A 72089-nucleotide genomic window follows, 5' to 3' on the forward strand; every position below is an offset into this window, starting at 1 on the left:
CAGCCATTAAGGATCAAATCAGTTTCTAAATAATTTTCTGTTTTTTCTCCCTCTGCTTGCTTCTTACGGTCTTTGAGGCTCGGGACCAGCACTCCCCAGGTTACATCAAACCCTTACAAGTCTGTAAGAAGAAGCAGTTGGGCAGAAAGTCTTTAACTGAGTGGTAACTATTTTGGTTTTCCAATATATTAATAATTGTCAGTGACATTTATATTAATCAGGCTGAGCTTTAATTATACTTTAGATCAACCTGTTTTACTTATTGTTTCATTTGTGCTTTGGTTTGGGGAAGTTGTTTCTTTATTGATCTTTTCCTGTCTTCTGTTATTAGACTTGAGACCTGATTGCTCTATGCTGTTGCTGATGACTCCAGTTAATCCTGAGAGACATGTTGTGTAAGTGAATACAAAGACAGTTTAGTCTGCACAAACTTAGTTTGTGGCATATGATCAGTCCACACTGTCCACACAGTATATGGTTTGCAAGTTTTTGAACAGTGAAATTTGTTTTTAAACCATTCCATTGTTGCCCTGGCTTTATGTTTAGGGTCGTTGTCCTGCTGGAAGGTGAACCTCCACCCCAGTCTCAAGTCTTTTGCAGACTCCAAGAGGTTTTCTTCCAAGATTGCCCTGTATTTGGCTCCATCCATCTTCCCATCAACTCTGACCAGCTTCCCTGTCTCTGCTGAAGAGAAGCACCCCCAGAGCATGATGCTGCCACCACCATGTTTGACAGTGGGGATGGTGTGTTCAGAGTGATGTGCAGTGTTAGTTTTCTGCCACACATAGCGTTTTGCATTTTGGCCAAAAAGTTCCATTTTGGTCTCATCTGACCAGAGCGCCTTCTTCCACATGTTTGCTGTGTCCCCCACATGGCTTGTGTCAAACTGCAAACAGGACTTCTTATGGTTTTCTGTTACCAATGGCTTTCTTCTTGCCACTCTTCCATAAAGGCCAACTTTGTGCAGTGCACGGCTAATAGTTGTCCTATGGACAGATTCCCCCACCTGAGCTGTAGATCTCTGCAGCTCATCCAGAGTCACCATGGGCCTCTTGGCTGCATTTCTGATCAGCGCTCTCCTTGTTCGGCCTGTGAGTTTAGGTGGACGGCCTCGTCTTGGTAGGTTTACAGTTGTGCCATACTCCTTCCATTTCTGAATGATGGCTTGAACAGTGCTCCGTGGGATGTTCAAGGCTTGGGAAATCTTTTTGTAGCCTAAGCTGCTTTAAATTTCTCAATAACTTTATCCCTGACCTGTCTGGTGTGTTCTTTGGACTTCATGGTGTTGTCGCTCCCAATATTCTCTTAGACAACCTCTGAGGCCGTCACAGAGCAGCTGTATTTGTACTGACATTAGATCACACACAGGTGCACATTTAGTCATTAGCACTCATCAGGCATGTCTATGGGCAACTGACTGCACGCATACCAAAGGGGGCTGAATAATTATGCACACCCCACTTTGCAGTTATTTATTTGTAAAAAATGTTTGGAATCATGTATGATTTTCGTTCCACTTCTCACGTGTGCACCACTTTGTGTTGGTCTTTCACGTGGAATTCCAATAAAATTGATTCATGTTTGTGGCTGTAATGTGACAAAATGTGGGAAAGTTCAAGGGGGCCGAATACTTTTGCAAGCCACTGTATGTGTTGTACTAGAAATGTCAAGGATGATAAAACATAATGTGATTTTGTTTTGTTTTTTTACAGATCCTCATTAAATGTTGTTAGTACATTTCAGAAGGGTCTACTTATTGGCCCTGTGAAGCAAAGGAAGCAACTAAAAATATTCTTAAACTTGAAAATCAGGTTAAGAACTCCTTCAACACATTAAAACCTGAAAGACTTACTGAGATAATTTATTGAAGTAAAAAAATAAAAATGAAATTAAAAAAATCTGCAGTATAACTGCATGGATATTTGCCATCCCTTATAGCTTGTGTGTGTGTGTGTGTGTGTGTGTGTGTGTGTGTGTGTGTGTGTGTGTGTGTGTGTGTGTGTGTGTGTGTGTGTGTTCCAAAATGATTAACCAGGATCAAACCATGAAAGAGTGGTTCGGGGAGCAGGAGGCATCATTTTCACACTTGGATCATCAAGTCCATACTTTGACCCCTTTGAGAATCTTTGGGATGTGCTTCATTAGTGCAAGATCTTGGTGAGAAATTAACCTGACTGTGGATAGACTGAAGTGAAGCCAAAGCAAATGCATGGTGCCATCAAAGCTGGAGGAGATCCAAATTTCCCTTTTCCCTTGTCCCCCCACAGTTTAAACACAAGGTGGCAGTGTTGCACTGATAGAAAACAAACCAACAGCAGAAGCGCCCCAGCTTAGATTCTACTTTACTCAAGTATTTCTATTTACTTAACAATATTCTGCAGGAAATGTTGTACTTTTGTACCTCCCTTGGGTTTATTTGGTAACATTCGTCTTTTTGATTCAAATTAAACCTTAAGATGTGTTAAAGGACTGATTTTAAAGCTCCATAGAGGGCTTCAGCTTTGCTGCAGAGCCTGCAACAAACTGTGCAGCTGGTTTGTTTTTAAGAACAGATGCTAAAAGACAGTAAAGAGACACATGTCCTTCCTCCAGTGAACTCCTCCGTTAACCAGTCTCTGTAAAGTGTTTTAGACTCTGCTGGAGGATTTTAAATTGCTGCCATAAATTACTGTCCACGACCTCAATGCAGTGAATTAATGCACCGCATGTTTAATCTACAGTCTGTCAAGCTCCAAAAGACCATTTTATTCTATGACAAGGCTTAATCTGTTTCAGCCACAGGGGTCATTAGCTTATTCCTGGATGCTCGCACAATGACTTTTACTGCAAACGAGCTGAAAGCAAAATTACAAATGAGCCATGATGTTGTCAGAAGGAGCTGAGCACACGTGAAGGGTGAAGCAGTGAATGAAGATGTGTCCTCACGCAGTGTTGTTCCTGCACGCTTTTTCTGCACTTCACTGATCCTCTTTGTGCAGTCATGACTGTGCATTTAAAACACCAAGAGCACAGTGATGGAAAGTAACTAAAAAGATTTCATTAAGTAGTGAATTTCCTCTTTTTTTTTTCCTGCATTTGAGTGTAATTTCATTTGTTTGATTACTAATATTTACATGGAAGGTAACTGCTAGTTCTTACTGCACTGCATTAATCAGACATCCATGCGCTTAACAGCTTATCCACTTCAGGGTTGAGGGGACAATAGGAGCAGAGTACTCCTAGGACAGTCTATGGACAGTTGGCAGTCTATCACTGGGCCAAAATAAAAGCAATAAACGGATAATTTTATAATTATTAAAGATCGAGGAAGGATATAAAATAGTGAAGAATGTAAACATCTTGTAAGGTATATCCTTCCCTTTCATTTTAACACGTTTAAAAACACTTAAGGGGAACATTTAATGATGAGCATATATATTTATTCAGTTTTATTTCTATAGTACCAAAAATCATTTCAAGTGCTTTAAATTGTATGCTAAAGACCCCATATGATTGGAAAGAAACCCAGCAATCAGATCAAATCATAATCAAATCAAAATTTATTTATTTATATAGCACATTTAAAAACAATAGTTTCGATCAAAGTGCTTCACAAGTTAGGAAATAAATAAAATGAGACAAGTGATGTGCCCATTTGAGCAAGCACTTGGCAACAGTGGGAAGAAAAATTTCCCTTTTAACAGGAAGTAACCTCCAGTTCTGGGAGAGGGCAGCTGGGGATTTATATCTTTGTCTTTCTCCTTTATTGACGGGGAAAGACGAGAAAATACCAGAAGAGGGAAATGTCGAGATTGGGCAGAAAATGAAGCAAAACTGCAGTTCCTCTGGTGGCCAGCAGGGGCCGACTCCAAAGGCAAGTCAGTCCCTATTGACTCACATGTTAAAATGTCCAAGTTAGAGCAGCAGAAATAAACTCAAGCTCACTGCTCATTTCCCCCTTCATATCTACTGTATGAGTGTTGGTTTCCTTTGTAACTCTTAGAATTATGGGTGTGTCAATGTAGTGTTCAAGTTCGCTTTATTTGTCATTCTAGTCATCTTAAAAGACAAAGAGATGAAATTATGTGTCTCACAGCCCAGGTAAGTGCAAAATTGAAAACCACCACCAAACAAGACAGAACAATCCATTAAAGAAACAGTTAAAGGTCATAAAGTGTAACCAGTACCTGATTTAAACAGTAATAAAATCGAGACATAAAATAATAAAATTAAAAAATAGACATAAAATTCTATAGATTTTTTTTGGGGTCTTTTGGAGCATTTTTAATGGAATTATCTGAGAAATATTTTGCTTGCTGTGCTGTTAATTCTGCCAACAGCTTCTCCTCAAAGCCTCTCTTTATGAAGCAGAGGTCTTTATTAGCAGGTGTCTGCTGCAGCCGTACAGTTCATGGATGCAGCATGCTAACCAAGCCAGTATAAAGGACGGCCATGGCTACTGTTATGCCACCCATTGGTTAATGAGCTCAGCCACGAGTTTTCACCATGACTGTCCTGGTGTTTTTAACTCACACATGATGGAATGGAAAGCCAGTAAAAGCCCTGAGAGTTACTGGACAATTCAAGGTTTGTTGAAATGTTAAAAAATAAGATTTTTAAAACTGATTCTAAAGCTAACAGGACGCCAGAGTCTCTATTTGTATCTTACAGTCAAAGCCATTGGACTAGAGTATTGTTAATCTTACTGTCCCCAACACCATTAAATAAAAGCACCAGTGGGAATGTAACTGAGTACATTTACTCAAGTACTTTACTCACTTTCAATGGACTTGTACTTTAAGTACTTCCATGCACTGTATATTTTTCTGTACACTGTACTACTTATTTTAAAACTTTGCTTTCCTTTTAGTTTGATTGAGCTACAGGGCAACTAAAATTATAACCAGCTGCAACATTAAAGAGATACAGACATCAATAATTATAACCCAATAATATTATGGACATGATTCACTCATGTGAAATGATACATGAGGTACTTTAGCTACTTTTTAAAAAATGTATTATTTATTTGAATATGCAACCTGTGAACTGTAATGCTACTTAAATATGATCATAACTTTTACATAGGTGCTAAATACTTTATTTTACTTTGCAAATTAACTAATCGTCATAAGATCGGGTTTAGATTCTTATGCAGCTCCACTTTTCAAGAATAAATCTGCATTAGGAACACCAATTAAAAAAATAATTTAAAAAATACTGGAAATTGCAGGAAGCCAGCGAAGACCTTTTAAAATCTGAGGGCTCTCTTCCTGGAATGAGTTAAATTATGTGCAGCTACATTTTGGTGATTTAAAGATAATTTATTAATAAAGGTCAAATATGGAGATTCAAAGAGAAATGATTGTGACTGGGAAGCCCCACTTTGATCGTACGTGGGCTGGACCACTTAAACTCCAACTTCTGTCAGAGTGAAGAAGTCTAACCACACATTTAATCAATGAGAGATCTTAATATAAGACAAAAGAGTGCAATTTCAACTGTCTCAGGTTTTCTAAGTCAGCGGTCTCCAACCTTTTTTGCGCCACGGACCGGTTTATGCCCGACAATATTTTCACGGACCGGCCTTTAAGGTGTCGCGGATAAATACAACAAAATAAAACTAATACCGGTACCGAAAAAAAAGATGATTTATTCATAACACACGTGAAGAGACCCAGGAAAACCGAGTTAACGATAAAAACGATAACAAAATAACGCTGAAAACCGATAAAAACCCCGAAAACCATACATTTCACACCTGAGCCCCAACTCTCACGGCCCGGTACCGGTCCGAGGCCCGGGGGTTGGGGACCGCTGTTCTAAGTGATAAAGAAATGCCTCTGTAGTAAATTAAAGTAATCTGTCAGTATGACTTTTGGGGCTTAAATTCTGAGAAGTTTGTGTATAAAATGAAAGAAATCTATCATTTAATTACTTTGGTGCATCGTTAATGGGAAAAGTAGGAAAAGCCCCCGAGCCTTATGCCCTTTAGCCTTAACCCATGCCTGGTGACAGGTTTCTGTAACGTTTCTTTAAACTACCATAACTCTTGAACAGTTTGTGCAATGTAAAAAAATTCCAACGGATCCTGAAAACAGGGATATTAGAGGCATTATGGTAATCCCAAGCACCGCGTCACAGCAGCCCCGGGAAGATGAATGTGGAGAGAGAGCATTTTATCAGACATTTTGGTATTTTTTTGTCATTTTTTAAATATTCTTTTATTCTTTCTCTGTTTTTAGCGTTTCATGCCATGTTTTTGTTTTTTTAATTCCATATATGAAATGTCACCATTAGCAAACATACACTACCCAGCCCTCTTCCAACCCCTGAAAAAGCAGGGCTTTGAGGGATTGTAGAGCAGAGTGGGTTTATGATCCACTCAGGAAAAATAAAGGTGAGCACAAGTGTCAGCAGTCCAGCGCAGGCCTTCGCCTACAGCTTTGGCAGGAACTGTTTTTTGGAGCTCTACCAGGGGGATTATTTATCAGTCTATTATTCATGTAAGTTCTGAGGGTCTTATTCCGTAAAAACGGTAACATTTTAATTTTGTTTTTTTATGTTCTTAATCGCTGATTACACTCTTATAGTATACAGCAAAACATATAGAGCAAAACAACTTCCAGATGTTGAAAGAAGTAATTGTCCTGAAAAAAAGAGACCAAATCTCATGCTCTCAGCTGATTTTTTTTAATGACAGTTTTACAGCTAAAACAAAATCATTCCAGGCGGCCTGCTGAAGATGATCGGGGTTAGCAGTTTGCTGGTGTCACAGAGTGAAGGAGCTGAGGGCTGCCCCCTGCTGGTCACTGGTGGCCAGGAAACTGTTTACATCTTCAGTTGCTAATGAAACAGCTTCAGCTTTCCACCCAAATATGGTCACTTCTGGTTTCAAGAAGCCGACACATCTGCAGCTGAGATGCACTCCAGAAATACAGCACTGAGGTCAGTGTGGCTAAAGACTGAATATTTTTTCTACCTGTAGGAAACTTCAGAATGCTTCATCCACTGCCGCAAAGATCATGATAAACCTAATAAAGAGGAAATAATCTGGATTATTTAGAGTAAAGTAGCTGAATGACACACTGGGTTATGCATGAGTCACATGCCGAGAATCTGCGCTGGATGCAGGTAAAGTTAAGAAACCGCTCTCACACTAAACCGACTTTGAGGAAAACCTTCGCCCTTAGCTGTGTTGGTAACGCTGATGCCACATCTACCTCAGATCTGGCTGATGACGTCTCTGCCTGCAGCTGGGGCACAAAGGGGCCCTGCTGAGCGAAGAAGCTGTAATTTCAGAGCCTGCAAATACTTCACAGGAAATGATTGTGGTAAGCCAAGGAAATGACACCAACTCTGCAACTCTCCTCTGTAACTTATAACGCGAGAGCCGGGCTTTGCTCTCTGCTCCTGTCGTTGGCTGCAGGTACTGCACGCCCCCTCTCTGATGACCTTTCACCCCGTTTGCTCGCCCACGGTTTGATCGCTCTTCTCCTGCACATTTCCATCTCGGCGGCCCAAACACCTGTTTGCTGTTTCTCAGCTCGGCCAGACGATATCTCATTCGGGATCGTGGAGACGTCTGCCCCGGGGAGCTGATGGAAGTGCAGCTTCTGCTCGCTCGTCTCTGCAGCACCTTACGTTGTTGTGCAACTGCAGTGAACCAGAGACAGTCATTTATAAGATGTCTGGCTCGCTGCCTCTGGTCACAGAAGCCGCCGCCGCTGCTGCTGCTGCGTCCAGGACTGTGTGTTCTGGCCTGAGTGGATGAATTAGAGCTGCCAAGACCAAAATAACTCATTGATTCACTGAGCTCTCCCTGGGTCTGAAGCATTAACATCACCCAGAAGCTATTTCTCTCACTTGTTTGGAGCCGCAAGTCGTCCAGAGGTACCATTATCCAAGCCCGGCGAAGGCAAAACGACTAAACAAAGAAAGCTGTGGAAGCTAGTGATGGGTCGTTCGCGAACGAAATGGCTCTTAGAGCCGGTTCTTTGACGTGAACGACGCGAGCCGGCTCCTTATCGCGTGCCGTCACGTGTTTTTTTTTTTTTCCTTTCTCTCAGCCTCTCTCTCGCACTTTTTTTCCGCTTCACTCTGCACGCGAGCCTTGTGCTTTACGCTGGGCAGAGGGGGGGAGGGGCGGTAGTTACACTCAGTAGCACAGGAACAGAGCCAGAGAGAGAGAAAGAGAGGCAGGGACAACAACATTAGAAAGGTATAGTAATCATCCACAACTATTTTCGGTTGCAGATGATAAAGGATTCAGAAAGTTTATTCATGCAGGCCCATATGACAGAGAATATGCATGTTCTTTTTGTTTTCATATTATAATTTATATTTAATTGTGTTGTGGTTTGCAGTGTTTTGTGTTGTTTTCACTTTAAATTTGTAAAAGAAAAAAGCTGAAAATTTAAATAGTTAAAACTTGAAATGTGAATAGTTGATTTTTGTATTATGTGATTTATTTATTACATTTTATGTGGAGTGAATAAATAAAAGTATATTTACGGTGGCCCCTAGAGACAAAGCACATACAAACTTCAAATCACGTACGAACTCCAAAACACGTAAAAACTCCAAAACACGTAAAAACTCCAAACACGTAAAAACTCCAAAACACGTAAAAACACGTACAAACTCCGAAGCACGTAAAAACTCAGAAGCATATAAAAACTCAGAAGCACATAAAAACTCAAAACACGTACAAAAGACAACAGAAGTGCTCCAGGATGCTGGGCGCAGTGTTGAGCCTTTGTTATCTTGTGGCTACACAAGCCAGCAAGTACCAACGACCGGATTTGGTGTGTGGTAGTAACAGGTAAATGAACTTTTTTTTAAATTATTTGAATATATATGAGTGCCTGTGTATAAATACACAAACAATACACACATGCTTTCAATTGTGTAATTTAAGTGATCTAGTAGCTCTGCTTTGGAAGTTCAGTTCATGCCAGAAATGTGTTTTGGAGTTTGTACGTGTTTTGTCTCTAGGGGCCACCACTTTTTTTACGTTAGTAATTCCTTTTGTGCATAATTTTATATTATTGTTAATAATAAATTAATTAAAGCAACAAAACAACCTGAAGAGCCGGTTCGGAGCCGAAAGAGCCGGCTCTTTTTAGTGAGCCGAACCGAAAGAGCCGGATCTGTAAAAAGAGCCGTAAATCCCATCACTAGTGGAAGCTAAAAGAGTTCTTACATTTTTAATTTCACGTAATAGACTTTTTTTTTTTTAAATATATGAAAATGTAATTGCTTTTTTTTTTTAAATATAACAAACACCAATCTGCCAAGAGATTAAAAGCACAGGTGAAGTGCATAATTCATCTTGTGTTACAATTCAAAGGTATGCTACGGAAGAGGATAAGGGCCACTGGAAAAAAAAATCTGAGAAAAAAAGTCAGAATTCTGACTTTAATCTTAGGATTCTGACTTTTTTCACCGAATTCAGGAAAAAAAAAAAAAAGACGTTCCCACTTTTTTTTTTCCCAGTGGCCCTAATCCTCTTCCGTAGTATGCAGGGAAAATCGGGTGGATGTTAATGTTAAACTTAACACTTGCCAGCTGTCTTTGAAGCACCTCTGGGCACTTATTTTGGCAGTTTTATTTTCAAGCATTTTCCTAAATTAACTTGAATTTTAATGGTGACCAGGACATAAAGACAACACCTATAAAATCACCAAATTTCTAAAAAAAAGTCTGTTAAAAAGTTGCCGATTTCACCTTACCTCTAAATGCCACCTCCAAATATGACTAAATAACAATGGACTTTATATCAAAGATAGATGTAGCCACCACCTCTTTATTTTTGTAACCAGATGAATCGCCCCCTGCTGGCCACTACAAATACCGGAAGGCATGAGACGCAAAATCTGCTCGGGGAACAGTTTCGGCAGCAGGACAAAGAGCTCAAGTTTCTGACTTGGCTTTCACTTGTTTATTGATTTCACTTTATAAAAATAAAATTGATAAATCAACAGACATAAAGTGTCTTTTCTTATGCAGGTAAACAATAGTTTATAGTTAACTTTTGTGGTATTACTAAAGTAGTAAAGGCAACAAGTATAAATACTTAGGTTAGATTGTGGTCTTTGTGCGTTCCTGTGAGTTTTACTTCCTCGCTTTGTTGGCTCTCTTTGGTAATCGTCTGTCCCACCTGTGCCTTCTTCCACACCTGTTCCCTCTCTGCTCTCCTGCGTCCACTTGGGATATATTTACTCCTGAGCTTTCCCTTGTTTCCAGTCAAATAATCTTGTTACTCTTGCCTGTAGGCTTCCGTCCATTCCTTGGTTTTCTTCAGTTTTGATTTGTTAGCGTCTCTGTTTTCCTTTTGTTTCTATTTTAGACTTTTGTCTCAGTGTGTGGATTCAGACCTGAATTATAATTGCCTAATTTTGTGTTTTACTTTGCATTTGAACCTTAGTATGTCAGATATTTTTAGATGTTATAAAGCTCAGGGGTGCACATGAGCTTGAAAATCAAGTTTTCTACACTATTTATGATCAAACATTCAGATTTGCAGAGTCATATATTTTTGGATCTAAGGACAGCCACCGCTGTGCTTCAGGTGAAATGTTTTTGACCTTTTCAGCATGGATTTATTTTTCAAGTTCAAATAGTCGGACTAAAACAGCTTCTCTTTTTCCAGCCAGGCTAAAAACTTTGAGCCCCTTTTTTTTCTTCTCTGCCTTTGTGGGGCAGATTAACAGAGAGCACATCTCTGCTGTGGACAGACTCATTGCACCCTGCCTGCAAAACGGGAACCTTTTTAAAAGTCATTCTCCTCTCCCTGGAGAGCGCAGAGAGGAATGCAGTGAATAATAAAAACAGGGAGATTGCCTGTGAGTGCCAGTCTGTGAGAGCAGCGAGGATTTTTTAATGAGATTCTGAGATTGGAAGCTGAAGGGGGAGGCGGGAGTTTTGCTGTGCTCATGGACATCTCGCCGTTACGCAGTTCCATCTATCTATAGAGCAGCTACCCCTCAGGGAGCGGTTATAGTCACTCAGACTATAATGAAACACAGCGAAGAGGAGATGAGGAGAAAACAGAGGCTGTTTTCAGCTCTGCCGTTTATCTGATCAATTCACTGCACCTTGAAGCAGAGAAATGTGCTGCAGATTAGCCGGTGGCTCAGAGAGACGATTCTCACGGCCCGCACAACATCTGTAGCAGAGTCTTGTCCTCTACTCACCCTCATTACTCTTTGTGTCACGTCTAATGCGCTACAAGCAAAGTGAAGAATAGTTTGGCTCCTTCTCCACCTGCCCAGTCCCGCTCAATGAAATCCTCTCAGCTCTGTGTTTAATGTGATCAGATATGACTTAACGATGAGACAAGCATGCGATTGGATAAAAAATCAACCAGAACAATAACCTAAGGTGAGATTTTTATATTACTTAAACGCTGAGTCACGCTTGAGGGTTCATTCACGGATGAATGAACCCTTCATCTAAGCGCTCAGTCTAGATCCTGGAATGATTAATCTACACCTTAAGATCCTTCTGTTAGTGTTTGCTCCCCATCAGTCTGATGAAGACTACGAGAGGCAGTTTGAAACAGTAGTTTCAACAATAATGCCTTTTTTCAGGGTTGTTGCACACCACCTATGACATAACCACTAGCTGGGCTTGCTGCAGAACGGCAGAAATGTGTCGCCACTCAGACAAAACCTCTGCATCAGTACTCAATGAGGAGTAAAACCAGTTGAAACCAGAAGCAAAGAAATCAGTTTTCCTCCGTATCTCCTGTGAATGTCTGAGCTCTTGTGCTGATATTAGTGCCAGACTTAGTGCCGCTATGCTGGCTTACAAAAATCAAGAGGTGCATGACACCAAGGTGCACCGGCAGTTGTTTTGGCACTTTTGGCCACCTTTAGACAAGGACATGACCTTCAGTGCTGCAGATATAGACCATGAAACACAACCGAAAGCCTTGGAAAAAGTCAACATACACTGTAGTTGACGGTTAATGTGGATGTTTTGTTTTTCTAGTATTGGGCTATACTAGTGTAGCTTTGCATAATTCACAGTTAGAAATAATCCTGACTGGAAGACACTGTTTAAGCTCCTCCCCCTTTAAAGCCAGATTTCTACTGGCAGGAGGTCGGAACAGCAGGTGGGTGGTGCTTGTGTGCATTATATGGCCATATTTGGGATATCCCCTTTCAGATGTCATATAGAGTCAATAGTATAAAATTTTTAGATCAGTGGGAAGGCGGAGCTTTTGGCTCACAGGGATTATGCAAACTGACCATGTTTAATATGAACTTCCACAAATGTAGCAGTGCATATGTGACAGAGAGTAAGGAAAGGCTCAACAGATCCACAAACTGTTTATATGGAGCAGGTAAAATTATGTCTATGCACGAATGTCTTCAGGGGAATGTGACTGGATAGTTTCTTAACTATCTGGTATTCCTCTGTAAGACTTTGAATCAAGCAATCAGCTGAGGAAGACAGTGAGATGTGGCCGAAAGCCCAAGAGGAGCTCAGCAAACAGGATTTATGTTGTAAATTTCACTTCTGACCTTTGAAATGAAAAAGCCGCCTTCAGCTGCTTTCTTATTCACAAGCGGTCACCACAGCAGGTTGCTCCGCATGTTTGATTTGCTGTGGTTTTTACACCGCACGCCAACCCCAAAGATGCAGGTCCTCTCCCGGGACCTTAGGAATTTTAAACTAAATGTGTGCACACCATCTATTACCATCAGCCGACGGAGACCATGAGATGTATTGTACTGTAATATTTTTAAGCAGCTTGGCATAAAACTGGAGCCAGTGGTGTCTATTGATCAATACATGGACACAGTAAACACCTGAAGGTTTTTTCTATGCTCACATATAAATCTTATCATCTTTGCAACAAATATCATATTTGACATGAAAATATATATATTTTTTAAGAAAATATCACTATTTATCATCCAAACCCCTCTGACTGCTTCACTTCTTGGACGACATAAGGATGACAAACCCCTGTGGTGAAGAACAGTCCTTTACTTTGTGGCGAGCTCCACACACACACACACAGACACACACACACGGACACCGACTTGATTTACAAGGAACTTTTAACTGTCACATCCAGCAGGAAGACACAGAAACGACACTCTACAGTTATAAATGAAATAACAGGACATCTCATAAGGTGCTTCATAATATGCAATGGGAATGTTATGAAAAATGTCCACATGTTCCTACTGAGGCACCAGTACTGCATCTATATATGTGTCCATATCATAATATAGAACAATGTACATAAAAATAGAGCAAATATTTACAGAACACAGACTATTTACAACATCTTAAACGGGCTTAAAGATGGAGAGCGACATACATATACTGCAAATATATATATATATTTTTATGGCAGATGTACAAACGGAGTGATGTGCAGGAGCCATGAGGGTGAAAATCACAAATTAGCCATCTGCAGCAACTGTTCTTTAAACTGCTGAGCGTGGTGCGACAGGTCGGTGACTCTGTCCACCATCTCCTGGATGGCGGCTGTGTTCGGGTAGTTCAGGGCGGCCGCTTTAGTCGCGCACACCACCGTCTTTAACAGGTCGCACAGCACGTTGCTCGAGTTCATCACCCTGTTTGCCACCTCAGGCACCGAGGCCTGCCGGGACAGCGTGTCCCCGATGAAGACCAGTTTGTGGGCGCTGAGGATCACGAACTTGCTGTGTGCCACGAAGATGCGGGGGGGCTGGCCGGCACTGACGCAGCCGAAGAAGGCGTCCACGGCGCTGAGGAGCGTGACGAAGTGCTGCTCGCACTGCTCCGAGTAGAAGCTGAGCAGCTGGCGGTCCCGAGCGCACAGGTGGGCGGACGGGGAGAGGGAGGTGGAGGAGGACGAGGAGTCTGAGGGCGGCGCCGAGTGTTGGTGTGAAATCCACTGCGTGATGTCGTTCTCCACGGGTTTGCTCACTTCCTGCTCCAGCTTCTTGAACTGATTGATCTGTAGAAGCAGTACAGATGTGAGGTCAAAGGGCAAAGGTTTAGCTTTAAATACACATAATTATTTATAATGGAAAATATTTGAAGTGAACATTTAAAAAAACATCAGGTTTAACCCACAGATTAAAAATGGGGGCAGAAAAAGATCAACAGAGTTCCCTTTATTAACCTGACAGAGGGAAGTATAAACACGTTTTGGAGGAAGGACGCGTGTCTAAGCTTTGATTGCACACTGATTGTTCATTTCATTTCAAAGCAAACATGTTTCCCATTTGGCTTATCCATTTTCTTAACCACTTATCCTCCAGTTCAGGGTCACAAGGCCAAATTGCGTTTTATAAATATGTAAATTTAAGCAGAAAAATCAACATAAAAACACTTTCCTTTTTGCAAAGCATTTTATGGCTTTTCTCCTTTTTAACAGAAAACTTTTGCTGTCTTAAAAGTATCAAACTGAGTCTCTGAGAAAATGTTTAATGTTAAATTTACTGGAAAACGCTGTTACTTCGAAGAAATTAGAAATTAAATGACCGAAATGAAACAGCCACCCTTTACATTTCATCCTAAAAATGTAGAAGAAATCAGTTTCACACCAACAATCCCACCACTGCTGGCTGCAACTCCACATCCACAAACGCCTTCGTATGAAAATAGCACCACGAGATAAATAAAATAAACCTAAAACTCTAGACTCCATGTTTACATTTGTACGGCAGCATTTGTTTTATATATTTTTGCACATGTGGGTCACTTCAGGGCCGTGACCGCTCCACCTTGTAATCTGGCTGGCCTCCATCGAGAGAATGATGTTAGAATCAGATCTGAGCGCCGAGGTCTGCAGAGGCCTTCGTAAGAACCTCGAAGGGCCCCTAATCGCTCAGTGTTATCATCTGTTTTGTTTAAGACTGCGAGGTATTTCACTCCCCCGCACAGTGTGCGCTCCACCTGCGAGGCCCAAACAAACACAAAGCCTCACCTGTTCCTGACCCAGCTGAACTTGACTCTGCTTGATTATGTTTTCTTTCTCCAACAGCTCCTTCTGCTGCCGTTCAAAGTCTTCTTTGCCCTGAAGGGAGGTAAAAAAATGTTTTAAACAGGGTGAGAAACCAGACTCACGTAGGTCTGATCTTTGATACACGACACATAAATTCTTATCTGTTGGGTAAAGTCACTTAAAGTAAATAACTCTACTAACTGTGGATTTAATTGTTTACCTGCAAATGTACATAATCGTAGTCCTCCATCCAGCTTTTCACGCACTTCTCGCTATTGTTCATGTTGTCCTTGTCTGGGGTCAAGGGCACGGGGAAAGGTTTGGTCTGGCCCCCGTTGTTGTCGTTGTCCGACGAGGGGGAGGTGAGCGGGTGGATCACGTTCTCGTCAGGCGTGCTGCCCACAGAGAAAGATCCGTCCACATGCGTCCGCCTGAACAGCAGCTCGGCGCTGCTGCCTATCGTGGAGGCCAGCTGCTTGGCGTCGTCGGGAACAGTCCTGGAGACCATGACGAAGCGGTCCAGGTCGTCGGTCTTGTTGTGGTGCCTTCCAGACGAGGCCAGGGTGTTAAGCGCCCAGCTGCAGTTTTCCAGAGCTTGGTAGATCTGCAGAAGGATCTGCTGTGAGTCCTCCAGGCGTCCCAGCTGCCTTCGAAGCTTACTGTGCAGACTGTTGTCTGACAGAGACGTAGCGTTCACCGCGGCACCTCTGCCAAACACAATGAAGTCTCCCAGACCGGCCCGGACTCTGTCCAGAACTGTGCGGACGTCGTTGGCGTGGCGTTCCATGAAAGGAAAAGTCCTCCAGTGAGGGGAAGCTGCCATTGAATGCAAATTCCCGACTGAGCTGTCCACTGCTTGCTGAAGGCGGTACAGCTTCTGGATGGCGGTGTCTACATCCAGAGCGAGGCGGCCCTCAGAGCTGGAGCCAGTGGAGGACGAGGAGGTGGACATGCTACTGCGCGTGCTGCCCGTGCTGGAGAACGACAAGCGGTTCACGCCGTCCGTCACGTCCGCTACTGCGCGAGCATCCTGAGCGGGGATGTCGTAGATGCCTTTGCTGCCGTCTCTGTCGGCGGGCGAGCTTCTGTGCTGGGAGGTCTGCATGACCCGCGGGATGTCGTACACGTCGTTGCGAGACCCCGCCCCTGAATGAAAGGCAGGCGGTGGCACATCGTAAATGCCTTCATTGCCGTTGGTGTTCGGGTGCGGCTGATGAGCCGGAGGCTCCACGTTCGGTGGGAAGTCGTAATGTGACTGCGAGCTATGGGCGGGCTTGGCGAGGACAGGTGGGGGTACGTCGTAGATGCCTTCCTGTTTGCTCTTGAGGGGCTGCGGGAAGTCGTAGTTCCCCTCCTGCTGGGCAGAGTTGGTCCTGCAGGGAGGCACTGAGTAGACCTGTGGGCGAGGACAGTAATCAGACTGTTATTATTTTTGTTAACATGTATATTATTATCAAACAGTGGAGCTTTCACCTAACCAGTGGCCTCACAGGACTATTTTTTTCCTTGTTGTGAAATCCCTGTCATCATACAAAATGCTCTGCTGCACCTCTACAGAGCATTTCATATCTCAGACATTCATTTATTTGCACTATTAGAACTGTGCATCCCACTCTCTTGCTGCTACCCTCCTAAACAGATGTGGAAACACCTGCGATATGACTCTTTTTTTTTCCGCCTCCTGCACACAAACACCTCCTCTGCACTCCTTCTGCACTCACGTCGCGCCATCCGCACCTGAGAGGTGCTGTCACGCTTTCTCAACTTGAAAATGTAAACACTTATATCGCACTAGGATCGATCGTGCTTTGTGAAGCATCGACCGTGGGCTCTGAAAATAAGGGGCCTCTGAGGCATTCTTGGAGCTGGAGTGTGCACACGACTGCTTGGCCAGATGTGGATATAACAAATTCTTCTAAACTAAAGGCTTGGACGCATTTAGTCCACTTAATGTGAAAGAGTGCAGCACACAGCGAGTGAGCAAACATTTGCCTCTACAGTTGACAGAAACAGTCATAAACTGACTGACTGACTCTTTGCATGTGCATGCAGTCTCATAACAAAGTGAGGAACTATCACTGCTGCGGTACTGGTTTCCTAAAATGGTTTATGACATTTCAATTTTCAGCTTTGGCCTCTGAGGTCCCGTTTAAAGGCACAGCACTAAAATGTGCGCTCGGTCCCGCATTCGGGCCGACTAGTCTTCGGGGATTGGAAAGTCATCGACAAAGAAGGCTCCCCTTCCTAAAACACAGCTCGTTAAGAACTCACCAGAAAAGTGACATGTTTTAAATTCACGACTATCATAAGATTAGCAGTTAGAAACCTGGATTCCTGCAGAGGAGATCGTTTTCTTTTAATCCCCTCCCCCCGGGAGACTCGAGTTTATGACATTCAAAAAATGTGCTAAACACAGAATTTGGACTGTAAATGCACCTCAGTGGGTTTTTACTGGATGCAGTGTGTTTGCACAGCAGTCCTGCAGTTAGAGATTGAGGAAGTGAAAGACCTTCTGGCTTGGGGAGATACTATATTTGAAACCTCAAACTTTCAGCCTCTTGATTCCTTCCTCTAATGCAACGAAGCTTTCACCCTCCCTCAGGCTCAACGCAGCAGAGTGTGCGCTGACGTACATGGCACGGAGCACGATGGGAGCGCAACGGGGGCAATAAAACTGATTTCCATCAGCCTCCAAACGCACTCTTTACAGCTAGACAGGCTTGCCCAAACTGTAATTAGGAACGACGCAAATAACAGGTCCCAGCATATTTCAGGTTATTACAAACAAACTGGTGGCGCGCTGCCTGGTCAGCTCTGGTGAAATCTTAGAGGGTCTGGCAAAAGAAGAGTTATGTCCTTGTCCTTGATTTTTTGTTTTTTTCCCCTGCTGGCGAGTTTAAACACGGAGCCGTTTTGGTTAAACTCTCCTGGCAGGCGAGGCTTTCATTTAAACTGGCCGCAGGAATGCAATAAATATGATATTTGACGTATTATTCATTTAATATAGTCAATTAAGAGAAATTCTAGGAGCTGTATCAATAAACATAAAAATACAATTTTCTGGACATACGCAGCCTCGTTAATTCAGCTTCATGTGGCTTAAACAAATGGAGTGGCTGACTGATGTGCCCTTTCATTTTGCTTCTGGAAGTTTCTCTTACCCCTTGAGAGGTTGGAGGGATGTCATAGATGCCTTGTGACCTAGGGTCCATTGGTGATGGGGGAACATCATAGACTCCTTGGTTTCTGGCTCCGCCTTGCTGACCAGGGAACATCTGACCAGGTGGAATATCGTACACCTGAAAGAGGGAAGTGAAATGATCACTACGTGTTTCAGAAAAACAATCACACAAAGTTTGGTCTTCATATTATTTGACTGTAGCTGACTTGATCTGATTTTGTAGCACACTATTAGTTTCTGTTTGGCCGTATGTGGGATGTCTAGTAATCAGAAGGTCGCAGTTCAATCGCAGACTTCTCAAGTCCACATGCCAAATTGGCTCGGAGGAAAATACTACTCGCCAAATTGCCCCTAAAGTCATTACATTTTTTTTTATATATAGTTGGCAACAGTGGGAAGGAAAAACTTCCTTTTAACAGGAAGAAACTTCGCCTGAACCAGGCTGAGGGAGAGTTGGGGGTAATACTCAGTGAAGTTTGATTGTAATAGTTAGGAAGCATTAAAAGAAATATATATGAACATGTATGAAGAAGCAAATGTGACACAAAGTAAATAAAATCAAATTTAGTGCTCAGTGAAAGGTGACAATAAGTCACTGCTAAGTTAAAAGCTTCATATTTCTATTTGCACAGGTGCCTCGGCGCAGCGCTCCTATCTAAAGTGAGAGTTCTTTACCACAAAGGTGGCTGTAAGGCCAACTTGCTTTTGATTGGCTGGCCTGAGGTAGTCACATTAGTTACAACTGTTCTCACTGACAGCTGAAGCCTGGGCTTCTTTTCTGACTCGTATGTACGCTGGCCTCATTATTTGAATCTCCGGCTACGTTTAGTGTCAGCATCCAGCATCACAACAAAGTTTGTATATATGACAGGAAAAAATGCACGATAAGTCCGTTTGATATGGTGAATAGTTATAGAGCAACACGGTCACTGATTGGAGTTTTTCTTTGCACAGTATTTTCTCTTTTTGCTCCATTTTTGGTCTCCACCAGCTGCCCTTCAGATGCTAAATGCTCCACTTCCATATTTTGCTAGTTTCCACCTGTCTGTCAGCTGTTTTGAAGTAGTTTTCAGTGGGTTTTTGGCTAAAAACAGAAGGCTGTTTTGGCTGAGAACAAAACTTAAAGAGCGGTAAGAGTTTATGAAAACGGTGAGAACAGAGACCAAAGCTGAAACTCACTATAAAGCAATGTGAAATTGAGGCTAACTGCACAATCAGGTGATGACTTCCTGTAACTCCATCTCTGTAAGCAACTCGAGTTGTTTTCACACTGTACCTCGTCTGTAATTCTAAAAATATCTATTTGAGCATTTTAAAACAATACAGTACAGTTCTCAAAATGTGCAAACACTACTGCCGCACTGCAGGTTTCAACAGCATGAGAGAAAATGAAGTGTGAAGAATCCTCGCTCATCTCTGCACAGAACAGGAAATGTGGTAGGCAGAATAGCACGATGCAGATCAGAGAATTGGCTTTCTTGTTTTGAGAAATGAAATGCATTTGCCCAGGCACTGTGTGCTGCATCAAAAGCTCACCTGGATGGCTTGTTTTTAAAACGAAGATGCTTGATATGCGGTGAAAACATGCTAACAGATTCGATTGATATCAATGTGTAGGTAAACTAAAGATTATATTTGTACATTCTCAGATGCATGCAATATAGTGTTAAAGATATTTATCCATCTTATTTTTATGCTTGGCGTTTCCTAGTGTAGCTTTGCATGAGCCACAGTTCAAAATAATCCTTGTTCATAACTTTATCTGTACTTTGGCTCAGCCCCTCAGGTCATCCTCTTTTTGAAACCAGCAGCTTTAGCTCCACCCACATTTGCAAACAGAAGGTGGGTGTGGTTTCGGTACCAGAGATAACCATAACATTCTCTCTCTCTGACATCATACAGACCAAAGATTAGGAAAAAAAGAGAGGGGAAAAACACTTCAAGCTGTGTTTTTAGTACAGCTTGTAACCTTAACGTATGCCTCACAGCTATTACTAGAAAATGACCTCATTACTGGAAATTAATGGGTTTAATGGCTTTTTTTGGTTTTGAAAAACAATAATTTTAAGGAGTTTTAGGAACCTATATTGGTTAATTTTAAACAAATTCCTTTATTCTAAGTCATAGAGTGCACTGTATTATTGGGTTCACTGTTTGGCAGATTATATCAAAGCTTCTTTGGTTGCTAAAAAAAAAAAAAAAAGAAAAAAAAAAGATCCTGGTGTTATGGTGCATGAGGAACCTACCCCTTGTGATCTGATGGGTGGGACGTCATAGAGGTCCTGCTGGTTATGCTGTCCTGGGCTGTAAGTGTAGGTCTGTCCCACTCTGGTTGGGGTCACCACCTGTCCGAAAACAGCAGGAAGACAAACAATCAGTTGTCGTCCAGGGTAAGAGGACAAATGCTCTGACTCACAACCTAGCAGCCCTGCTGCCACCCAACTCTCAAGCGTCTGTACATGCATGTGTGCCGACTTTTATTTGTTTTTCCTGTTTTCCATTTCTAGTCCCTGAATGACCCAGGGATAGTAAGTGATTACAGTCAAGGCAGATATTTTCTAACAACATCCTCCCTGTGCCAGGCTGTTTACAAAGGACCCAGGGAATGAAGTTATAAACACAACCCTGCAAAAATCTCCTTAGGCAGCTGTTTTGAAAGCATTGCAGGCACGGATGTATCTCTGGATTGAAAATGACTGGGGGCCATTTTCCATTGTCTATAGAATAGCAGCAAACTGCCCAAACTGCCCAAAACAGATTTCTAAAGACAAAAAGGTGACATAGATTTTACACCATTGTAAAATGACATGACAGCCAATTCAGTCAGTTTCCCTTATTAAAATCCTAACATGGTTACAAAAGTGCTGAAATATACCATAACAGCAACTAAGGTCATATATTTTAAGAAGTTGCGAATGGCTACGTTTGATCATGTAGCTTTCTAATTTTAAAACAGCGGTGTCTTTGTTTAGAAGCCGAAATAGTCAGGCCTAAAAAACAGCTTGAAAAACACAGTTAACATAAGCCTGCAGTACTAGCTAAACCAGATAAGGTTGCTAATGAGGATGTAAAACAGGCAACTACTAAACAGATCAATGGGTTATCTAAACATTGAGAAACTGCTTTATTATTTGTACCTTTGTTGTATAGTTTTTCTTTAAAAGCTTAAAGTTAAACTACTGATTATGAAAAAAAACAAAAAAAAACAGCAGCTAATATTAGCTTTTATTAGCCTGAATTAGCTTACTCATGCCACATCAAAAAAATGTAACAAGAAGTATTTGAATATAATAAACTCAGCAAGGCTGTGTTTCTCATCCATAAACTTCCCTTTTTATTCCCATGAAGCATGCTGTGTAGTTCAGTTTATAATACTAAAAACAAAATTAAATACTAAGGAAAGGTTTTTAGGGGCACTAAAGTTAAGTAGCCTTAGCCTAAAGCTACTTCAAAATACCGTAAAAGAAAGTCTTGACACAACACTTCATTATAAAAGGGTTTATTTTTTGTTTGTTAAGATTTCAACTTTTTGCTTTAGTTTTCATAGAGATACATAACATGAAAGTAACGCTAGCTAATGTTACCCTGAAATAGCTACTTATTTAAAAACTGTAGGAGGGGAAACAAAATTATTAAACATATAAAACTGATTTTTGGCTCATATAAACAGTGAGAAATGCAATTTGTCCCATTAAAAATGTACAAAAAGAAGTTCGATTTTTTTGTTGCTTGAATTAACGCCGGCCATAGAGACTGGTTGGTAAACACTGCTATCCAGGGGAAAATGTATTTTGACTGGTTAGTACTGGAGGCAGTGGAGGTTGCTGCACAAACAACTTGTTGTTGTAATATAAGCTTTTCATTTCACTGTAACTGTTACTTATACCAGAAGAATTAGGCAATGGAAGCAAGACCAACTGACACATGTGAGATCGTTATATCTCTGCTCACTTGGAAAACACATATCCCACAATACTAGAGCTCAACTAATAAAAACTAAATAAAACTTAAAATAATGTGATTCAGTCAAGCAATAAAAATAGGTCAACCTTCAGCAGTGCTTTGGGAGAGTTTTTAGAATGGAAGATAGTTTTATAGCCGAAATGGCATTGGAGAAGGAATTTTATCGTAGTGCTGGCAGGACTGTGAGTTTCTAAATCCAGAAATCTCTGGTGAAGTAATCACCGGGTCACTGGTATTGATGAACAACACTCTTAAACTGAAGCATTTGGTGCTGTAGGATTTAATACACCTTTAAAATATTTTACACTGCGGTGTAGACAGGCTTAGGAATAATGGCACGATTACTGCTTGGGAAAAAAAAACGAAACAAAATACAAACACATGCTGCGAGCCTCACCTACGCCCTTGACATTTTTAACCCTGTTAATTATTTAACACATTTTTCCTCCTCTTTTCCCGTCAGAGGCAATCAGCTCCTTCACACCTCCTAATCCCCCCATTCTCAAACCCTCAGGCTGATTCACATCTCCTAAAAGCAGCAGAGCAGCCGACCTCCTTGATGCGTCAGACAGACGGAGGAATGCTGGGAATGTCCTTCCCTGAGCCCAGTACTCCTCTTTTGCCCCCGCGCAACGCTATCGTTACACTGGAACAAACAGGGTTCATTAGCAGGGCTCGAAAATAGGAACCATACGCACGGCTCCCTGGCAAAGGGCCGAGTCCCCAGGGACATGAAAGACCTCAGTCCCTGCATCCACTCATGAGTCACTTTATAGCACAATAACCTAATAGCATCTCTCGTCCTGAGACATTTATCGGAGCATGAGCAGTAGGAGACGTAACCTCAGAATGGGATTAGTGCTCCAGAGGAACTGGTTTGTAAAAGAGATTTATGAAAAAAGGTAACTCAAGTGGAAGAAAGGGAAAGAGAGGGGAACGGAAAAAGAGTTGCCTAGTATGGAAAGGAATGCCATTCATCTGACTAACAGTAGTCCATATGGTTCTTATGAATCCAATCTGAACAAGCCCGTGGTGATTTAAGGTGTTCACTGTTGGCGCTCGCGCCACAGCAGACATCATCCCGGCGAGGCCTTTGGGGTCAGAGCTGAAAACGTATACTGCAGGCTTTAAATACTCTCTGAAATAAACCAGAGGAGGAATAAACAGCTGCTTCTGGCTCTCCTCACTCTGGACTGATTATTTTTAAGGTTTTATCTGCTTAAAAGCATACACAGTCAAGTGATGTAAACCATTTGTTACTGCATGACTTAGATCTGAAGTTTTCAAATCTGGGCCCCTTATTACTCTCAAAAACTAGCGATACTGCCAGCAGGAAAAGGGTTACTGTTAATTTAACACTTTGTTTTTGTTTTGTGGGCTCTTTTGTTCATCTTAAACCTTGGTATTATTAAATGTCAGCCTACTTAGCCAATACGGGTTCCTGTTTTTTTACAGTGTACTTTAATACTAAAGAAACCTAAAGACCTGCCTATTTCTAAAAATCTAAAATGTAACTTTGGATACTAAATAAGACAAAAAACTGTTTGGAGGGCTAGTGAAGTTGTGCTCTTTGACATATAACGATGTGCTGCCTGCTGGCTACCTCCAGTGTTATTGTTAGGTTAATAAAAACACATCAGGACAGGGAAGGTGGAGGACGAGAGTTAGATTGTTCTCTCCAATGGGGAGAGACAAATGCCATCGAAAGGCAGGAAGACGACACTGAAAACAGGCAAACCTTCAGCTAATAAAATGTCTGAGGTTATTCATTAGTTTATTGTACTGCGAGTTTTTAAAAGCTTAGTTTAAACACACGCTACATATAAATAGTTTTATTATTACTTTTAGAGACGACACCTAAATGGTTTTGGGGACTCGTGACTATTCAGACAATGAAAGACGAGAGCTTAGTGGAGCGCAGTAGCATCGGTTAAAAAGATTCATCTGGTTTATCTGATTTATTGTCTTTCTATTGGCCCGGCTTGAGAGCAGCTTTAATGCCTTTTCATATTTTCTATTTTCTGCCCAGTGAAAATGTGCTGAAATGTGAAAAGCAGTAGGCATATTAAATCTCTCAGAGCAACCAGACTCAGGAGATAACAAGCAAGCCTCCTGCTTGTTTAAAAGGTCACTCAGCCGGGCTACCTTCCCTCTGGGTTTAAGGGAAGCCTGGACCCAGCTGTCACATGCAGATGACAGCGAGGTGTCCGCTGAAGACCTCGGTGACCTTTTCTACAGGTACATGTCATCGCTCTGAGCGCCCATCAGTGGCTTCTTTCAGCCTCTGCCAGATGCACACTGCTCATTTATTTCCCTTCTGTTTACCCAGCAGGCTGTTGCTCTGAGGACACTTGGCGCGACTATAATTGCCGCCGGGCAAATATTTACCACATCCAATGAGGTTGTCGCTTGCATGACGGCGGTGCGTGGCCTTTCAGAGAACGATGACATCACGAACAGCCGAGCCAAAAGGAGGGAGGGCGCTGAGCAAACATTTGTTCCCACTCAGGTGAGGGGAGCTCAGGATGCCTTCATGGACGATGAAGGGCAACGTCGGCGACTTAAACGAGCGGCAAGAGGAGGCAAATAGATGGCTTGTTAACACTCCTACGCGTTGTGGCGAGTGACTCATGTCTCTTTCAGCAGGACCCTGTTTACTTAGCCTGCTGGCAGGATCAGATTTTGGAAGGTAGACCTTTAAAGCTTTACTTCAGGGTCATTTGAGAGGTCTTGTCATAGCATCAACAACTACCTCATGGGCTTGTTATATACTCTCTCAGGTTTTATGTACTGATGGGCAATGAATTACTCTGTATATATGTCAGGTTTTACTGGTATTCACATCCTAAGATATAACCAAACTACTAAGTACTAGCACATATTAATAGTTTGGTCTCCAAAGCATAAAAAACAAAGCTGGAGTGAAGTTTTAGGTAAACTATTAACAGTTTAGAGAATAGCAAAAGAAATCAGCTTGTTAAAATGTCACTGTATTTCCTTCTCTTGAGAAAATGTGCTGCTACGGATTCAGATAAGGCTGAAACAGAGTATTTCTTCTCTAAAAGAAGAACAGATGTGGTTGGCGGGTAACAGGAAAGTAAAAGTATACGTTTTTAAGACCTTCTATAAAAGATCCATCTATTTTCTTAACTGCTTAACCAACTCGCAGTTGAAAGCAAGAGTCTATCTCAGTGGTCATGGGGGACAAGTGGGTTGCAGGTTACCTGTCCAAACAACTTTAAAGAACAAAATACACAATTTAACTGAGACCATACTTGCTATGCTATTTTAAAATGACTAGTAATTGACCTCAAGAAGATATCTTATTCCCTCTTTCCAGGCACAGACTTTAACCACCAGGAACAATAAGCTGGTTTTTAATTCTTCACATTTCTGCAGACTAACAACAAACAGTCTGATTAGCGTCATCTTCAACATCTTCGGGGATTCCACCAGCTAAATTTGTGATATTTTAAGGCCTTTTCCTTTTCCAAGTGAAATTGTAATCAAGATAACTTTAAGGGCCTGCAGACGGCCTAGAAGAAGAGCTCAGACGGCGAAGGTCTTCCCTCTTCTCCCATCTGGTTTTGAAAAGAGTTTGCTTCACCAGCTGGCTCCGCTGGTCACACTCAGTGATAGACAGACTGCTCAATCACCTGCCAAGTATTTTTTGAACGTGCCCGTCATTTTCCAAACGGTTTCCCAGGACGACTTCCCAGATGGTTCTGTGTTAAAACCATCTGGCGCGCAGAGTTAATCTCGACTCAGACAAACCCAAATAGTAGTTTTTGGACACCGCGCTCGCCACCGGCAAAGTCAAAACAACAAAGGAGGGGTAGGTCTTCTCCAAAAAAATATTTGTGTTCCTGCAGCCAAGATCACATAAAGCCATTTTGGAAACCTGCCCAGGTTGCTAAGACACCTTATGTTGATTTGTCCTTCACTCATCTGAGTAAGTTCATTTCTTCTTGACTGCCTCGGGGTGAATTATGGCATCTTTGTGTGGCAACACTTCCCCGGATATCATCCTTTCACACCCTTTCATTGGTTACTTGCACACACACAATGCCACCCCCATCTGCACCCACACTAATGGGCTGCTGACACATCAACATCAACAACCCAAATGAGGCTTTTCACCACAGCGCGGCGTATAAAACGATGGTGACAATGACACCGCCGGTAATGTAGCAACAGCTTTATTGAATTTCCTCCACCCGTCTCCTCATTCACACCTCCTCATCTCCGCTCTGCTCCTAGCTGCAGCTCTGTCAGCACGGCGCCGCTAGCTTACTTTTAAATGAAGGTCACCTGAGGGCACAGGAAGCATGCACGCTATCAGTCATATGTTAGGTAAGAGCGTGATTTTGTATATGACTGCATGTGTTTGGCTCCTGCTGATTCACAGCACAGAGATGTGTTTTGCAACTTGGTAAAGTTCCCCTCTGCCACGCAGAGCTGCACCAGCCCATTAAAGCGCCAAACGAATTAATGCAGGTAATTAAGCCTCGAATCCCGAGAGGCCGCCGTCCGTCTCCGAAGCACGTCCGAGCGACTAAACCCAAACAGACAGCGGGCTTAATGAGGAGCGTGAAAAGAGAATGGGCTGATTCTCAGTTCTAATAGGGATCATTGTTCATTCTCTGTGATCAAAGCGGCACTTAATCCTGTGGCACGAATATCTGAGAAGACGAAAGATGACTCCGACACTTCGTGTTTACTTTCTAAGAAAAATATACCGGGAAAAAATCCTCTGAATTCTGGGAAAAAGCAGGATAATGTGGAGTGAGGAAGCTTTTAAGCTCTTGGATTATCCAAGAGACATTTTGGGCAAGGGCCCACACACAACTGGGCCCCCCCCCAAAAAAATATCCAGAATTTTATCCTCAAACTTTAGATTTTGAAACCATACATTATCAAAAAACATAACAGTCCCTTAGCTCTTATTTCACCTGCCCCTTCCTCCCCCACACAGCTGAGGCTAAGGCTTCCAAAATGAATGGAAATAGCACAAGTGGACACATTTGTTTTTAATCAATTCGCAATAAAAATCTAAACAAAACACGGCAGTTAATTTTTAAAGTTGTTGAGACAACAAATGGTTAGCTGTAGCAGCACCTCACAGTCACAGTGGATTTATGACCTGAAACTTTGGTTGGATGTAAATGAAGAAGGCAGGTGGTGCTCACCAGCGGAAAAGCTTTTATACCTCACAGGTGAAGTAGTGAGTAGCCAGGATATGGAATACTTTTCACCTGCGTAACTTTATTTATTGACAAGGAAAAAATGTGTTTGCTCCTTTTTAGAAGTTACTTGCGGCCCAAATGTTTGCTTATCGTTGTACTTTAACACTCTTCTTCTGTTGCACTTCTTCACAGTTCTTCACAGGGGCAGGGATAGCTCAGTAGGTAGAGTGGCGGCCCCATGATCGGAAGGTCGGGGGTTCGATTCCCCTGAACAGCTACCCTGAGGTACCCCTGAGCAAGGTACCGTCCCCACACACTGCTCCCCGGGCGCCCAATGGCTGCCCACTGCTTCACTGAGTGAATGGGTTAAATGCAGAGAGGGATTTTCCCCACGGGGACCAATAAAGTACACCTTCTTCTTCTTCTCCTCTCCGGAAACGAAGATCTAACAGGATCTAATGAGGATATAACAGGTGTGTTTTTGGGTGTGTGTGTGAGGACATTTATGTCAGTGTATTATCCTCATTTAAAAAACACTTTAAAGGTTTACTTGAAACTGTGCATCTATTTAAAACTCTTCTGTGTACTACTGAACCCTGGACTATATGAGTGTTTGTTGGTTCAAAAGCACTTGAAATGTAGTATAAATTATTATATGGTTGGATGCAGCTTGTAATAAAAGTGCTTTGACTGTTCAGTTAGAGTAGAAAAGTGCCGTGCAAGTATGAGGGTTCATCATCGAGGGGAGGCGAATGTCTGCAGTAGATCTAATGCCAATCATCCCGTGGTCGGAGATATTTCTGTCCAGCAGCGGAGTGACAGACCCACACTGTAAACCAAAGAGCTGCTAGTGTGGCTGAAAATGCCAAAATGAAACCAGCGTTGGCTTCTTAAATGTAAATACCTCCTGGTTTTGTTTGCCTTCTGTGATGTGAAACTGAATCTGTTTTGGTCTTTTGGATTGTTGGCTGGCTTAAAAAAAAAAAAAAAAGAAGATAAAATATGTAAGCTCTGGTTTTTATAAATGCTTTCAAGAAAGCATTTCCTGTCTTCTCTTGGCCTTCCTCTGCAACTTTATCACACTGTCTGCTTTAAACTTTTCCAGAGGAGAAAGTCCTGTCAGTGCGCTCACCCCAGAGCAGATTACTTTTGGTGCGACTGATTTATGGTCGTGCCCTCTTGGTCGAATCTCGCCAGCCAGCGATTCATCACTAATGTGACAATGGCGAGCGTTTGAAGGAGCTGGCCTCCTCCAGGAAGAAATAACTCACTTATCTGCTGCTGAGACTGCCGTGCGCGTGATTAGGCAGAGAAAATATGGCCGAGGCAAACAAACAAGATATTCTTCTCACATAACCTGGTTACTTCAAAAAGCACAGCTTTATCAAGGTACACGAGCACACCCTCGCAGTCTACAAAGCGCTATCAGGGCACTTCCTTGAGTTGTGTGTTGAGTACATTAAACCCTTTGTTGTGCTCTTTACGGCACCAATGAACAGATTGCATCTACGGCTACGACGTGGTGAGAGGAGGAAATGCCTATACAAGGAGCAGACTTCATGAAGGCAGGAAGGGAGGAATGAAAAGGCCGCCTGAAAGGAGCAGATAAGGGCAGATATTTGAACTCTGAACCCAGCCCATCACTGGGCGCCGTGACCTCAGCGCCTGAGTCACAACAGTGACCGGGGCGAAAACAGACACACCTTTCAGAGATGGTGAAGAAGAAGGAGGAGGAGGAGGAAATCAAGGCTGAGATGAAACACGGGCCTCTGGGAGCCACATGATAAAAGGCTGCTCCTGGCTTCCATGTGAGGAGGCTCTTTGTGTGGCCGAGAGCTCCTGGCGTCCGTCCCACACGGACCCAGCTTTAAGGCTATGTGAGGGGACGGGAGGGGGAGGTGGGGTGGCTGTAGCTCACCCTCCCAGGAGGGTCACCCAAGGACAAGGCCGCAGCACCAAACCGAAGAGCCAGAGTGGCAGCGAGCGCCAAACCTCAGTGTGCCTTATATACCGGAGCCCCACGCCACATGAAAGGGAAAACAGCCAGTCGCCAATCTGGATTTGCACTGCAGGCCTGGCACGCAACACCCCCCGCCTCCGCCCCCCACTCCGAGGACACATTCATGACATACGGGGGCCTCTCTCCACAGGAGGGGATGACGGCTTCGGAGTAATATGAGAGGGGATTATCAGTCTAGGAAGCCGGCATCAGTCTCAAAAACCATTTGGGAAACCAAACGCATGTTTGCGCGTGACGACATGAAAACGGCCGCCGTTAAAACAACACGAGGCCATAAGTCAGCGAGCCCGGCCTGTCATCAACACTGACGCGCTGTAGTAAACAAGCCTGCCTTTGCTTCTTTCAAGAGCAAAGGCCAGAGCCGGGGTTTCACATCAGCAACAAATATTTCCATAAATACTCTGACGCAGGGCGCACACCGTTCGACCGATCGGGATTTCATTGGTGCGCAACACCGTGGAGCTCAGAGCAAACAATCAGAGGCTCTTCTTTTTAAAACAGCGTTTACCATAATTTCATAATTAGACGCCCTTAAAAAGTGTGCTGTGATGAAAGTAAACGTCTCTGCTCTACCAAAAACATACAGTGACTCCAAACCTGAGGCCTGTATGTATATCCAGGATGGCTTAACATAACTATAGGTTTCTATCACAGCCTTTAGCTTTGAGAGATGATGTTTTTCTGTCACTTGGGACATAATAAATGGCTGCAAACACTGAGCCTGAGCTATTTTTCACTGTCAGAATTAAAGCAAATTTAAAACACAAACCACACATGAGTTTTGGCTTCAAAACAGAACATTAGTTCAAATAAAATTCAGTTAAACAATAGAGTAGCTTCTTAATTACTGCTAAGAAAAGGGATAAAATGGAGTATTTGAAAGAGCTGAACGCTATTTTTATATGACTGTAAATGGAGCATTGCTCTAATTGGTCAGTAACTGGTTGAAATGAAAAATTTTATAGTGAAAACAACCACCGAGGCAAACTGTTCTGTTTAGTTAGCCATAAACCTGAAAATGAACCAACTTGTAGGTTTTTTTGTGTGATTATTTCTATAAATGTTTTATGCAGGGTTAAATTAATCTGATTGAATCAGGAGAGCTTCAGGTCTACTCAAGCTTTGGAGGTGCTCCTCCTTAAATCTTGGAAAGCTAATTGGTGAGCACGAACCAACAACATCTCTCCTTTCTTTTAGTGTTTCACTAGAGATAACCAGATCTAACAGAACAGTCTGTGGCGAATGAAGGCGATTGTGCTTCTGTCCAAGATTCAGACAGCACTGGAAAACAGCGGATCCTTGTCATGACGCACCGACACACACGCAGCCGAAATCTTTCTATTCAATAGACGGGAACAACCGCCGAAAATTGCAGCGCTTTGATAACCGCAGATTGGAGGACCAGTCGAACGTCCAAGACTTAATATAATCTCTCCAATAACACGATTACGGCACAGAAATACACTCTCATTAGGAGCGCATTTCATTTTCCATGTTATCGCAAAGCCTTGTTAATACCGCTCCTCGGCTAAGCCTCGCAGCCTGTTACGGAAAAAGAGAGGTGTTGCTTGACAGGTCTGCTACTGCTGTGTGTGTGTGTGTGTGTGTGTGTGTGTGTGTGTGTGTGTCTGATTGACAGGTCTCTCCCCACAGCCCCCTGGCTCCCACTGACTTTATCACAGCAACTCCTGTGCAGTGAGTCCTCTAAGCCCCTGGCGCCTGCTGCCTGTTTATCCACTAAAATGAACACCTTAGCTCATTTCTATGATGGCTGGGGCTGATTTGTTTTAAAGGAAATAGCCCTTGGGATATCAAAAGCTCATTCAGCATGTAATTACCATCCACCTCCTGAAGGGAAGACTTGGTCTGAGATGCTCGTACTAGTTAAACGCTTGAATAACCAGGGAAATTTCCTCCCGTCGTATTTTAGCGCACACCTGCCAGTGACTTCCATGTGTAAAGAGGTAATGACATGCTAACTGCTCACCCTTGTTTAATGCATTTAAATCAAGTGTACGAGACATCTGGTGGTGTAAAACAAGAGCAAGTAAAGAAGGCTTCAGCTGGCTCAGCAGTATCGGAGACACCGAACACAAGAGAAGACTTATTACCCCACAGTTAGGAAAGTGTTTGGTGCAGAAATTAAAATGACAATGAAATAATAATAATTCGATTATAATTATGAGTATAAACACTGATAAACTGATAACTAGGTGATTTAAGACTATTAAATGCTTTTTTCAGCAGGCAAATTAAGATATATACTTTAAATGATATACGATCTAGGCCATAAAATGATGAATACATGGATACGCTGTTTGGAGAATTGTGTATATATAGCTATACTGCAAATGACCAAGTCCAGTGTGTTTGCCAGTGACCATGTTTAAAGCATTTAAATGCAGCTGTGCTCCACCAAAATCCAAAAAACAGCTCTGTACTGTTTGCTTTTCCACAATTTCTCTCCATACTCGCAGCCTTTCTGCGGGTTAGACTGGCTCTGCTGAACACAGTGTGCCAATACAGGAATAAAGCCAAATGGGAGCCGTGCACAAAAACACTACCCTGCTCTGTGGTGAGCGCCAGGCCCGGCACACCCTGCACACATTTCGCATGGCAGAGCTGCAATCTCCTCTTTGGCCTTTCTGCTTTCCGTGGGCGCGCTGGTGAGAGCCGAGCCTCACGGATCACGGTGTAAACGCGCAAATGCCATTTCCCATCACATCTCATTCCCACACCCGCCACAGCTGATGTTACCTTAGAAATCCAATGTGATCCCAAATATCCAGAGTTTGGGGAACAGACCAGACTCCATTTTCTGTTACTCTAAACCTTTTCCATTTTGTTATTTCCTCTTCTTCTGACGCTCTGATAAATATTAATGTGCGACCCTTTGCTACAGATGAAAGTGTGTAAAAGTGCATTTAAATGCAAAACATTGTGCGCGCATTAGGGGAAAAAAGTACGACTCAGTAATAACAGTTTTTCTCTCCAATCATCTTACCAGGTGGTTTCACTGGTGAGCCCCTCAACTTTGCTTTAAAGGAGGACTAATCAGTGAAATCAGATGGTCACTATTGATTGCTGTGCTCCATAGTGATGTATCTTTCTTGGGCTGAGTCAATAAAGGAAACCCAAACTAGCTGACAGATTGACTGATGAGCTCTGTCTCACCTTGCTTGGTGTGTTATCAGTTGCTAGAGTACTCCTCGGTGGGACCTGGTAGACGTCCTGTCCCGGTGGGACCTGGTAGATGCTCTGCTGACTCTGCTGCTGTGGGCTCTGGAGGGACGGGGGCACCTGGTAGAGGCCCTGAGACCCCGAGTTAGCCTTCTGCTGATAGCTCTGAGATGGAGAAGGGGCGGCGGCGGCGGCGCCCGACGACTGAGCCTCGAACATGGGTCCGATCAGCAGCTTCAAGCGGTTCCCGGGGGCGATGCCCTGGCGGCCGTGCAGGGAGCAGAGCCACCAGCCCTCCAGGCCGCCTGTGTTCTGCTCAATGACGGTCAGGATGTCCCCTTTCCGGAAGGCCAGCTCCTCGGGGGACTCCGGCATGTTGTCGTACAACGCTTTGGCCATCAGGTTCTGCGGGAGCAAAGGTCAGACTGTGTTTAGATACGTGTCGGCTTAATTATAACACAACAAGCACGTGGTTACAACAGCTGTTCGCTCCTGCTGCGTGCTGTTTGTCAGGTTTGAGTGGAAAAACAACAGTGGCGGTTTTACAGGCGGGTTATCTGCAGGACACAATGCTAAACCAAAGGAAAAAAACAACAAAAAACAATCACCTACATACACATACGCACCCATAAACCCACACGTTCATATAGAAGTTTTGTGGATTTTATTAATAAAAAGCTCCAGAAGAAGCTGAATTAACGAGCTCCAGCAACAATCATGAGAACAGTATCAATCACTTATTATCTGAAGCATCAAAACTAACCTAATACTACACATGACTGCCGTCTGCCACGCCAGGTTTTAAATACTCCAGTGAATGACATGCTGGTGAACTCGCTGCGCTGCCATTGGTCGGCAGCTCCTCACCAGATGTCTTTCAAACCAAATCTGAACTTGATGGGATTTTCTCAGCTCAGCTCGTGCTTCAGGGCACAGCTATCTAAAGGTCTACGGAGGGTTGAGGGATAATGACTCAAAACAGCAGATTTTGGAGATAGAAAAAGCCCCGGAGCGTGCCGCTGTGTCTGAGAGGGGCATTTAAGACTAATTGCCTCAGTCTTTCTTCCTTTAGCCTTTATTCAACCACGGAAGGAGTTAACTGAGCATGAATACTCCTTTTCAACTGCCTGATGCCCACAACTTTAAATCCTGGGAACTACCAGGCACAACAGCGATCAATGCAAAGTCCATGAATACAATTAGTGGATAAGCAGCTTGGTCAAGTGCGCCTTTAACATCTAATAAAGTGGGAAAGGAGAGTGGTTATTATCTGGTTTTTACTTTTGTTTTTAGCTTTTCAGAAAATCAACAACGATCACATTAGATTAGAGAATCTAGGATGTCAAGATCACAAACTCTTGTGCTCTTGACATCCTGGGCTGCATGATGGTGCAGTGAGGTTAGCACTATCGCTTCATAGGTTGATCGTGTTGGAGTCAAATTTCCTGGTTGAACTTCCTGTGAGGAGCTTACATGGTCCCAAGGTACTTTAGCTTTCTTCAAAAGTCCAAAGATATGCATGTTAGCCTACATGGGGATTCTAATGTGGATGTAGTTAAGTATGTAAGGCGGATAAAGTACAAAGACTAAAGCCCTACACATATGAATGGGTAAATTTAGCTTATGCAACACGTTTGAATGGTCAAAAAGATTAAAGGAGTACTTCATAAATGCCAATCCAACCTCCATTTTAAGCTCAAAGACTGTAGCAGTGCCTCTGTATTCTACAATATATCTCCCACCAATGAAAAGTACAAAAACTCAACAACTAGAGACAAACAAAGCCAGTCCACAACTTTCTATAACAGCTTAAAATAACTCAAAATCATCAGTTCATGAACAAAAACCTTCACCAGTCAGATGAGCCTCATAACACAGTAAGAAGAAGCAACACGCCTCCTATTTGTTCAGTCATGACTCTTCTTAAGCGATAAAATGAAAAAAAAAATGTAATGAATAACCAACAGAGGCACAGTAGCGATAAAGTAGCTCTGACTGCCTCCGAGTCAGCACCAGCTATAATCTTTCTGAGCTGGATTACATTTACATGAGATGAAACGAGCTGATTGGAGGATGAAAATGATATTTTTATTTGGATTACATGCCCATTTAGATTAAAAACTGACTTCAAGCAGCCAAACAGAGCTCCACACAGGACAGCCACTCAGTTCTTGTTTATCTCTCCACTCCACCTTTTTTCTGATCTGTTCTTTCTGTATCTCACCTTTCATCGGTTCACCGTGGGAATAAGGAAGCCTACTTTGTGGCAGTTTCTACTTTGGGGCTTTCTTGAACCTTCTTCGGCCTTCCTCTTTCCTATCAGCCCGATTCAAGCAGTTCCCATGTGAAACTCGCTGTTAGTAACATCGTTATCTCTCTCTCGCTCTCTGTGGGGCGGGCCTCCCTGGCTATTGTCTCAGTGTGCTGTCGGAGCCATTAGCCAGCAACACCCAGAGCACAGTTACACCCTCACTATCACCCACTGCCACCTAACTAGCTGCGAAGAGCTTGAGCATGAGCCCTAGAGGTCAATGCCATCCAACGGGAGCAGACCTGGATGTCCAAGAGTTGTCCAGAAGGAAACAAAAATGCTGATAACTGCTCCTGCTCCAATTAAAGTCTGAATATATGAGGAAATACAGCCGTCCAGATCAGCACAGATTTTGAACTGAAGCTTTTGATTACTGTTAGATTGTTTAAACCTCTAAGTGTTTGCTTTTTTTCATTGATTCACAAGGAAAACACACTATACCAGCATGCCACTTAAAAATAATGCTTATTTATTGCCCACTCCATCCTCTGTGTGTAAAAAAAGAAAGGAAAACTATCTAGCTTCATTCCTCCTCCTTTTAAGACAACCCTTTTGTGATTGGCTACCCCTAACAAACACAAGGTAAGAACAACAGGTGGGTGGGGCTTCTGTAAGCACAAACAGAGCAGTCTAAAACTAATCGCTTGCACGTGCAACGACCTCTTTATTTAAAACGAATGGCGACTGTTGTTTTTATGAACATTTGCTGTAACAGTGAATGAGCGTTTCCTCCACTGCCTTTGGCCTCTAAAACAGCCACACACACAAAAAAAAGAGTAAACAAGTGTCCCATAAGGACGACCTTTGGACACAAAGACAAGTCGAAAGCACAATAGAGTGCTGAATATTTACAGTTTTATTACTACTGAAAGTCCAGAGTCCATAAAGTTAAGGTTTAAAATAGGATTATACAGGTTGCTCAAACACACTGATTTGAGTTTATCATTTTGTTGTTGAGAGCTGTGAATATCTGATGAGCAGCCTCTGGAATCGTGATCTTTCCTTGTCCTTTGCAGATCTGTTTGCATGTTGCATGCCTAATATTCAAGGCCAGAGTAAAATAAAAAAGTGACCCCAGCAGGAAAACTAATTTAGGTCGTTTGTGGCTACTGTGGGTGTCATCTGCTCTATCAGCAATAGAAGGCTGTGGCTACCGTCTAATGAAAGATCTGATAGACATGAATACAGCCATACTGTGGTTAGATTTTTGTTTTTCTTTAAATTAGGTCACAATGTAGATGATTTGGAAGCCATAGCAGACAAACTACACGGTTTTATTTAACTTAGATCTTAAATAAGTCGTCTTCTTTCAGCTTAAGGCCAAAGCTGTAGGTATTTGCATGAGGCCAGTTCTGCTGCTGTGGTTGACTGCTTTGTGTTTGATGCTCAGAAGAGAAATTAAATCACCCGACAGACAGAATTGCACGCATCGTGCTCCTTTGTCTCTGCTAATTAGTGATCACTGTGACCAGCTGCCGAAATGAAAGCACCCGTTTTGCAGACCGCATACGCGCACGATCACAAACTGAGCCGTGCCTTCACGTGAAAAAGGTACTGAAAACCACCAGTATGAGCACACCCAGCAATTTCAGTCTGCAGAGATGCAAGCCGGTCGAGGAAAATGTGCAACAGGAACTGTCACCCTGCATCTGTTGTCTAAACCACACTCCGCTGCCTTTTGTAGTTCGTACATATGCTTTAATAAGGCTTCGGTGCAGATTTAATACTAATCTTAGGACATAAATGAACCCTAACGGGAAATCTTTAGCAGATCGAAAACACATTTCACCACAAGTCTCTATGACTTTAATTTCATGATGCAAGCAGTAACCATCAGAGCTAAAAAACAAACCCAACAAAGAAGTGTGGTTGACTGCAGTTCCACTAGTGGCCACTTGAGCCTGGCTCCAAAGGTCAGTCCCACAGACTCTGTTATTAAAAGACAGTCCAACTTTACAGCAGAAATAAAAACGTTTACAGCCTGCTGCAAGAAACTGTTTTGGTCTCTGTGGCTGATTCGCTTCTCTGTAATAGCTGTACAGCAATATCCAAGCCCAAGCCCTGCTCTACTATTGAAAAGTCATTTTAGCTTGCCATTATATGGTTGCCTGGCAACATGATGGTATCATCATATATGAAACATATCCTAATATTCATGTTTTGTAGATACAAATTAAATGTTACTGTCGTGAAATTAAAATAACATTATAGGTGCATAAACGCCACAAACTGGTCATTTTAGCCTACTGGTAAGAGGTCGCTAGGCAAGATGATGACACATATACCTGTGTGGCATCTTTGATTGTTCACCTGCTTTTGTGTATTATCGTTTGGTTTTACTGCCATCAAAGCTTAAAGTAATACAAACTTAGGGGTGTGGCTCTCTTGGATGACAGGTGGTTACAGTGTTTCTAAGGACTGCTTCTCATGTAAGTAACGTTGTGTTTTCTTAAAAACAAAGAAACTCATGACTGAAACAGCCACAAATACCAAATTGGAGGCTTCAAAGTATATTTCATACACCAAGGGGTGATAGTGTCTATGGTACTCCAGCCTTTTACCAAAAATGATGTTCACTTATCACCCGTCACAGGTGTTAGTGAAGTTTAAAACATATTGATTTTTCCCCTTCTATTGCTGTTCTTTCCAGTTATGCAAAAGTTCATGAGGAAGTAAAGGTAATATTAACAAAACAAAGAGGGGTAATAGTAGAAGCTACCACAATCACAGTACCACTGCCAGCTCCCAGAGGCTGCACAGGATCACTAATAGACTGATAAGCATTGCAAACATTTGCACTTTAATAACTAGTGATCAGTGGAAGCTGTGAGTAAACTTCTGCATCTGGATTCTGCGGAAGTCTGACATGACTGTGATACTGTAGAAAAAAAAAGCATGAACACTTATACATTATATATAAATATATGTATCATCCGTTGTGGTGAGCCTGGTACCACAGAGATCCTAACAGGAAGCAGCCTGATTGACACATTTTCACACCCTCCTCTTCACACACACGCTGCAGTTTACTTCGCATTAGAGTGCCGCAGCTTGTCTGTAAAGATTCATGCGATATAAATCAATGAACGGTTAAAGAGCATCTGAGTCGAAAAACAGTGAGCCACAGCAGATTTCAAGCATGGTATTTGGGATGTGAAGGGTCATGCGAGACACCAAACATGACCTTTAATCACACTAAACAAACAGCTTGTCGGCTGTAATGACTGCCAGCTACACGCGGCCCTTTTTGAAGTGATGCAGAAGGGGAAGAGTCGTGTTTTTGTCTTCACCCAGAGCAGGTGAACCCGGCTATTAAACCGGGCGTCATAAACAGCACTTAGCCGCAGCACGGAGACTCCATCGCTTGCCACTGATCCTCCTGTAAACACGTGTGTTTGCCATGTGTCAGAGAGGGGTGCTTCTGCTGCATCCACACACACATGTGTATGAGCTTCTAGGAAGTTATCACTCAGCGAGGTGAAAGGCGCTCAGCTGCTTCCTATTGCAAGTACCACATTTCTGCTCATGACCTTGAATCGTCTTGAAGCAGTGACTTAGATGTATTACTATTGTATCTATTTGTTTATGTAATGTATCTATGTTTACGTAGTTTCAGACCTTTTAATTGGCATACAGCTTTAGATGAGTCATCGAAACCTTGTTTAGGTACAGTCTATACTGATGACACTGAGAGCGGACCTAATGTGATGACCCCAACTCCACGTTTAGTTTTTCTTGAACCCTGCTTTGAATCATCACTTTAAGATAATCCTTATTATACTACAGCCCCTCAGATCATCACCTGCCTGAAACAAGCCATTTTAGCTGTCTTTCTTCTCATTGGCTGCCTCTTACAAACAGAAGGTTTGAACAGTTGGTTTGGTGAGTTTACCAAGTCTATGTATAAGATGATATAAATGTAAGATTAATGTAAAAAAAAAAACAAAGAAAAAAAAGCATCAGTGTCAGGTTTGACATCCACCCATCACAACTTTTTAGTGTATCTTTAGCTAAAGCTAGACAGTAAGCAGAAGGTCGCTGAGGGCTAATGTCCTGTTTAACAAGTTCAAGGAAGTAATCTGAGCCGCAACAACATTTTATGGGTGATTTCTTCGACCCGTGCTCCACCTCTTTAATGAGTTTTATGGTGTAACTTGCAATCTTGCTGACAAACCGGAATAATCACAAGCAGAAGAAATTGTATTTTAGTGAGCAAATTCTGGTCTGGACTCTGAGAAAACAGAGAGCTGCTACTGCATTACACAGGAGAATAAAATGTGAAGGACAAACAAAAAAGGCCTTAAAATTAAACTACCCTAAAATGTATCTAAAGTCAAAAGACTAAACCCAAGTAGAAAGACCAACCAGCTTTGCTGTGCCTAAACAGCTTTGACCCAGACGTCAGCTTCCATGTATCTGACTTGCTCCGGGACATTTCCAGTGCTCAACTAGATTGAAATCTGGGGAGTTGAGGGGCCAGATCAGTGCCATGGGATTCAGGTTTTAATGCATGGTGAGGTACAATGCCTTGAAAAGGGAGACCACTACCATTGGGGTGCGTCACTGCAATGCAATGCAAGGGTTGCATAGGTACGTAGATGGTTGATGTCTTTTCTTCACATGGAAGGTGTTTTAATGTTGAGGCTGACAGGTTTGTTTTATTTCCACATGTTTGTTTTTTGTTTACTGTCTTTTAAAACATGTGGCACTAAAACAGCTCTCCTTCCCATCTGGTATGTTTTATTAGTCTGTCCTGGTTTGTCCAGTCTGTCTGAATCCCCTCTGACTCAAACCTCTACATCACCAAGGCTTTTCTTTCCCCTCTTCCCATCAGTGTCTTGCCTGAACACAAGCAGTTTAAAACGTCATCCCATCTGCGAGCCTGTTCTGACCTTTCCCGAAATTTAAAAACAAACAAACAAACAAAAAAAAACCTTGCGTAATTTCACCACTTGCTGAAAAGGGCCCCACCTTTGCTTTCAGTAAGAGCTCTCTGGGTGGTTTTGGCTCTGCCTCTCCGGGGTACACATCAGTCTAATAATAATGAAGGTGGCTTTGGCTAAACAAGCTCACAAATACTTGAATTCCCTTACTGCCACAGCCACACCACATAGAAGAAACCCGCGTCCCCACAGCAATGAGAGTGCCTCGGCTTTCAAAGCGACGAGGACGTTTTCAGCCCAAACAAACAACCTGCTCCAAAAAAAGTGGTACGCTCTGACTGTGAGAACACTGGTGCCACAATTAGGGCCGTACCACTGTAACACGTGTCCCGGGGTGGTTTGTACACGCTCATTTGGCCTCATTTCGCATGGTTAAATATAGAAAATAATTATAGTAATGACGGTAATGAGGACCTGATGACTTTTACAAGCCGTTCCTCAGAGCGCGGCCTGCTGCGGGTGAGAGCCAGTTCGAATAAATGGGCCGTGTGTTGGGTTCTGGGTAGGAAGGGCTCATGGGAAGCGGTTCAGAGCTCAGAGTACATGGTAATTTCTTCATTTGGACAGTTTTCAGGAAGGTTGACCCTCTGATTACAGCCTCCTTACAAGCCCTGCCAGTGGCCGTGTATTAACATAATTACACAGCAGGCTCGGTGAAATCTCACCTCGGCTATTTCTGAGAAAATCCTGTCGAAAAAGGCCGGTGTCATTTAAAGCCAGCACACAGGGGAACGTGACCCAGCACATTCCCTGCAGCTTCGCAATGATTGATATCTTATGCAAGCAAGTGTAAATCAATACACTGTTACGACACAGTTACAGTGCAACTGGGCGCTGTAGCTGCATGTAATCAATCGATAGCTTATTTTAGTTTTGTGGTTGGAACAAACTGTTTCAGGGGTTCTTTGTGACTGATTGTAAACATTCATTTTTCTTGTGTAAAGACTTTAATTCTGCCAGAAGATGTGGAAAGAAGGGTAAATTCAACCTGCCAAGCGCTGAATAAAAAGGACTATTGTATCCACAGTGTAAATATGACACCCCCACCACCAACACCTTCTCCTTCATTTATGATTCACGAGCTGCGAGGAAATCTCCACACCCTAAAACATAAACAGCAACAGCATGGCAGCTGCAGCTTTGATGGGATGTGATGCGCTATGATGCCGTCTGACCACGCCGCAAGCTCCAACAAACCTCAGATCCTCAAAAAATATCTCAGTTGAACTGTCTAGTCAGAGAATGATGAAAAGTGTGTCACAATCATGGCCTTCCCCTGGAAAATGTCAGTTTCACTCTTATTTAGGAGATGACGATCACATTCATAATCAACAGTAAAGCTTTTATATTTTCACTGCATTCAGCTACTTTCTCCTCTCTAGATGCATTTGCTAAGAATTGTGCTCGATATAAATCATTCAAGTGCTTCTGAACTGTGGAAAAGTAATCTTAGGATCTTGAAAAGAAAGAAGATAACTGGACGCCTTCCTGTCTGTGTTCTTAAGTTAAGGTGAAGAGTCCCAGATATGTAAACCCTAGTGGGGGTAAACTTAAGGAAGTCCAGATACTTGTTTTTGTTTTGTTTTTTTTAAACTCTTAAGACTGCCATGACCTGGATTACTGAGATGCTTTCCAGACACATTTGTAAATCGTACTTTTCCAGTTTGCCCAAAGCCTTTTGCCAAGCTAGTTTGATCCTTTATTTAAGTCAAAATCATCTTTCATTTCTTTCTACTATTAACTACTAGACACAATGGACGACTGCTTCTTGTACAAATATCTCTGAAAACTGTCCAAATGTCACAAAAACTGATAACCACATGAAGCTAAAGAGCTAAATAAAGCTGTTAGAGAACCAGTACACTTAGGAGTTGTCGATTTTGGGTTTCACTTCACCAGGTTTACAGAAATTTGACTCATCATTATAGTAATGAGAATGTTATTAGTTACTGTTATTAGTTGTTATTTGCTGCCCAAAGCAGATAAAAAGGTCACTGAATGCAGATTTGGGATTTAAGGGGGTGTGGCTTTCACCCAGCTTCTGCTTCTAATGTTAAGGTTATTAAAACAGTAATGCTTTGTTACATTGTTGTAGTCTCTTCATTCCTGCGGCAGTATGTCTGCCACTCTGTTTACTTTGAGTGCACTTACAGTAATTTATAGCAGTAAAAACTGTGATGAAATACAACGTGGGCAGGACTCAACTGCAACACTCAACCACTTTAGGTGAGGTCACAGGAAATGATCTAATTTGTGTAACGTCTTGGGTAAAATGGCTGTTATCCCGCGGCTCCTCCTTATTCTGTCCATTCATCTCAGTCGTCTTTTTTTTGTTTTTGTTTTTTTACTGTCACACAAACTATAAGGTAACCTGACATCTCCTGCGTTTCTGACCCACTCCTTAGCCTGCAGCGCTTCCTGGCTCCTGCACGACCCAGATAGATCCAGGCTACCACCGAGCTTGTGCTATCTTGTCACATCTTGGACTCCTTCGCTGTGGTCCTGGAGCCTTACCTATAATTAGGACTGAAACTGGAGATATTCTCTCAAAAGTGTAACGGCTTGTGCAGCTTTTGCATTCTGCCAGGACAATCCAGGGCTATGAGAGGAAACTGATCCGTGAGTCTGGCTCAGCGCCTGAGCAAAGCGGTGAATAACTGCGAGCTTGACACCGACTTTTGACCTGAAAATATAATTTACTGCACCTAAACGGGTCGAGGAGCACCGGCAACACAAATGTACAACAGTCCTGTGAATACGAATGGTATTCACGGGGCCTCCAGCCAACAGACGCTCAGTTTTGGCAAAGGAGACTTGTGGATTACTTCCAAGCTTGGTGCTGATGCCAAGCGAGGGTACATGAGTGCATCATAGTAACCCCCAGAGACAAGAGCACTAATCCCTCCAGGGGGCATTAGCCGACATGTGAAATATGTTTCGGGGTATCTCTGCAGGGCCACATTGATTGGTTTTACATATAGGAATAGTCAATGAGATGGAGATTCACTCCAATGTCCCTTCGATTTCACGCCACACAAAGATCTCACAGCCCAAACAACAGAGGCTGCCATCTTTCCCCTTTGAAACATGAAGGGCATCAGAGATAAAAGGAGAAAGATTCCCCCTTTTAACACTTTACTGCATTTGATTAAGTGCCTTTTAAACTAAGGGATACTCTCATTATGATTAGATGATATATATATATATATATATATATATATATATATATATATATATATAACAGCAGGGTGCAAGATGCTAGCAGGCAAGGCATACATGGAACGCCATAACCAAGTGGCCGGCATAGTGTACAGGAACATCTGTGCCGAGTATAACCTGGAAGTCCCGAGGTCAAAATGGGAGATGCCCCCAAGGGTGGTGGAGAATGACCGAGCTAAGATCCTGTGGGACTTCCAGATACAGACGGACAAAATGGTGGTGGCTAACCAACCGGACATAGTGGTGGTAGACAAACAGAAGCAGACGGCCGTAGTGATCGATGTAGCGGTTCCGAATGACAGCAATATCAGGAAGAAGGAACACGAGAAGCTGGAGAAATACCAAGGGCTCAGAGAAGAGCTCGAGAGGATGTGGAGGGTGAAGGTAAAGGTGGTCCCCGTGGTAATCGGAGCACTAGGCGCGGTGACTCCCAAGCTAGGCGAGTGGCTCCAGCAGATCCCGGGAACAACATCGGAGATCTCTGTCCAGAAGAGCGCAGTCCTGGGAACAGCTAAGATACTGCGCAGGACCCTCAAGCTCCCAGGCCTCTGGTAGAGGACCCGAGCTTGAAGGATAAACCGCCCGCAGGGGCGTGCTGGGTGTTTATATATATATTTATTTATTTATTTATTTATTTATTTATTTTTATTTTATTTTTTTTTTTTTGAATGGATAATTTGGTGTATGAAATGTCAAATAGATTCAATAACCAACAGCTATGGGTTGTTTTGGCCAACAAATGGGAAAAAAAATCCAAAAAGGCAATATCAGGAATATTTTCATTAATAAATATCAACTTTCCTAACTGATAAAAAGAAGTTTAATGACATATGAATATGTCAAGTTATCTTGCTTATCGATCGTAAACTTCAGATTGTTTTCCCAAAATGAGCCGTCTTTGCATTTTATACCAACTTTCATAGACGAATCTTGTGTACGAATCTTTGATTCTGCTTTTCTTCGTCCGCGTCCACGTCTCTGTGGACGTTGCTCAAGGGAAAGCGTTGAAAATGATGTGTGTGGAAATGAATGAGTAACTGTTTAAAAGGATGAAGGAAGTGGTTTAAGAGGACTTACTAGGTTTATTTCAACAACATGATTCATGCATAAAAAAATAATAATGATCTTAGACTCCACCATGGGGTAGCCCCTTAGTTCACCCACTGTCTAGAACAGACATTGGGTGAACTAAGTTATAACAAAGTTCTGATTGGCTGCCCCTCGAGTGGGGCTTCTGCACTCACAAACAGTTAAATTTACCTTAGATGGCTGTACTGGACATATCATCCTCCATCATACAGAGGGGGGGGGGACAGCGAATAAAAGCCTCAAATGGGTTGTTTAGAGTACTCTGAATTCATGTAATTTATATACACTTTGACCTCTTTATTTAAAACCTTTAGCAATGTTTAGTATTCTTTTTTTACCTGTATACAGCAGCTTCTTATAATTGCTTTTCCCCCAAACGACTGTCTACACACTGCTCAGCTTCGCCACATGACAAAGAAGACTAATGCAATCTCACATGCTTTAAAACTACGATGCTGTCGGCCTGCTAGAGGACCTTTGCTTCTACCCTACACATATCCAGAGCGCACACAGGTCAGCTCAGCTATTAAACAGACTCTCCGTGCAGTCGAACCGACTTGACGGGAGCCCACTAGATCTTGAAGGATGACCCTGTGAAATAGCTGGCATTCCTTGAGGGAAGGAAGGAGGAGCTCAACCGTGGAAATGGTTCTTTGCATTGTTGGCGAGTCTGTTTCTAAAACGAGTCCACATTGTAGTCTGTCTCCCCGCTGGCTGTTTTCAAATGTTAATGGCTGGCTCACGGTACGAGGGCGCAGAGAGGGGAGGTTGGGGGGGTCGCTATTCATTGACATTGGGGGAGTAGCTCTTTGCACTATCTGAAAATCTTACACAGGAGCAAAGTTGGGGAAAGGGACAGGAAATCGCTGACACACATGGGCTACAAAAGCTACATGTCACTGTTCAGACATCTGAGCAGGCACAGAATAATAAATGCTTTGAAGTTAAGATGGGAAAAAGCAATGTGAAATAATGCTTAAGTGCATATAACTTGCAGAGTTCTCTTGAAAAGGGCACTGGGTTCCTCTCAAGGAATTTCTTTCAGAAGAATACAAATGTCTCTTTCTGGAAGGACTACACAATGCCACCCCCTGCGTAAGCAAACAAGCTGAGAAAAGAAAAGAACCCCTGCTGTAAGGCTCATTATCAATGTGAAGGGCCACCTTGAAACAATCATGTGCATCCTCTGAACAACCTTCCCATGCACGATCGCCTGGAATGCACTCATTCTCACGGGGCGCTCCTCGACCTCCCCGACTCCCATCAACCCCACCCCAACGGCTCGACCCCCACTATACAGCCAACTCTGTTTGCCCTCTCGTTCTTCCCGCAACTTCCTCTCCTTTTCATTTTCTGCAGGCCCCTTCAGCACCACAGATCCTCCTCCTCACTCTTAGAACAATGTCTGCTATGCTCTCTCCTCCAGTTCCCTTCAGTGCTGGCTGACTGCCTAGAACCTGAACCCATTAAAAAAAATACAAACACTTTGAAAAGCACATTTTGGGCCAGAGTTTGGCTTCATCTAATCACTCTTCACTCTGGTTGTGGAGCTATTTCTACAACGGTTACATCAGCTACAAAGGAATGAGACCTGGGTGTTTAAAACTGTGTCACGACCCTTTAAAAGGACAGTTCTGGGCAAGTACATTCTCCACGTCCAAGTCCAACTTCCAGCAGGGACATCCTTCATTTAAGGCATCATATCGAGAGCTTTAACTCAAAAGAATTAAAGGAGTTGATCGTTTTTACCTGTTATCACAAAAGCAGCAGGTTAATTATGGAGCTTTAGCATTACTGTTGCAGTTTGTTAGCACTGGACAGAGCCTGGCTGGCAGTTTCCTCCTGTTTCCAGTCGTTATACTATGGTATGTGAAGTATCTCCAAGCCAATAAGCAAATTGAATCTCTCATAATCCTCTCTATCTCCATATTTTGTTCTTGAACTCTACAGAACAGCTTTGCTCAGTCTGAAACGAGCCGTTTTAGCTCCTCCCCCTTGAGGCCAACTTTGTTCTGACTGGCTGCCATTCACGAACAGAGGGCTCAAACTGTAGGTGGGTGGGGCTTTATGAACTAAGAACCATAGCTGTGTGACTGTGATGGCTGTAAGAGGAATATCTCCGCTCTATGACATCACTCAGACCCAAAGGTAGAAAAAAACTGTCTGAATCTGAGCGTTTAGAGCCCGAACTTTTGGCTCACAGGGATTACTCACTAAACACAGACCTCATTAAGTGAAACTAAAAATATAACCATCCGCCTCTGTAACAGTGACAAGACAGAAAATAAGGAAAAAGCAAAATAGGTCCCCTTCATACTAATTTATGTCTCATCTTTCTTTGTCCTCCATTTCCCTGGAAGAGCTCCGCCTCTGTGAGGTTCATCATGGGGATTACACACATTTGGTGACCTATGGAAAAAGGCACCCCGTTTCACACCTGAACACCTGTTGGAAACTATCTCTAGAGGCGTCTGATCAGATCGCGGCGCCTCACCTCAGGTCACGTGAACCACATGAGGGGGAGGGGTCGGCCTCGCTTGTTAAGCATGTGTTGAAACACTACCACTCTGCGAGGACAGGGACGCTCTTAATATAGCTGTAAATATCGAGTGGCTGTCGGGATGTGATGCAGTAGAGCTGTGACCGGCTGAAACTAGATAATCGCAGTAGTGACGTGAAATGTGTCACCTAACCGGAGCCTTGGGCTAATTTCCCACCCTCCTTTCCTCTGCCACAGCCTTGCATAACGTGGATATGTTTATTGTAAACAAAGAGCGCTGTCTACATGATCTCTGTGCTCTGGCTATCTTCTGAATGTGACAAACAAAGGAGTCAGACGTCAGAGAGCGGAGTGTGTATACTGCACAGATATCCTCCCTACAGGCTGATAATGGCCTGAAACGGTGGTGTTTATCATATTTATGAGCATGCACTGATCAGTCTCATTGTTCAGGGTGAATACAGTGACCGTGGAGACATGCTCGAAGTTATTTCCCCACTTTCAAATCCTCCTCTGGCCTCACACCCAAACTATCACCCTTGGCTCTGTGAACTGTGTACTTGACAGGACAATGAGTCAGTGAGCATGACGCACATATGCAGCGAGCACGCCCTCCAGTCACAAATCTGCTGAAGAGTGACCAGAAGACTGAAGAAAAAAAGCCAAACCTCATAGCAGAGAGAATCCCAGCCAACACCGAGGCAAACAGCTACTTCACACATCAGAAAACAGCCAGTGAAAACTGAATCAAGTGCCCTCAAAACCCCCAAAACCCTCACAAAAGACTATTGCCCCTTTAACGGGGCAAGGAAGACCTCAGACCCAAGAACATGAAGCAAAGGAAAAGTGCTAAAATGCAATCACATCCAGAGTAAATTCAAAGCTTCCTCCTGATGAAGTGACATCCAGCTGTTCCATCCATCACTGTCGAAGCCTCCAATTGTCTACACCCTGATGTAAAGACCTGTGGTTTTAGCCGATGATGCAGAGGTGACTTTCCCTTTTAATCCCAGTAACTGCATTTGACAGCATTAACAACAGTCTTTTCTGTCTGTTTGAGAGCTGGTCTGATTTTACAGCATCCTAAACCACATTACAGCGAGCTTTACTCACAAAAGAAAACCCACTACCATAAAATATCCACAGCATCAAAAACAGGATAATAATCACAGATTTATAGCACTAAACTAAATATCTCTGAGGGGGGGGGGGGGCTTTCAGCTGTTGTGGAAATGACCTGCAGTTAGCTGAGCATTTTGATCTCCAAGGAGCCAAGCCAAACAACAATGTAATGTCACTCCACATCCACTACCATGAATCTTCTCTAAAGATATATATTTTTTTATCTATTTTTTTTTTTTACAACCGCTTTCATAACCCAATACTCCTTTTTTAAAACATTTTAAAACAATATCTCTAAGTATTTGCTAATTACACCTCCTATAATGTGTATTTGTCACAAATTTCTTTGTCATAACCTGATATCTTCAGGTTTTAGACTTCAAAAAAATACAATTTTCTGACATTGTCTAATCTAATGTTGTGGTGAGTCCAAGGAGGGGGCCTCAAAGTTGTTTTCATTTTAATTCCCTTTACGCCCCTGTGATGGAAAACGTAACCTGCAGATTTAAAGTGACGCATACTGACTTGTGCAGCACATTTACACACACACACACACGCGCGCGCGCACACACACACACACACACACACCAAGCAGAAACAAAAAAGGCACGTTTCAGCAAGTCATTAGTGCAGTTTCCCCTTCTTTTTTTAACCAGTTCATAAGAAAAAAGCAACCCGGATGTATTCACTGAAATAAGTTGTGATTACCGCCACGAATACAGAAGCGTTAACATTTCACATTCACGTCGACTCAAAAAGAAATCTCCGACAGCATCAAGATTTGTTGTCATTATCCAGGTTAAACAACACAACAAATATCCAGCCTTAATAACACAAAAAACTGAGATGTAGCATCAAATCCAGCCCGCGGCGCTTCACTTACTTTGTATTTCATCTTGCCGCTTCTCTTTCTGACTCCAGTTAAAGTGAGAAATATCCGCTTTACCGCGACACACAGCGGCACGTCGGAATAACCGGAGGCACTATTAAGAGTTTTTCTTCTTCTTCTTCCTGTGCGGTTAACCAGCCATCCAGAGATTCATATGCAGAGAAACACGCAATGATCTAGCTGACTCCAGTCCGCCGCTTTCTACTCCTCTACTCCGGAGAACCGCTCACCACACCGACTCCTGCAGCTCATTAACATTAGGCGCTCCTGATTGGCCCAACTAAAACCCTCTAACCACGCCCGCTTACGGTCTGCTAGAAATCTGCGACGTCATCGTCGTATCAAAATAAAATAAAGGAAAAAAATAGAGTAGAAAGAAAATATTTTAAAAATTAAATTGCCAAAAAAATAAATTAAAAAATTGAATTAAAACAAGAATTCTAAAAATCTAAAAATATTATATAAAAATAATAATAAACAGTAGAATATGAAGAAAAAAATTATTCTCTCAACTTTCTGTCGGTTTTTCAGGGTATAGAAATGTTAATTGTAGCATAACTTAATGCCAGGCGTAAAACAAAATATCATTAAAAAGGCTTTATTTTTTTATTTTTCTCCATTTATTCTGCACATTTACAACTGATATAAAGTGATCTTTATTTTTTTTAATAAAAGTTAATAAAAGACACCACAAAAATGCAATCGTTATAAGTTACAGTGTGAACAGACAATTGTCCAGACGAACGAGAAATATCTATGATATCATATATAATGTATAACATCTATATTTAAGTTTCTCGTATCACTAAAAGACGGTACAGCTAAAATCACTGTGACCAGCTTTTCTGAATCAATTAATGAACACATACATTTACATATGAAACATTACCAGTCACCAACATTTGTCTTGCACTTGTCCCATCAAGGAAGCCTAAGTAATTATATGCTACCTGACGCTTTGTTATGGTGTACTGTAAGTGCATAAAGTACAGTACAACAGTCTCTAAAAAAAGAGTTATTTTAACATAATCTGTGCACCTGTAGAAATTACAGACTAGCATATTTGTTTGTGCATAAAGTTTACAACATTGGCCATCATTTCTGATGACATGAGTTAAATAACTAACTTAAAGTCACTACATTTAAAACTTTACCTCCCAAACAGAATCAGTAAATAGTTTGCTACCAGTCCTCTTTACATGAGGCACTCATTATTACACTCTTTTTAGTGTTAAATTCAACATCGTACTGCAAACCACAGCTTGAGCAGGAGACAAAAGAACTAAATCAAGTTCATTACAAGTAACGCATTACTGCCCATCTCCGATTACTTTTGTCAAGTAACGAGTAAAGTAAGGGATTACTATTGCAAAACTGGTAATCAGATTACCGTTACATTCCCGTAGGAACGCTGCGTTACTGCGTTACTAAAACCGTGAGTTTTTTGCGAGAATGTCTCATGACAGTGACCTAAGCGAGTGCGAAGTTTGTGACAACAGCTGTGTGCAGATCAACAATGGATAATATATGGAGTGGGGAGAGCGAAAAAAAACCCCTAAACTTCCAAGCAAGAACCGAGTGCGCTACAACGTAATGGGAAATTCACAGAGAATCTGGCAGATTCTTCCACTGACCGCTGCAGCACACCTGCACCAGGGTAAACCTCCGCCTACCCTACTTTACAGGTGAAAATAGAGCAACAGGACCGCTAGTCTTTGACTTTATTTATTTTCTGCTGTGTTTTACTTGCATCTATTTGAAAGACTGAGTGTAAACACCAAAAAAATATTTTATTTTATGTGCTGGAATGTGCAGAAAATAGGTTTAAATATTAAACAAATTTCTTCCAGTCAGAGAATGTTGCATATAATTTAATGTTTGCTTGATGCATAAAGTTAAAAGATTAAAACTAATAAAACAAGTTTTAAAAAGAGACTTTTCCATTTGATTACATTTTGTATGATGGATTATGCAGAAAAAGTAGAATTGGGCTGAAAGATCTATTGCTTTATCACCTATTCAGTTGTAAATCGTGTTTTTAAAAAGTAACTAAGTAATTAATTACTTTTGAAAATAAGTAACCAGTAAAGTAATGGGATTACTTTTGGCGGGAAGTAATCAGTAATTAGTTACTTATTACTTTTTTCAAGTAACTTGACCAACACTGCCTGCAGGTATGAGGCTGTTGTTCTCCTTTATTTCATAGTGGACAGAAATGATTTTTTGGAGTGGCACAAATAATTTGTGTGGCATCAGATTTGATGCAGAACAGCTGATTGTTCTGTAAATAGTTTTAAATGTTTATTTAAAAAATGCCTTGGCTGCATTTTTAGGTAAACGGCTGCAAAAAACTTTGTTTGCATAACTCAGTTGCTTTTTTGAAGAAGTAACTAATTAATTGCCCAACACTGGTCATTATATACTGTATTTTGCAGACAGAGAGTTACAGACTCTCTCCCAGACCACGGACTCATAATACAAGTCAGAGCTTTATTTAAAAAAAAAAAGAAAAGTTGTGTTTTCAAAATTGGAGTTCAAGTTATTTTTACTTCCAATAGTGTTAATATACTACAATGGTCATGAACAAGATTTTTTTTCATTTTCATTGTAAGTAGGCTAAAGCAGTTAATTAAAAGTAGTCTAACATAAATGTAAATGCTGTAATTTGATTATTTTAATCAACCATGTAATTTGGATGGATTTGATGACCACTATATCCGCTTAGCTAACCCTTAAAGTTTGAAGAACGAAAGAAGAAAAGGGTGGCTTGTGTTATCCCACAAGAGGAAGGTTCTGGTTTTGAATCTGCAGATTGTTTGGGGCCCTGCTGTGGGTGCTTTGGTTACTAGTGATTCTAAATGGGGTGTAGGTGTGAATGGCTGTCTACGTTTCTGTGTCAAACCTATGACTCACTCTTAATTTGTCATGGGAAAGCTAGAGCCTATTGCTCTGTGACAGCTGGGATAGACTAGCTATTCCACAACCCTGAACTTGTCAAGCAGTTATCAGCACGGTGGATCATCTGCCTGAGCTGTAACCGTGTACTGTGCACTCATTTCTAATCCTGTCCATCCTGGTCACTCTCAATAAGAATTTCAACATCTTCAACTCTGCCACTTCTAGACATCATAGACATCTTCTCTATCACTTTTGCGGCCATCTTTCTGACACAAATCACCATTGACACTTGTCTCCACCTGCCCCACCCTGCCTGCACTCTATAAATGTAAGTAAATTTAAAAAATTGGAGATACATCCAGCTTAAAAACATTTTCTCTATTGTAGTTAACATGTGGCACAATCCCGCTGATACACGTTTGTAAGTTCAGCAAGAAGAAAATGTGCTGGTTGTTATTCTTAGAAATGGTGACAACAGAAGGGTGTCAGGAAACTGCGACTATGCAACATTTTCCCCTGTGCTTTGATGTTACTGTAAATTCAGAATGGCAACACCTAATAAAACTGCTTCTTAACACTTTCATCTTTCTGTTAAATAGATAAACAGAAAAAAGAATAGCTTTTGCCACGGCTGTTCACAAGTGCAAACGTATGTAGGAATGATTTAGCTATGCAGTGACAGACAGGAGACAGTTTTCAGATTCAGTCATGACTGAATGATCTCAAAAAGAGTTTCGTACAGTTTGAAAACAATGACTGATTATTTTTGACTGTAAACACAATAAAGCACCTTAATGGAAGAATTAAATAAACTGATCAGTGCATACAGCAGTATGATCCAGCAGCTCTTACCATATATGTTTCTGTAAGTCACAAAAGGTTTATATGAAAAGTAAAACATTGCTAAAGTCTGAAAAAGTCTCTGTATGCATGAAATTGGCTCCCTATAAAACTATCGCAACTCAGAATACTCAGATACCATAAAAATATATTTTAAAACTCACCAAAATGCAATTTATTGTCCTCACAGGCCAGAAAAAAGGTCAATTTACATTATTTTAAGGTTAACTTTTGTGCTTACCCCAAACGAAGGAAAGACGAAGTGGGTGAAAGTTGCGATGTCACTTCTTTAATGTGAGCTCCAATGTAACGGAGGTGAGAAAAAACACCCAGTATGATATCTGACAAGCTGACAAACAAGCAGGAAAGCCTTCCTCTCTTTTCTCACACCTATGCTCGCATGCGCTCAAAATGTGCATCTCATGACCTCACACACCACACACACGCAAACACACACACCACACAGGAAAAAAGCCCCCTCGCTATGACAGCAGGGCTCGTGGAGGTCTGTCTGTTGCAGTGGGCTGCCTTCTGTGGGCCTGTGTGCTATTACTTTAAAGGGGCTGAAATCTCCTGTAATTAGCCTGCATCTCATGCTCTAATTTGTGTCAGCTCATTTATCACAATCACAGGGACCCTATCGGCTCTCATTGTCCCCCGTGAACAGTCATATCCTCAGATGAATGGCTCCTGTAAGGGCGCTCAAAACACTCGTTTGTGAAACATACACCATGCCCAGCTGGAGCCCATTCTCCGAGCCACAAGTGGGCACGGGGGGGCTATTCTTCTGTGTATGGCATGTGATTATGTGCATGCAAGCACCTGTTTCCTATGATAAACAAAACTCATTTTCCCATCTGTTTATATCAGCGCCGGGAAGAAAGCAGCCTGAAAGAGAGAGAGAGAAAAAAGCCAAAAAGGTTGTTTATCCTCTTTGCACAACATTTGGCTGAACTGAATGAGTCCATTAGTCTTCAGTCTCGACTGAGCGTGCCATTTCAGCTGGCTTTTACTCTACCCCGACATGCATCATCAGCTCATTGGCAGGAATGAGTGAATAAGAGAAAAAAAATGATCCTCTTCAGCGTTGGTTGCAGCCCAGGATCCTGCTTTTGGATCTAAGCAGAGAAGCCAGGGGAAGATTTGCACTGGCATCAAGGGCTCAAGTCGCCATGACAACCGCCACCATGGCTGCAGTATTTGTGGCCTCTCACCTACTGTATTACAAGAGCTGAAAGGGCCTCCCGTCTCTGGAGTTGCAGAGGTCTCAGAGTGTTATTACGGCACATTTCAGCACGGAAATAGCCAGTAATAGTGCGAGTGAAAAACGAGCCGGACGCCTTTCATCTCCGCCAGGTGTCTGTGATGTTTTGGTTACATAAGCACCCCTGCAGATACGGCCCCAGGTTTCATCAGAGTGCAGAGCAGCCAGAAGTAGAGATCATGAGGGGTGGGGGGCTATGCTCACTGCTGCTTGGGTGGATGGACGGGAGCAGGAGGTGGAGGTGTTGGTGGTTCCTGACAAAAGCTCTTCTGTGTAGGCCAGGTTGAGATAGCCCCCTCACTGCTCCCCGTGAAAAAACGTCCCTCAAACTCTCGTAAATTAGCTGAGGCAGATTTATAGATGCTCCACCAACCCTTGTTGCTCAGACAGGCAAGTCCCCACCACCAACACCACCTCCACCCAGTCCCTGTGACCTATGGCAGCCTCGTGTCCGAGGAGCAGCAAAGGAATGCACAAAACACACAAGACAAGAAGACTACTGAAAAAATATGAGTGCGCTTACTTAGCTGATCCTTTTCTGTCGTTTGTCTTTTAAACTCTGAATACATGCGCTTTAAAGAGTCATTCTCTTAAATCAAACAGGGTTCTCAGCAATAGAGGTGACACTGCAGCTCTACTAAAAGCTTTATAAAAGAGACTTTATGTCCTGTGGGGTCAAGCAGGTATTACCTGCAGACAGACAAGACAAAGCAGCAACCTGCATGAAATAAAACCAGCACAGGGATTCGAGATGCCACTCTAATCCAGAGTGTTGGAGGAACCCTGAGGCCAGCCTGATGGATGCAACAACTCCTTGGAAAGGAAAAGACTGAAAGTTGTATTCCCAGGACTTCGTGTGGAAATTCTCTCCCCACTAACACAAAGCCTATCAAGGTGGTTGGAAATTCTGTCTTTAGGAAATACAAGAGTAACCCACAATTAACTGCTTCTTTCCTTAAGTAACCAACTGTTTCTTGTCTTTAACCAGCTCGGTAATTCTGACTGTGGAGTCCTTGAGCCTTGGACTGTAGGCCAGGATCACATTTCAAGCCCATTAGTTTGTTTTGGACATCCTTGAGTTTTAGCATTGACCTCAAACATTAGCGTCTCTCTCAAACTGACCTGGCTTTCATACTGAAGATCATTCAACCTTCAAGACATGTGTTCATTGTCAGTCTTTCTATATACAGTAAAGGTGAAATAGCATTTCTCTTAGATTTAATGTAAGACAACCTTAAAGTGGAAGAATAGACATCACAGTGCATTAACAATAGATGTAACACAACAGAAACAAACTCGGACCAGTAGCTATTAAGCTACATGCACACTGAAAGCGATTAGCAGGGATCTTTCAATCATAGAACGTAAATTACATCGGGCGACTTCAAGTGACAGCGAAGCAAGCTTCTGGCTGTCAGCTTTAAAAAAGAAATTGATAAAATATGGTGCAATGTAAAGCAGAGGTATGCGTTATCATGGTGCGTTCACACCAAAGATGAAGTAAGGTTTCACTTGTTTAAATACAGTTACACTGAGAAACCCACAAACATTCGTCACTAACAGTGAAAAGTATGAAGAGGTGTGCAGCAGACAGTTGAAAGTGGAAGTAACAGTAACATATTTTCAGGAGTTACCATGAAGACATATGATTTTTCTCACCTATCTCGGAGCTCTTCTAAACATTATCTGTGGTTTAGTATGTTTGGGATGTGTGTGACAGTATGTGATGTGTGAGGTATCAAGTATAGTGTACAAATCTGTGCCAAATGAAATAAGTGGAGCACCTGTTTGTGAGGCGCAGCCAATCAAAAAACAGCAGAGGTGACACTCGATCTTCCTTTGGTCGTCATCATCTGAGCCAGTTTCATCGTTGCGCTTGATGGTTTTTGCGACTGTACTTGTACACACTCAAAGTTGTAACAATTTTTCGGACTGACTGAGCTTTATTTGTTAAAGACAGAGGTCTCTCTTTACTTTGCTGATTGATTCTTGTCATAATATGAACTCTAACAGTTGTCAATTAGGGCTGTCAGCTGTGTACAGTACTTCCTACAACACAACTGATGGTCCCAACCCCATTAAGAAGGCAAAAAATATTCCACCCCGCAAAGGCACATCTGTGAAGTGAAAACCATTTAAGGTGACCACATCATGAAGCTCATTGAGAGAAGGCCAAGTGTTTGCAACGCTGTCAACAAAGCGAAAGGTCGCTACTTTCAGGAAACCAAAATATAATTTATCATTTTTTCTTTGCTGCATAATTCCATATATCCTGCTTCATATCTATGATGTCTTCAGTATGTATCTACAATGCTGAAAGCAGTAAAAATAAAGAAAAACTAATCTATCTATCTATCTGTATGTGTATTTGGACCATCAAAGATATGCAAAGCTATTCTACAGACTAGAATAAAAATGGAGGGAATGGAATCTTCATGTCTGACTCTATTTTTGAAAGAACTTATTTTCTAAACAAAAAACACACATGGAGCCATTTTCCCACTTAAACTGGATACTGGTAGAACTGACACAGTGATCCCTACATGGCATTAGTCTGACCACTTTTCCAAGGTAGTCAGTCGTAAAAGCTCATATAAACTCTGTGCTGTGCTTAATGTATTCCGCCACACAGCTCAAGCATTACAGTAGATTAATTTCCTTCTGCATCATTAGTTGAATCAAACTGAGATCAGAAGTAACAGTACCAGCATTAAAGGTCTGTAGCCTTTAGCAGCTGCTCCAAGGCTCCAGCTCGACCAACCTCAATAACATGAAGGGTCTCATTTACTTCTGATTGTCACAGTTGTATTTCAATGACCTGAATAGCTCCTTGTACGCGGCTAAATACTTTGCTTTATTTGGCCTTCAGCTTGGCAGTGATATAACCGATCTGTAGTCGATGAAAAACAAGGCCATAAAAGTCTGCAGTAGCCTGAGATTGGGCTGCACACGTAAATGCTCACTGTGAAAGTGAATTACGCTTAACTGGTTGCCAAGGCCATCTTTTAATACCCCAAGTTCAATGTTCACTCTGTTTTTACCCCTCTCACTTGTTCATTCATTGTACATTGCCTGGGCACACCTTCCCTTGTGAGTAATTTGCCTCTGGATTGGTCTTGTATTCTGCTGCAGAGCCAACTGTTCATCATTCTGTCACCAGCTACTGTGTGATAATGCTTCAGTGTCAGGAACGGTTTTAAAATTCAGGCGACATACAGACATCCCTGCACACAGCAGAGGTTTATCCGTGGAAATAAGAGCTGAAAATTTCCCATTTTGCTCTCTAAATATGAGGACGACGAGGTCAGACGCTTGATATTGACTTGGGTTCAGGCCTTGCTTCCAATCATTCTCTCCAGTGAGCAATAAGTCTGGACAATGTAGTGTATGCCACTCAATCTACAGCAGGCACACAAGTTGTTAGACAGTCTGATCCTCAGCTTGTGAACAATGTCCCTTATGTGAGCATTCACCTCCAATATCAACCTCTTTTTGTCTAACTGTCAGTTATTGTCATTCACACAGATATGCCAGGTGCCGTCGTGGACCTATAGAGGTCTAGAAGTGTGTGAAAAATAGAAAGATTCCAGTCTATGCAGGCAAAGTCATGTGAAAAAGTGCACGTCACCCGACTAAACAAGAAAACAAAGCGTTCTCACATGTGGTTGTCGTTGTGAAAGGGTGTATTTTCACCGTGGCCATCATTTTTTTCCTAAACCAAACCAAGTAGTTTTGGTGCCTAAGTCTAGCTAAACAGAGCATGAAAGCGAACAGTCCAAAAGACTGGTATCTTGGGTGGAAATTTGTTGCCACCGCTACCCCTTCTGTATCACAATACAGGCTTTTGTTGGTCTTTGAAAGTGTACACCAGTACTTTTATTCAGAAAGACTGCACAGTTGAGCCTGTTTATTCTCATGGTGTCTAAAGGGTATACTGCTGTTTTGTCAAAGCAACTGTTATGTTAGAAATATCCAAAAGTGGAACTTTGGTGCCCGGGGCCCAATGTAGTGGTCGCACAAGTAGTAAGAGACAACTGTCAACTGGACGCATATTTCAGGCCCCTTGGTGTGATATTTAAATGCCCTAGGTACCATTAACTTGCATTTTTCATTGTGGAAGGGTGTAGTTTAACCTAGTCCAATACCTTTTCCTGCAGCTAACCAAGCAGGGAGTGAATACATAACAAAACAAAGGTGATTGCAATGGCTCAAAGCTCTCAGAATGAACACCAACCACAGTCTGACGTGACAAGCTTGTATTTTCTTTATTACCTTAAATCTGAAAATAAGTATAAAAAGATGGAAAATTGAAAGTAAAACATTATGGAGGCAATAATCTTATTCATTATTCGTATAGTGACACTGTGACATACAAGAATTTAAGTGTGAGTGAATTGTAATGGATAGACGAACCAACTGCTTTTTCAATGTGGTTAAATAAAAATAATGAAATTCATTACGAGAAGAAAAAGAAGAGGTTATGAATCAATAAATATGTGAAAATTAGTGTGTTTTAGAGCAGCGGTCCCCAACCCCCGGGCCTCGGACCGGTACCGGTCCGTGAGTCGTTTGGTACCGGGCCGTGAGAGTTGAGGCTCAGGTGTGAAATGTATGGTTTTCAGGATTTTTATCGGTTTTCAGCGTTATTTTGTTATCGTTTTTATCGTTAACTCGGTTTTCCTGGGTCTTTTCACGTGTGTTATGAATAAATCTTCTTTTTTTCGGTACCGGTACTAGTTTTATTTTGTTGTATTTATCCACGACACCTTAAAGGCCGGTCCGTGAAAATATTGTCGGGCATAAACCGGTCCGTGGCGCAAAAAAGGTTGGGGACCGCTGTTTTAGAGCATTCTGGACCGTACGTTCTCACTGTGAATGATCCAGGAAAAGACAGTCAGATTAGGAGTGCTTCTCTGTGGATGACCTGTCCTTTACAAAGCCAACAAACTGTCTGTGTAATGTGAAACATTTCTCCAGAGACCCCTTTATATCAAGGCTTTCTAACTGCAGGATGCAGCGGTTAGCAGCCACGATACATACCTGTAGGGATACATTTTTATCCTCACTGGCAATAAAAATTATTTAGTGGAGGGAAAAATATGTAGACCTTTTCTGGTCTACATATTCCTCTTTTACCCCTGCAAATCATACTTTAATTATAACAGTGAAATTACTGGTGGAAATCTCAGCTAAAAATAGTGATCTGCTAGCAAGCAGCATAGTTAGCTAGCACTCTAGCTAGCTAAAGTACGAGCTGAAAGTACTGTGAAAGAAACTGTCGAAATTACATTTTTCACAAGCATGTGATGAACAGTCAAAATATAGTTGCAAGCACTGATCAAATCTTGATACTGAAACTGGACACACTATTAAAAAGAGCAGCTAAGGCTACTTTTGTTAGCTAAAAGAGGTTAGATAATTGAGTGCCTATTGTGATAAATGAGAAGATGAATCCAATAGCTTAATGGCTTAATGGATAAATGGTAGACACTAAAACTAATCAATGAACACTTTTTAATTAATTTTAAAGATAGAGCACCTCTAGCTCCTCCAGGTGTTAGCATGAATAAAACATGACCAAACATAATGACATCCCATTCGAAAATGAACAGGCTTCATGTTTGGTGTTGATGGATGCACCTGAGTTAATATAAGGCACTGTGGGGGGTTTGTCAGAGTGAAAAGGTGTGAGTGTCCTGGTCTTGGATTTAAAGTCTGGGCTGGGATTTGAAGATTAAGCCTGATAATGTGTTAACTGTCACTCGTGAGCTGCAAGATGCCTTCCTGCTTGGTTGGAGGTATGATAAGGCTTCTAGTTGGCAAGGAGACAGACTGAGTGTATTGACCTCCCGTGCTCTCTGTCTGATTGCAGAGTGGTGTAGAGGTGTGTGTGGCCCTGTATGTGTGTTTACTGTATGGTGGATGTGTGAGCACACACAGCTTTAATCACTAATCCCGGGCTGCCTTAAAAGCAGAAGCAGTGTGGGGGTGAAATGAGACTCTGAGCTGAGATTGAGATGATGAAAGTGTTTGTGTGTTTTTGAGCTCATCGGTCTTTGTGTGATGAAACTAGGCTTTGTATTTCTCTTTAATCAATACTGTAATTCAGCCTGCTGATGCTGGGTTTGATGTTCGAGGAAAGAAAAGCAGCATAAAATCAGTACAAGGCGTTTAGGAGATATTTGTTTTTAAAACATTAATAAGGCTTTGCAGTCATCACAGCAGCTTGTGAAATAGTGACAACATCAAATCTATTTATTAGTGTATCTAGAAACCAGTTTTTGTGAAATTATTATGTTCATTACATTATTATGTTTGATATGTTACTTGGGCAGGTTTAGGCACTAAAAACAACTTGGGTTGGTTTAGGAAAAAATTGCAGACTCAGTGAAAATAAACCCTTTCATGATGTGAACTACACAAACACACGATGCTATATTTTTATGTTCACCAGAGTCTAGACATTACATCTAAACTTGTGCTGAGTGACGTGAAGAAATGTGACACAAACACAGATGACGTTTTGTGGCGATTTCACATTGTGCTATGAAACACCACTGTATGCAGCTAAAATGACCATTTTTTGCATAATATTAATCATTAGAAAATCATTAGTACTCTGAATTAAAGCATGTAAGCATGTTTTTGTTATATGTTAATCAAAATAAGAAACTAGAAAAATATGCTTTATATATCTCAAAGTTAGGAAATGTCTTTGTTGCAACAGATATGTAGGTATGTAGCCAGAGCATTCTTAATTATTAGAGTGCCTGATAAGTCAACAAAATACAAGCAGAAAAACAAAGTATAATGCCAAAGAAAAGATAAGATAGAGGAAAATAAATGTGAGAAACATAGCCCCACCCTCCATTTGTTCCAAAGGCTCAATAAAGAAATAAAAATATCACTCAAATAGAAAATAATTATCCATCCATCCATCCATCCATCTTCTTCCGCTTTATCTGGGGCCGGGTCGCTGGGGCAGCAGCCTAAGCAGAGAAGCCCAGACCTCCCTCTCCCCAGCCACCTCCTCTAGCTTATCCGGGGGAACACCAAGGCGTTCCAGGCCAGCCAAGAGATATAATCTCTCCAGCGTGTCCTGGGTCTGCCCCGGGGCCTCCTCCCGGTGGGACATGCCCGGAACACCTCACCCAGGAGGCATCCTTGTCAGATGCCCGAACCACCTCAGCTGGCTTCTTTCGATGTGGAGGAGCAGAGGCCCTCCCGGATGGCCGAACTTCTCACCCCATCTCTAAGGGAGAGACCAGCCACCCTTCGGAGGAAGCTCATTTCCACCGCTTGTATCTGCGATCTCGTTCTTTCGGTCACTACCCACAGCTCATGGCCATAGGTGAGGGCAGGGACGTAGATCGACCAGTAAATTGAGAGCTTCGCTTTTACACTCAGCTCTCTCTTCACCACTCTTCATTCTTCATTACTATTTTATCTGTATATATTCACTAAATACTGATTTTTGAATGTTTTAGATCACAAAGCGATGTAAGTGTTATTATTTCGAGACCGTAAAACCTCAAAATACTCAGTTTAACTCATATACAGTGGAGCAAAAAAGTATTTAGTCAGCCACCGATTGTGCAAGTTCCCCCACTTAAAATGATGACAGAGGTCAGTAATTTGCACCAGAGGTACACTTCAACTGTGAGAGACAGAATGTGAAAAAAAAATCCATGAATTCACATGGTAGGATTTGTAAAGAATTTATTCGTAAATTAGGGTGGAAAATAAGTATTTGGTCACCTCAAACAAGGAAAATCTCTGGCTCTCACAGACCTGTAACGTCCTCTGTAAGAAGCTTTTCTGTCCCCCACTCGTTACCTGTATGAATGGCACCTGTTTGAACTCATCATCTGTATAAAAGACACCTGTCCACAGCCTCAAACAGTCAGACTCCAAACTCCGCCATGGCCAAGACCAAAGAGCTTTCGAAGGACACCAGGAAAAGTATTGTAGACCTGCACCAGACTGGGAAGAGTGAATCTACAATAGGCAAGCAGCTTGGTGTGAAAAAATCAACTGTGGGAGCAATCATCAGAAAATGGAAGACATACAAGACCACTGATAATCTCCCTCGATCTGGGGCTCCACGCAAGATCTCATCCCGTGGGGTCAAAATGATCATGAGAACAGTGAGCAAAGATCCCAGAACCACACGGGGGGACCTGGTGAATGACCTGCAGAGAGCTGGGACCAAAGTAACAAAGGTCACCATCAGTAACACACTACAACGGCAGGGAATCAAATCCCGCAGTGCCAGACGTGTTCCGCTGCTGAAGCCAGTGCATGTCCAGGCCCGTCTGAAGTTTGCCAGAGAGCACATGGATGATACAGCAGAGGATTGGGAGAATGTCATGTGGTCAGATGAAACCAAAGTAGAACTTTTTGGTATAAACTCAACTCGTCGTGTTTGGAGGAAGAAGAATACTGAGTTGCATCCCAAGAACACCATACCTACTGTGAAGCATGGGGGTGGAAACATCATGCTATGGGGCTGTTTTTCTGCCAAGGGGACAGGACGACTGATCCGTGTTAAGGACAGAATGAATGGGGCCATGTATCGTGAGATTTTGAGCCAAAACCTCCTTCCATCAGTGAGAACTTTGAAGATGAAACGAGGCTGGGTCTTCCAACATGACAATGATCCAGAACACACCGCCCGGGCAACAAAGGAGTGGCTCCGTAAGAAGCATTTGAAAGTCCTGGAGTGGCCTAGCCAGTCTCCAGACCTCAACCCCATAGAAAATCTGTGGCGGGAGTTGAAAGTCCGTGTTGCTCGGCGGCAGCCCCAAAACATCACTGCTCTCGAGAAGATCTGCATGGAGGAATGGGCCAAAATACCAGCTACTGTGTGTGCAAACCTGGTAAAGACCTATAGTAAACGTTTGACCTCTGTTATTACCAACAAAGGTTATGTTACAAAGTATTGAGTTGTATTTTTCTTATTGACCAAATACTTATTTTCCACCCTGATTTACGAATAAATTCTTTACAAATCCTACCATGTGGATTCATGGATTTTTTTTTCACATTCTGTCTCTCACAGTTGAAGTGTACCTCTGGTGCAAATTACTGACCTCTGTCATCATTTTAGGTGGGGGAACTTGCACAATCGGTGGCTGACTAAATACTTTTTTGCCCCACTGTAACTCAGACAAATGTTTCAAATCTTTGATAACTAGAGCCAAAACTGTGAATTTATTATCAAACATGTTGAGTGGATTAGTCCTGATTGACGGTCTGGGTAATCCTTTCAGCACTAAATTAAGCTTTAAATCAATTCTTATTCATACAGAGCAAACATCTCAACAATCTGACATTATCTTGTGTATTTAATCTCATGTGCAGACAAGTCTGTTCAGTCTCTTGGTTTTATCTTCCTCTATTTTTAAAATTCCTTACTTCTGCTCCTCCTTTATTCAAATGTGTGCCAGAGATTTATCTGCCTGTGTGATGGATCCAGCACATTGAGACCGAGGCTACTTTCAGTTCGAGGCTTTGAAACAAAGCATGGAGGGAAAAACATAGTGGTTTTGGCTTTGCTCTGCTGGTTATTTATGGAGAGGATCCATCCATCCTTTTGTGCTCTGCGGGCAGGGGCGATGCGGGTGGGAATTCTGGGAATTGAAGGATCTAAACGAGGCAACGCTGCCACCAAACCCCCGACCCCCCCTTCAGCATGTTGGTGGAGGGGGAAGACTGCCAGCGCCTGGAGCTTTTAACATACTCCAGAGTGCAGCCACAAATATGCATAAAAACATAACTGACTATGATTTTATGAGTGATTCCTGACCTTTGACTCCTCCTCTGGCCTTTTACTCACCATTTTGTTGAGAGATAAACTGCTTTCTGCCAAGTGCCCTACTTTAAGCTTCTTCTGACTGCACTGTACACGCCAACCTTTTTTTTTTTTTCCCCCTTCCTGCATTATTTAGCCAAGACTAATGTTCAATGCAGCTTTTCTCCCCCGTGGTCATACCTGCACGCTAATGTTTTCTTAACAAAACCTTACAAAAACAGTATTGAGACAAAGCACAATCATTCCAAGGGGCTTGAGCAAATATGTGAATAAGCAGGAAGGAAAGTCAGTGATACAATGTAAGCCATCCATGCTGGGGTCTTTGTGTGCCTCTGGTATGGCTTGGAAATGGGGTTCTGGTTTCCTGCATACCCCGCTGACTGAGATGAATGGGTGTAGTGTGGGTAGTTTCTTAATGAACTCATAGCAGGGTGTAGTCTGGGCTGGAAGATTGCTCAACACAAAGTCTGGAGCGAAAATGCTACAAATCTAATTGTGGCTCTGGAGAACGGGGTCTGACTGCTCTGATTGCTTTCTGGTTGCTCTTGTCAGGACACGGAGCTCTGCCCAGGATCTGTGGCTGAAAAGTAAAGCTAGCATTTGGCTTGTATCCGGGTTTGGTGTTGGCTGTGGGTGCAGATGAGACGCGGTGAAATGAGGGACATCACAGGGATTAACCGTGTTGCGTTTCTTCAGACATGAAAGGGAAACAAACACATTTCGTCAGCCTGATGTGTAGGAGTGCTGTGTTGTCAGCCATGTGTGCCAACACCTGGAAACAAAAACACTGGAAACAGAAAGTTACCTGAAAACAAAACCCTCATGTATGAGGGACAGAGGCAGAACAATGGTTCATTCATAGTATTGTACCACTTTCTGGATGGAGTTTCCCAATCTTACATCCTTTACTGATGTACATTTAACACAGATATGGTGCTTTAGATTGTTATCATTGTCCTACAGTTACTAGCAGTTTAAAGGCTGGAAATTAGCATCCTTAGCACCCCGTTAAGAACATTAAACACCAAACTACGCTACTTTAACAGTTTCCTTTCAGAAAGACACATTTATTTTACTTCTCTCCTAATAAAATGCAGACAAATGTTAGTATCATTTTCAGAATCTCTTCTTAAAGATCGGTTTATCACTCATCATTGAAGTTTTTAACATCTGATCTCGTTAGTGACGCTTTCATCCTCTTCTGCTTATCCCTGGGGGGTAGCTATACTTGAAGATGACAAACCCTTTTCTTAATCCCAGTGACTAAACCCTTCATTGGTCAATTGTTTTTTTGTTGAGCCATCATAGGTTTGCTCAGTGTAATGATAAGTCAAATCTGTTCAGGTAAAGTGTGGTTTTACTCACATTAGTTGGTTTGCCGGCACATCAGTTATGTCATAATTTATAATGACATTTATAAACTACCTTTTGTGTGACCACAATAGCTGAAAAGCAGATAAACAAATCATTCTAACTACTATGACTTCACATTTGCTTCCCAGTATGTTCCTAATAATTGTAATTACTGCAAAAATTGCTGGGATATTATATGTAAATCCAGTGAGTCAGGTCTCCGTGGTAATCCAAGATCATGGTGAATTGCCAGCCTTCCAACACCAGAAGTCATCTTCTGACTCACACTTCCACAAAAGTACCTCCCTCTGCCAGGACAGAATCAGCCTCTTCATTCTGGGTGGAGAGTTGCACCAAGTCTACTTTGGGGGTTACTACCGTATTAAAGCACTGTTATGTTACAGCAAAAAAGCCCTGCTTTTGACTCTTGAGCGTTTCCATGTGTGGAGTTTGGCTAACTGGTGATTGTAAATTGGTTCTATGTGTAAATGTGACCATTGTCTACCCTGCCCTCTCTGTATGGCATCTGGGATAGGCTCTGAATTCTAAAAACTGCCCAAACTGAACCCTGGACTTCATACACAGTCAAGAAAATAGATGGATGGATCATTTCTATGTAGCCTTTTCCTACCATGGTTGCTGCTTAATTGATGAAATGACCTAAACTGGTGCTCAGGTCAACCCAATTTTGGTTTGCATGTCTGAATTTATTTTGGACTTTCTACTAATACACACAGGGTCAAAAGTATTCATGCGCTGATGATTTTGCCAGATACTTGACCACTGTTCTTGGTAAAATCAGTAGAGTTCATTTAAATTGGTTGGTTTCTTGATGAAGACCTAGCTTTTAAATGTAACCCATATGTTTTCAGTAGAGTTGAGGTCAGGGCTTTGGGAAAGGCTATTCCAGAAGCTTAATATCCATTCCAAAACCAGCTTTGATATGTGTTTGGGATCATTGTCCCCCTGGAACGCCCAGTTGTGTCCGAGTTTCAAACATGCAGCTGTTGATTTAACATGAAGTTGAAGAATTTGGAGGTAGTCCTTCATTGTTCAGTACAACTGGCAGCAAAACAGTCCCGAAGTATAATGCCACCACCATGCTTAACAGTTGGTGCTGTGCTCTTACGTTTGAAAACTACATCTTTAATTCTTTTTTTTTAAACTTTTTATTTTGTACTTTTTCCAATTTTATAGTACATGCAAACAAAAATATGAACAAAGAACACAAAAGAAACAAACTAAAAAAAAAGGGACACCTAATCTGTGGAAGAGGGGAAAAAAAAACCAACGAGGAGAGGTCCCTGCCTTATGGGGCTGAGTGAGTCTTATAGGCTATCCATTTTGTCCACTGTTTTCGGTGTTTGTCAGATTTCAGTCTCAAAGTGTAGGTCATTTTCTCCATTATATATATATGTCCTCGATTACATCAGTCCATTCTTCCAATTTTAAAGGGTCACTTTTCAGCCAGTTTTTTGTTATTACCTTTTTGCTTGACAACAACATAATTTTAAACAAATAATGGTCCTCCTTTCTTACATTTTCCCATATTCCAAAATACATTACTCGTGCCTCACACAGCACGTCATACCCCAGCACTTTCTTCATTGTTACCGCAATGCTTTCCCAGTAAGGTTTGATATTTTTACACTTCCAAAACACATGAGAATGATTGGCGTCCCAGTCTCCACATAATCTCCAGCATTGTTGGGGTGTTTTCAGCTGCTTGCGTTTGATATAAGGAGTAATAAAGAACCTAATCACATTTTTCCAGCCATATTCTCTCCATCGTCTAGAGCTGGTGGAATTATGCTGTGTGAGACATACGGATCGCCAGTCATCCTCTGACAACTCAAGATGTAATTCAGATTCCCACTTTTGTTTGATATATAATGTTTCATTCCTATTCAAATTTTGCAGGCCATTATATAATTTCGATAAAATTCTTGATGGAGGATTTTTATATGCACCTATTATTATTTCTATTACATGGCTTCCTTCTCTCAAGAACTTCTTCCTAATTTCTGTATTGTAAAAATGTCTTAATTGAAAATACCTAAATAAATCTGATTTATCCAGTCCAAATTGTCTCTGTAGATTCTCGAAGGATTTGAATGTTGTCCCGTCTATTAATGTGCACATTGCTGTAATTCCTTTATTGACCCATCTTAAAAATGTACTATCCCATTGTCCACTTGAAAACTACATCTTTAATCCTCCAAATATAACGCTTGTCATTGTGCCTAAAAAGCTCAATCTTTGTCTCGTCTCACCATAAAACATTTCTCCAGAAGGCATTTGGGATATCCATGTGTGCAGCCGCAAATTTGAGTGAAACTTGAAGGTGTTGACTTTGGAGCAAAGGTTCCTTCATTGGTCAGCATCCTCTCAGTCCACGATGAACTACAAAGATTGCTAGTTGCTGGATAAAATCCTAATTGATTTCCTGTTTTCTGATGGTGACAGTTTGAGTCTTCTTCCAGGCTAAGTGGTGACACGTCCTGCAGTCAACTGAGACTGAAGAAGTCACTTGGATGAGTGATGAAACATTTCTCCCACTGAAAACACTACGCCCAGTTGAACAGAATAAACTTTTTGCGATCTGAATAACTTGTATATAAAGTTGTTTTGGCTGAAGATCTTCTAATCTGCAGTTAAGAAATGGTTCAAAGAGACCTTCCCAACTTGTATAGATCTACGACTCTCCTTCTTACATCTTCATTGAGTTTCTTGAACTTTCCCACTGATAAATCCAATGAGTGCTGACTAAAAATAAATCCTTTTCATACCGGCAAAGAGAAACTACCAGTTTCAGTAAATCATGATCACCAACTATCTAATTGTAGAACCTTAAGCACCAAAAATATTTAAGTTATTATATTTGAACCTGCATGTGTACGTTCGAGCCTGTGTGGATTAGAGAAAATCCAGAATAAATACAAACTTTTGTACCCAGTTCTTGTTTTTTAAAGTCATTAAATAGTCTGTACAATCAATTACATCCCGGAAAAAGAACAGTTCAAAGAAATCATTAAAAGCCCCAAATTACCATGACTTTCATGCTCATGATGAGTGGATGCAAACATCTAACCACAAATGTACATCAGCTAGAAAAAAAAGAGACACAAAACCAAAATGAGGTTGGTGACTTGAAGTGAAGACCGCTCATCTTTAATGGGAATTCTGCTGTCCAATTAAAATAAAACAAAGTACCTAAAAATCGCTTAAGTTTATCTTTGACACAAATTGTTCAAAAAAGAGTCTTCTTGCTTTTTTCAGAGAGCTGGCTAAAGATCTAAGATAGTAAAATCTGAGCTCTGCTGAAGGAAAATGTTTCATGTTTTCTGTGCTAGCAATAACTTGGAAAACATTAATTTAGAAGCCACTAGTACATTAGCTATCACACAAAATAGATGTTTACAGCAGGGCTGAGATTGTTATGATCAAACCGATTTTCCACTGAAAAAACCTCAACATCAACAGCTGCGCAGATACAAAACATGTCTTCGGGACAGCAGAGGTTTACATTCACAGGGTCGGACCTCCAGCATGTCTCCATTGCCTAAAAGCCCTCTGCTTAAATAGCTCCTGTCTCTCTCTCTCTCCTTTAAACACACTCGTGCACAAACACAGCCAGACGTGTGGTCGTGAGTCTGATCCAGTTTCTGCTCTCGGCCATCCGGAGTGGTTTCATCTCAATGCTGTGCCCCCTTCTGCAGTCAGAGTCGATCTGAATGAGCCAGCCACACACACAGGAGTCATGCACGAGCCTTCACATTTAATATGTATAGATGTAGCAAGAGCTGGGCAACATAGCTGCACCGCAAAATAGTTTTAAAGCACTGAATTCTTCAGCGAAACCAGCAGTGGAACAATCTGTACTTTTGACTCCAGGTCTGGTAAAAGATCAGGTGTTTTTTTTTCCCGTGTGATCGATCCTTTGTGAGAACTGCTTTTTAGCTTTGAGCCTTTTTAGACATAAAGGAAGTTTTCTCTGCACATGAAAGAACATCTACTCCTGAAAAACTCAAATTTGGAAATGCAAAGTGTTCTCTGGAGAGTGAGGAAGGTGGAACTAAAGGAATAGTTGGAAACTTGCACAGAAAGCACGAGTCCAGAAACTGAACCATCTTAATTTTCACTTAACTGGGACCCAGGCAAAGCAACTTCTCCTGCTGTACTGTGAAAGGCATCACCCGGATTATACATTATTACAAATGTTACTACTTTTTTTCTCATTCCTCTTTGTCACACTTTGCTCGTCAATTTTCATCGTCTAATTTTGTTGGTAAGAGTGGCACTCAGTGCGGTCTTCTGTTGCTGTAGCCCATCTGCTTCAATGCGTTGTTCAGAAAGGTTCTTCTGCATACCCTGGTAGTAATGAGTGTTTATTTGAGCAGTCTAGCCATTCACCTCTGACCTGTGGCATCAACGATCCTTTTTTAACAAAGAGAAGTGCTGCTCACTGGATGGTTTTGCTCTTTGCACCATTCTTTGTAAATCCGAGAGATGGTTGTGCGTTTCTGTCTTTCGATCGGACAACAGAGGCTCGGTTCTCGTTTGTTTGGCTTGCATTTATGTTCTCGCTTCCATTCCTGATGGTGTTTTCTATTTCCAGTAGAGATCAATTTCTTGTGGCATTTTATGGATGCAATTAAGCAGCCATGCCTTGAGTGCACTCAATAAACACTGAGTTTAATGCCTGATGAAGGTCCATGTCAGAAATAGTTTTCAAAATAAATCACCCAGTATGTTTCCAACGTGATTCACATTAGTGTGCTATTAGATCCTCTTTGTGCAAGAGCATTTTTAATCATTACCAAAATAAGGAATGAGTGTCATAATAAGCCACCACAGCTACTTTTCTTTTTCTAATTTCTTTTCCGTAAGATGTTCTGAGCCCTGCACTTACAGAAGTAATGCTCATCAGCCTGGCAGGAACATTTCCACAAATTCTTACCACCTTAGATTTAGAAATGTATAAATTCAGTAACAGATGCTGAAGACGAGACAGAAGCCTTAAGAACAGATGAAGAATCCATTTGTGAAAGAATGTGCCTGACTTGACCAACCATTTGTTTTTACTATTGAGTTCGTGTTGGCGCAGGAACGTTAAATGATGTTTATATTTGTGTTCCTCTGGCTCGAGGGAGCAGGTTTGGGTTTTAATGTGGGTGAAAAATGGGCCTCGCTGTAAATCATTTCATATTCCAAGTCATGGACGAAACAACTGGAGCTTGACTGTGTTAGGGTCCTCGAGAAACACACTAAACCTGAAACTTGAGGCATTTGTTCCACAGCTCATAATTATATATATTTTTTCCAGGGGTATAAAAAAACCCATCTCGTGGATAAAAACAAAGAAAAGAAAACAATACAAGCAGCTAACCTTTTGTCTCTGAGCCACACACGTCTGGTTTTCACCACCGACAGTGAGGCTGTTTGCCCTGAACAGCCGGGCAGATTTCCCCATTTAGCTGAAAAATATGGATTCCTTGTCCTCCACCATCACCTGGGGCTAAACCAATTCCACCAGAGCCGTTCCCTGAGCTGCCGGCCGGAATGAAAACAGGCCGGGATACCGGCTCTTACGGCTGCTGCGGGGCATCCAGCTCCGATCCTGACCTGATATAACCTGCCTGCATGAGGCTCCCCGGAGGGAGCCGCATCCTGCGTCACCCACTTTATCTAGACCTCATTTCATCTTGGAATATACACGCAAACTGCAAAGAGGCCACGTTAAGCTCTAAGAAAGGTGAGCAACGTTTGCTGGTGAGCGATAAAGTATCTTCAGGGTATGCTAACGAAGCCTCTGGGGGACTGAAAGATGTTCCGAATTTAAAAGAATAAAATCTTTTTTTTCTTCTTTTTTCCTGAAAAGAAGCATGAAAAATAATCTCCCTCATGTTGCAAAGAGGAACTTGGAGAGATCCCTCCAGTCTAAAATAACCGTGACGAAAACGCTACTGTTTACTCTGTTATAGCTAATATATACACGTTTCCTGTGAAACAGGTCATAAAACATTATATTTGCTTTTATTGCTGCTAACAGAAGTCAAAACAGAAATGAAACTGTCTGTGTACAAAGTCTAAAATAGACTTCCACTGTTGTCTGAAAACGTTTAAGCTGGAAGCTTCTTCCTGCTGTTGTAAATACTCACCAGAGCGCAAAACATGCATCAATCCACCAAAATAGACCCCAACAAAAACAGTTTAGTCAGGTTACAGAGAAATTTGCTAATATTGACTTTTATACTAAAATATACACTTTTGAGCTTTGGATATTTGATCCTCAGTTGGAGGGTAGGAGTTTGCATATCAGCAAGCGTGCAAAAGATCCCCGGTTTGATGCTGGGTAAAACACAAGCCCACAGGTCAGTAGTTTGTTGTAGGGCTAACACTCACATTCACACTTGTGGCCAGTTTAGAATCGCCAATGAACCTAACCCCACTGACTGCATTTGGACTCTGGGGGGTAACCACAATACTTAGAGGCTGTACATAGACATGGGGGGAACATGCAAGCTTCACAAAGAAAGGCCTCAGCCTGATGGTGGATTTGATGGTGGACTCTGGTGCTGTCCCCATCCAATGATGAAGGTTTTTAATTTTCATGAAAAAAGGCTCCTGAAATCTTTATCTTGTCCTTTCCGACAAGTCTGTGCATGAAATCTGTTCAGTATTTGGTGAAGTCTTTTGCTGCCAGTGCACTGCACCTTGCCACATTTGTCTCATAAATTCAGCGTTGTTGTTTGGACAAGCCCATGTCATGTTTATTTTGTTGGTTTTCTCGGTGCACTCGAACAATAGCAGGTCTATCAGCAGAGTTTCCTATTCTCATATTTTGCAGTTCTGCAGCTGTAGCCACAAATGGCCATGTCCTATTATAATAACAAGCCTGCTGAGCCATTCTCTCACATATCACTGCCATCCTCCCTTTGCCTGTTTTCAGCCCGCTGAGGCGTTTACTGTAAATCACTGTCGCACTGAGGCTGGATCTGCCTGTCATTTGGATGCAACGTTCCCATTATGAAGCAACCTGATTTTCTTTGCAGCTATGAATATAATTTAAGCTGCCAACCACAGCCTCTTTTTTATGGTCTGATCCAAACCCAAGTGATGCTTTTAGGACACAACTGTGCTAAACAATGGCTATATTTTTGCTTTCTACAGTTTTCCTCTCTGCTCTGCTTTCGCACTAGCGCACTCAGAGCTCCTCTTTCCTTTCTTGTGCTTTTTGTGTGAGCTGTATTTTATCCTGACAGGTCTGTGGAGGTATGGTACAGTAATACCACCACACCCTGCAGTTAGCCCAACACAACAAAAGGCCTCCATTTGGGGATTATACTGTACAGGATGTATTTGACTGCAAACAGCAG

The 72089-nt window shown here is 42.1% G+C and overlaps 1 protein-coding gene and 1 long non-coding RNA gene across 2 annotated transcripts; one reads left to right on the plus strand and one right to left on the minus strand.

Annotated features, from left to right (window-relative positions):
* Window positions 1-12966: 12966 nt before the first annotated feature.
* nedd9 (neural precursor cell expressed, developmentally down-regulated 9) lies at window positions 12967-48800 on the minus strand. Its single transcript, XM_082520903.1, has 7 exons — window positions 48536-48800; window positions 32463-32873; window positions 20366-20464; window positions 18100-18237; window positions 15159-16334; window positions 14921-15010; window positions 12967-13945 (listed from the first exon to the last, which is right to left on the minus strand). The coding sequence occupies exons 1-7, from the start codon at window positions 48545-48547 to the stop codon at window positions 13400-13402; spliced, it is 2472 nt and encodes an 823-aa protein (XP_082377029.1). The 5' UTR covers window positions 48548-48800; the 3' UTR covers window positions 12967-13399.
* LOC309698456 lies at window positions 27464-28901 on the plus strand. Its single transcript, XR_014274107.1, has 3 exons — window positions 27464-27741; window positions 28374-28657; window positions 28768-28901. It is a non-coding gene; the product is annotated as an uncharacterized lncRNA (long non-coding RNA).
* Window positions 48801-72089: the final 23289 nt, after the last annotated feature.

Source organism: Aulonocara stuartgranti, assembly GCF_965226115.1.
Source record: "Aulonocara stuartgranti genome assembly, chromosome: 22".
NCBI classification, from domain to species: domain Eukaryota; kingdom Metazoa; phylum Chordata; class Actinopteri; order Cichliformes; family Cichlidae; genus Aulonocara; species Aulonocara stuartgranti.

Coding starts and splice junctions, on each gene's coding strand:
- nedd9 (XM_082520903.1), bottom strand. Junction 18,238..20,365: donor CACCCATCAGATCACAAGGG/GTAGGTTCCTCA, acceptor TCCCTCTTTCAG/GTGTACGATATTCCACCTGG. Junction 13,946..14,920: donor TTCAGCTGGGTCAGGAACAG/GTGAGGCTTTGT, acceptor CTGCTTCTACAG/ATCAATCAGTTCAAGAAGCT.